The 72,089-nt window shown below is 35.2% G+C and overlaps 1 long non-coding RNA gene across 1 annotated transcript; it reads left to right on the plus strand.

Moving 5' to 3' along the window:
- Positions 1 to 6,225: 6,225 nt before the first annotated feature.
- LOC117662509 (uncharacterized) lies at positions 6,226 to 38,213 on the plus strand. Its single transcript, XR_015733247.1, has 3 exons — positions 6,226 to 6,407; positions 26,706 to 26,797; positions 37,901 to 38,213. It is a non-coding gene; the product is annotated as an uncharacterized LOC117662509 (long non-coding RNA).
- Positions 38,214 to 72,089: the final 33,876 nt, after the last annotated feature.

Genomic DNA, 72,089 nt, shown 5'->3' on the forward strand with positions numbered 1-72,089 from the left:
TTTTCATATTTAGTCAATGTCAATCCTACTAGGCATACCAAACTAAGAAATCAACTATAGGAAAGCTAAAATTACTTTTATTGGTTATAATAGAATCTTGCAAGTCTAATTGTGTTGTATTCCCCATCCTTCTTATAGTTCTGAACATTATCTAGACATTTTTTAAAAAGGTTTTACTCTTGTTTGCCTTGCCTAATGGAGCTTAAATATTTTTTGCCAAAGTCATCTTTCTTATTCTACAGTTAAGAGTTAACAGGAATGAGGTCATCCAAATACATTTCTTTGAACTTTCTTACAGGGTTCTTATAAATTCCACAAACTCCATATACATTTTCTAAATAAATAAATATTTTTCAAATTCTCAAGTTGAGGTATGTGTTGATGCTTATTAGTCAATTCACTTACCCATTGTTATGGAAATATCAAGAGACACAGTCAAACTTCAGACTATGAAGAATTAAAGAAACAAAGTGGTTGAATCTCTAAAAAAGGGGCCTCTCTCCACGAGATCTTGATGGGTTCATGCTGGAGTCTTCTGTTTTATTGCTTAGAAATCTCTCAGATTGACATATTTTTGTTAATCAAATTCTTCCACAGTATTTCCTGTATAAATGTGTTTCACAGTTATGTGAAAAAATAAATACACCCCATTTAAAGGTTTTTCTTTTTTAATATATATGGACATCCCAATATTTTATCTTCATTCAAACACTATCTAAAGATAACTGTGAGATAATTTCTTCTAGTTATTAGCAGCTATATTTTTCTTTTTTGTTCTTTTATTGTAAGCACATGTAGTCTACTTAACTACATATTTTGTATGTGTTCTCCATGCAAAATCAGGTTTTACAAAATAAAAGAAATTACCCAATAGCCATTCCTTGGCAAGCATGGCAATGCTAAATTATGTACTATAGTAGTTGTAGGGAACATTTTTCATGATCCCAGCAATTCATAAATAAAAACCCATGTCACCTCAAATATTATAATCCATCATTTTTCTTCCAACATTCATTAGTGGAAAGTTGGTATAATCAAATCTATCAATTTGTTTTGCATGATATTTAGATCACTGTTTTGTGTGCAAATCAGCATCATAATATTATCTGCCTTAAACTGAACTAGTTAATTATTTCTTTCAATGTAAATATGTACCTCTGTTTAGGATTATAACAAATTTACATGCTACATTTGGATTATTATGTATATTTTAATGGAGCACAATGGCTCAGTGGTTAAAAGACACTGAGCAGCCAGGGTTTGAGACCCAAGCACCATGCGCTGGGGTTCTTGCCCCAGCTTCTGCAAAACTAGCAGCAAGTAGATAAATAGGTACCATTTCGATGGGAAGGTAACAGAGTTCTGTGTGCCTCAGCATGTAGTCATTTTGGCCACATGACCACAGTGCCTTTAGACAACACTGGCTCCCTCAGCTAAGAAATGGAGATGAGCACCACCCTCTAGAGTCTGACATGACTAGACAGGAGAAACCTTTACTTTTATCTATATTTATAATACTTATAAAAACAGCAAATTATATTATTCATAATATAAATGATGATTTCTTTGACTAATTCACTTTCATCCTACTTAATATTATCTTAATTTGAAATATTGTTTATTGCCTGAAACTATTAGGGTTAAAAATCTTTTGATCAAATTAATTTGTCCTCACAATAAGGGACAAATAATTACCTATTCAGAGGAAAAAATAATAGATGTTCTGTGTTAATGACTATTTTATATGGGACCATATGCAAAGGGAAAACATGTCTGATAACTGCATATTAGATACAAAAATTAATACATACATGATTAATCTCCATATATATTGGCTAATTAAAGCAGACTTATATATCACTGCCTTTAATAGGAGTGTAAAAAATGCATTCAGTGAAATAACTAATTACAAGGCATATTAATAAAATCTGAAGTGGATCTTCAAACATACCACTTTTTATAGGAAGAGTATTATTCCAAAACTATGATTATATGCTGTACATTTTCAAAAGTTATATCTAAGAAAACTCTAAGTTATAGTGTTCCATTATTTTGGAAAAATTGGTAATGAAAATATCTGTATTGTCTCAACATTCAGTTCTATTTACTAGAGTTGCCACTGAAAGCTGCCTATAACAAAATTCATTATATTTCTATCTAATTACCAAATGATTCTTATATTCCTAAACATTTGCATGGCTTTAATAATGTTGTTATAAAATAGCACTTAGCAATAGCACTTAGACTATTATATACCACTTCACAGTGCTTTACAATCCTCTCTAAGAGGCTTATAGAGTCAGCATATTGCCCCCAACAATCTGGGTCCTCATTTTACTGACCTTGGAAGGATGGAAGGCTGAGTTAGGAGCTGAGGAGAATCAAACTGATGGCCGACAAAATTAGCCTGCAATGCTGCATTCTAACTACTGCACCACCATGGCTCTAATGATAATTAAGCTGCCTTTGAAGACAGAAAATACTTGTAGTGAAATTAACTATATTTCCTTTAGAAGTATTGTAAAGTATTATAAATATTGATGAATCCTCTTTTATTATGAAGGTACTGCTCCACAGATATAATGCAGGAACTGATTCTGGAACAGGGAAGAGAATAAAAAACACAATTGATTTATTTCATTTGTTTATAACCTATTTATATGTCTGATCATCTCACAGAAAGTCACTCTGGACAATGTACAATAAAATCGTAAAATAACAGTATTAAAACTCTGCCATGAAAACATTGATGTTGTTATCAAAAAAGGGTAGGCAGCAGCATTGGATATTAAAAACAGTGGAGCCACCTCAGCAGATTCCTTTGATACACCCATGTCTGTTGACACCACTAAGGTTTGAGGGATTTCCAGAAAGATGGCAGAAAAGGAAACAGTGCTACCTCAGAGTGCGGAGAAAATGTTCAACAAGGTGTCATGGCAAAAAAGATCCATTGTAATATAATTTATATGCCACCCAACTCATACTTTCTGTCAAGTGTCCTTGAATATAAATTAAGGAGGGCTGACTTTTCTTTTGGTGTTATGAATGCAATTAATAGAAATTATGTATATTGTACATAAGGCAGGCTGAAACCAGGTTTTTCCTGTGAAAATAATTATAAATCAGTAAGATAGACTTTAATAATTGTCAGCAGGAGCCACAGTCAGATTTGTGAATAAGGAACACAAATAGTGAATGCTCTATAATACAATCTGATAATATTAGTCATATGATTTTGAAAGAGCTAGGTTAATCAAGTCCAATTTATACAGCAGGGGAGAAAAAATTGATTTTTCCCAATTTTTTTGCAGAAAGCCCTGCTCTATAACAACCTCAACTGCATCTTCTCATTTCCAAAGTTTGATGCCAAAGCCATAAAACATCCTTTCGTGTCCAGTTCTACTACCATGCTGATATCAAATATTTCTATTTTCTTATTTATTTTATCTCATATATGTACTTAGCCTTTTACTAACATTCCAAGGTCATCTGTCAAGTGTACTGCATGATAATGGCTGATTATGTTATGCAAATTTGCAACCTGGTATTGCACAAATTTTCTGAAATGTTTAATTTTGTAAAGTGCAGCAAGAGATGGAAAAGTCTGGGCCTTATTTTTGGAAGTATTTATCTTTGGCTCATTCATGCCCCTTAATCTATGATAAATATAGGCACTAGACCAAATATAGCAGGAGGAATTATTATTAAAACATAAACAACTATACACAGGTACTAGAATCTAGTTTAATTAATCCATATTTCAAAATGTCTTCTCTCCATGATGTCTTTTGTAAATCCAATCTATAATCATCAAAAGCAAGGTAAACACCTCATATTTCACACCTGGTACAGTACAATATTGTGTATCTTACCTATTGAGCAAATAGAGCTATTATAATTGTCAATATAAATCTTAAAAAAGAAAAAAAAACAGCAAAAACAATGGGGATGGAAAACAAGCAGCAGTATATTCATTACAAGGCTATCAAGCCAAAAAGAGAGAACATCCTGTCCGAATGATGTTTTAAAAGAAATGGCACAGAATTTTCTTAACAAAAGTGCAAAGTCTCTGAATGATCATAGAAATGCATGTTTGCTTGTTTGTCTTCTCTAGCTCAGTTTATGGCTCAAATGAATGCATTTCAGTGAATATTTGGAAAGACAATCAATGTCTCTCTGGATATTCAGCAAATGCTAGGATTATTTTTTAAGAATCTTTGCAATGAAATCATTTATGGTTTGATGCATTTTTCCCATAACTATTCATTTTGGCCATTCAAAAAGAATTAATTCACCCCAGTATTGAATCAGTCAATATTATTTGTTGAGGGCCAGGCAACACTTCTTAGTTAAATTGGTTTGAAGGAATCAAGAATCACTCAATAGGCCTTTTGCAATGACTGTTATTGTTGTTGTTGTTGTTGTTGTTGTTGTTGTTTTGTTGATGTTATATACAGTAAAGCATATAACTAGATGCAGTAGAAGAAATTGATCTAATCCTTGTGATTAGCTCTTGTTATAAAATACAGATTTTATTGAATCAGTGATACTTAAAAATAGAATGAAACTGTTTTGCTTTGCTTGAAACATAAATACAACAGTAAAGAATTCTGAAAATATCTATAAATTTATATTTTCTCTATCTATTTAGAGGTTTATTGTTTCTTTTCCAGTTTCTTTTGTTTTGTTCTGAGATTATCTTTTTTTTTTAACTTGGGCTTTTGTTTTATCCTGATATTTTGTTTGTCAAAAAAACAGAATGAATGAGAGAGAAAATTTATAGTTCAATTTGAATTTATGAACAAATTCTACTTAGGAAAAACACAACTCATCATAGTCTATTTCAAAGATCTCCAAAACTACATATAATTTCATACCCCACAATAAGTATTTATACTAGCACATTTCACAAAAATTCTCTTAATAATCCATATAATTACTCTGTAAATACAATCAGTATTAATATTCTCACATTGCAGTTGTAGAACAGATTGTGAGGCTGAGTATATAGTCTAAATTCATCCAGCAAGCATGTCTGATGAAATTTGAATAAGGGACTTCTAAGTCACACATAAATTTCCTACAATAATGCTAATTTCCAATAGAATACTGCAGTACATTATAGTATTGTAATTCTAGACTACAGGAGCAGATCCAATAAGATAAGTCAGTATAAGTTGCTACATTACATTCCTGCTCCTTTGTTGTATACAGCCTCTTACAAGGGAACGTCAAAATGTCATACTTCATTATTTAATTCTGTGGCTTTTGCTGATAGATACTACTCCATATACTCTCCTTTTGGAAGGCAATGGACAGGTTTTCTTCAATTGAGGCATTGGGAAATGGGATGACTTTACTTCAGGTTTTGTGGGCTAGAATACTGTAGCTAAAAACACTAAAACTTTAATTTTATTTTATTCTTCACACAAAACCCAAAGTCTTAGACCAGTTGAAGAAGGGACAAGAGTGGCTAATGATAATTACATTTTATATTTGTCACATTTACATTTGGTTTTCCCTCCAGGATATTAAGGCAGCACACATAGCACTTTTCCCATCTTACGAAGTTGGTTGGACTGAGAGAAGGTCATTGGCACAAGGTCACTCTATGAACTTCTGTGCTAAGGTGAACTTTAAAATGGGTTTCCCAATCGTAATCCAAGATCGTAGTTTGCAGACAGTTTCTTACTGAATACACAAATTTTGGGAAAGAGAAACTCCAGTTCAGAACTAATTCAGGAGAGCCTCAATTGCAGATTGACTAAATGGCTTCAGGAAAGCTGCCTTACTACAAGTCCACAGTAGTACTTTGGGTATGGTGGTACTAGATTGTTGCAAGCATTGCAACAATAAAATGCAGAAAGCTGTTACAAGAGAGACTCTAAATAGAGACTCTAATACACTATAAAAACTTTGAAAGAGCCTTAATCTCCTCTATGGCTAGAGACATAACAATTCTGCAATTTTGTGTTATAATTTGATAGAGCTTCATGTAATTAGTGCCAGGCAAGGTACAAATATCTGTAAGTGAAACTGTGTCACAAAAGCAAGTCCCTATCCTGTGTTGAATTTCTGTTCCATGTTCTCTTCTTCTCCAAACAGTCTTGCAATATTTTCAGGAAGCAGTGAAAATGTCATTCCCAGCTTTGGTGTGGAATTTTGCTTCTTGTCTCATAGTGTCAATCTTCTGATCTCCACGACAACAGAGAACTTTGAAGACCTTTGAAGGAATGTTAAGCTTAACTGTGAATAGGAAGCTTTGAAATGGAAGTCATCTGGGAAATATCTGTGGGATTTCTTGCATTGTAAGAAAAGGAAGGAAGGAAGGAAGGAAGGACGGAAGGAAGGAAGGAAGGAAGGAAGGAAGGAAGGAAGGAAGGAAGGAAATCTTCAGCACTTGGAAAGTATGGGAAAAAAGAGAGAAATAAACATATTCAAAAGTAATGTTAAAAAATATTACTTCATAGAAAGGTTAGTGGAACCAATGTACCTCCAGTGAAGGTAGCGGGTCAATCTTCAGTAACTGAGATTAATCATGCTTAGGATAACAAAAATCATCCAACAATAATTAAAAATAAAATTAAAAATAGAAAAATAGAAATTTAAAAATAACAAATAAACAAATCAATAAATAGGAAAACAAAAAACAACTAAGCTCAAAGGGCTTAGTTGGACCACTAGGTCTTTTTCTGCCATAAATTTCTATGTTTCTCTACATAAAGTAAAAGAAATTGAGGAAGAAAGTAGTGGAAAGGAAAAATAATAACCAATCTCAAAGGTGCTTTTTCAAAAAGGCAACTGGACTATTTTTTCCCTTGAGGAAGAAGAAGAAAATGTTGCTTCTCATCCAAGAAGCTTCATCAGTTCTGATGGTGGGAGATGGAAGGATAGGTAAAATAATAACCAATGGTGGCTGTCATGAAGTAAATATCTGAGAAATGCAAACATGGGAACTTTTTGGCCTACTTAGTGAGTGAATGTAGAGAAATCTGATTTAATCCATGATATGAACTGGAACTATTAATAAACCAATTTTAAAAAGCTTCAATTGAAATTATTTTTAGAGAAATTGTTCTTATTTAAAATCCCAGCAGAGAAATATTCTAAACTGTTCAGAGTCACAGACAGTGAGATGGGCCATATATAAATTTGATTAATAAATAATATAAATCAATTCAGTGTTATAGTGAACTAAGTTGAACAGATATTTGATAATGACTTTTCCAATAAAAGAGAGAGAATGCTCTAGCAGCTAAACCTTAATATCTTTTCTTTCATTTTTAGCTGAGTGTGTTATGTGAACCAAAGCTATTGTGATTAATTTGGAAAGGGAAGATTAAAACAAATTTGATTTTGTAAAATATCTGAGCCCAGTCAATATAGCTGAGTGATTCAGAAAGTAATTGTCATTTACTTCTGAATTAACTTCTGGACATTGAATGTAGTATTTCAGATTGTGCCTTTCAATGAATGTAGAAAGGTAAAATAAGTTTTTTAAACATTTTTTTCCATTGCAGATACTAAAGACACAATTTTCATTGAAATCAGGGTGGCTCCCATACATCAAAAACCCAAACATACCCTCTAGTACCAGCAAATTATTAACAAAAATGTCACTGTACATTAGCAAATTACAAGATATATGCTTGCCTTCAGATGTCTACACTGATACAGATTTTTGTTCTTTTGATATTTACACTAAAACCTTTTCTGCAGTAGAAATGTAATTCTTGTAAATAACAGTTTGGATTGTGCAGAGATTGGACTGGGAAATTACAGGTAGTCCTTATTTCAACCCTGAAAATGACCTGTCCAAAGCCATCTTGGCGCTTCAGTGCTGCCACACTGGAACAAGGGATAGGGGTGGGTGGGTTAGAGATAACTGAGGTTGTGTAGTCAAAATAAAATACTTTCTCTTGGGAACCAAGGATGTGTTCTCACACCTGGCCGGAGGAAGAAGGAGTGATATCACCAGACCAGCGGATGCTACCTTGATTGGGTCATGTGACTGATTGATTGGGGTTGAGGGAAAAACCTTTATTTTTAATTAGGCGAAAACCAAGGGGCCGTTCAGAGTTGGTTTTCACCAGATATGTGCCAATTTGATATTTCCAATAATTCTATTCTTTGAGGAATTCACCTGCCTCGGAGTTATTGCTTGCAATGGATCTATTACTTGGAACATTGACACCTTTACTGACAACCATTCTCATAGTGACTGTCTGAAGTTACAATACTGAAAAAAGTGACTTACCGTATGACCATTTTTCACAACCATTGCAGCATCCCCATGGTTACGTGATCAAAATTCAGGTATTTGATAACTGGCATGTATTGATGACAGTTGCACTTTCCCAGGGTCACATGATCACAATTTGTAATCTTCCCAGTCAGCAAGCAAAGTCAATGGGGGAAGTCAGATTTGTGGAATGATTGTATGATTCATTTAACAACTGCTATGATTTGCTTGATCAATGTGACAAAATAAAGGTTGTAAAATGAGACACAACTCATTTAACATCTGCCTTGCTTAGCAACAGAAATATTGGGCTCATTTGTGATCATAAGTTGAGGACTACCTGAAGCAAAATAAAAACACAGAGATCTTGTATTCTGATGATCAAAAATTTCAGCTCAAAAATTGTTGATTAATAGAATAATTAATTATATTAATAAATATGTATGTGGAAAATGCATACATATTTTCATTTGTACTCCAAATACAATAATACATTAATTTATTTAAGTCTGAAGACCAATAATTTACTGAACTCTCTTTTCTTTCCCAATATTATTGTCTGCTGCTGTGTCATAAGTAATCTGTTTTAGAAGTATAAAATATATTAACCTACATTCAAAGCAGATTACAGTATACTGTAAGTAATAGACTATCACTTATCTTCTATTTTCTATTATCTTCTATTTTCCAGTAGAGTAGAGGGATCCTATTTCTGCCTGCAAGCAATCTGAAGCTAAAAGTATTACATGTATCTTCAATATTTTTATATCTTTTCTTATCTTTTCCTCAATAGCTGCCAAAACTTTTGCCTTAATTTTGGACATCAGTGTTAGAACTGTCTTTGGTAACATCCAGGCAGGAAAAAAAAATCTCATCCAATAATTAACTTTCCTGCTTCCGATAGTAGGATTACTGCAGGAAATGCATGGTTGTCAGAATTAAAATTGTAGGAGATTTCAAAAAATACCATCCAGCAATAGAACCAGCTTGACCAGAAGGGTCATTATGGTATTAGAACATTGTAAGAGATGTCAAAATGCACATGGTTTAAAATTCTATTGCTACAAGAGTTCATTGCTTTGTTTAAATGTTTCCATATAGGAAAGTAAATAATGCCTGAACATGAATAGAGTAAAGGGTGCTGGACCCTCCTAACCATGCCCTTAGGATTTGCCTGTGTAAATATTGTATCTTCTAATTATGGGTGATATAATACTTCTGATAGTGACTACCCAGTTTCCTGAGGAAAATAAATATCTTAAGCATAGGTGAAATGCTCCCAGTTCGGACCGGATCACTCGATCCGGTAGCGATGGAGGCAGGTGGTTTGGAGAACCGGTAGCAAAAATCCCTGCGCTCCCCCCTCCCATGCCCAGCTGAGCCGTGTGATCATCAGAGGGTGTTTTTACTTTTAAAAGCATTTTTTCTACAACCTCTTCTGCCAAAAAAAAATGCCTTTAAAAGTCTCTGGCGATCCCAGCTGACTTGCCTGATCATCAGAGGCTTCTAAAAGTATTTTTTTCTGCAACCTAAGGTTGTAGAAAAAATGCTTTTAAAAATAAAAAAAAAAGTTGGCCACACCCACCCAGTCACATTACACCAAGGCACGCCCACAGAACCGGTAGTAACAAATTTTAGATTTCACCCCTGATCTTAAGGTAGGGCTGTCAAACCTGCGGCCCATGGGCCAGATGCGTCACGGGCTGGTCATGCCCAGTTTAGCGAAGGGGGAAAAAGTCACGATACATCACGTGATGACACCATGATAACGCGAGTTTGACACCCCTGTCTTAAGGCAAGGAGAGCCAACTAACACTAGTTTATGAGAGAAATGAGGCTCTTACTGTCTGAACCACTTATTGTACTTGCTTATACTGGGCATAATAATGCAGTTGATGATGAAGATTGTGATGATGATACAGTAACAACAACAACTCTGCAGTGTCTAATCATTAAGGTATGTGGCCAGAGAACAGCAGGACGGTCTATTTATCAGGAGGTGAAAACAAAAGAATTTATCCTACCATTTACCAATCAACTTTATTAAAAATAAGGAACAAGAAACATATCTAAATGTCTTTTAGATGTAGGTAATCAAGTGCGTAAAGAATTATATTTGGTGGAATATGTCTTTTGGTATTCATAAGAATACAAAATAGCCATGTGAGTTTCAAATATCCTAGGCTGACATAGCCTTTACTAGAAATGAATATAACAAACATCATATCAGTGGTGAAATGTAAAATTTGTTACTACTGGTTCTGTGGGCGTGGCTTGGTGTGGGGGAATGTGACTGGGTGGGCATGGCCAACTTTTTTTTTAACTTTTAAAACCATTTTTTCTACAACCTCTTCGGCCGAAGAGGTTGTAAAAAAAATGCTTTTAAAAGCCTCTGACGATCCCAGCTGAGTTGCCTGATCGGCAGAGGCATTTAAAAGCATTTTTTTTTACAACCTCTTGAAGAGGTTGTAGAAAAAATGTTTTTAAAAGAAAAAAAAAGCCTCTGCCGATCAGGCCACTCAGCTGGGATCGCAGAGGCTTTTAAAAGCATTTTTTCTACAACCTCTTCGGCCAAAGCCTCTGACTTTTAAAAACATTTTTTGGCCGAAGAGGTTGTAGAAAAAATGCTTTTAAAAATTAAAAAAAGGCCTCTGATGATTGCACAGCTCAGCTGGGCATGGGGGTGGGCAGGGATTTTTGCTACTGGTTCTCCGAACCACCCGCCTGGGTATGTCTACTTTAATGAAAAGAAGGACTAGGGGAGACGTGATAGCAGTTCCAATATCTAAGAGGTTGCCACAAAGAAGAAGGAGTCAAACTATTCTCCAAAGCACCTGAGGGTAGAACAAGAAGCAGTGGGTGGAAACTAATCAAGGAGAGAAGCAACTTAGAACTAAGGAGAAATTTCCTGATAGTTAGAACAATTAATCAGTGGAACAACTTGCCTCCAGAAGTTGTGAATGCTCCAACACTGGAAATTTTTAAGAAGATGTTGGATAAACATTTATCTGAAGTAGTGTAGGATTTCCTGCCTGGGCAGGGGGTTGGATTAGAAGACCTCCAAGGTCGCTCTGTTATTCTAACTCTGTTATTCTATTCTATTCTATTCTATTCTATTCTATTCTATTCTATTCTATTCTATTCTATTCTATTCTATTCTATTCTATTCTATCATATTAGGAAACAGTCAATATAAATCTTAAGGATACCAACAACAAGGTTACAGTCATACAGTCATAAGTGGGAGGAGATGAGTGATAGGAATGATGAGAAGATTAATAGTAGTGCAGATTTAGTAAATAGTTTGAAAGTATTGAGGGAATTATTTGTTTAGCAGAGTGATGGCATTTGGGAAAAAACTGTTCTTGTGTTTAGTTGTTCTGGTGTGCAGTGCTCTATAGGCATGTTGATGAACCTTTGGCACGTGTGCCGGAAGTGGCACACAGAGCCATTTTTCTGGGCATGCAAACTGTCGCCAAGCTCACCTGAAACTCTGCATGCGTGCGTGCCCCAGGTGGTGTTCAGGCCTCTGGAGCGCATGTGCACAATTCAGGGGACCCAGCTGGTCTTTGGAACTCTCTTGCGCATGCATGTGTGTTTGTGCATGCGTGCAAGATGACTGGTGCACAGCGCATGCATGCGCAGACAGCGTTTGCATGCATGCATTACACGAAAGCTGTGCGCATGCACATATGGTGAGATTGTGCATGCAGCGTGCGCTAGTACACATGCACAAAAGCTGCAAGCATACGCAGATGGTGCTGTTGTGCACCCAGCGCATGGCGGGGGCATGTGCGAAAACTGTGCACAGGCGCAGATTGTGTGGTTGCACATGCAGCACATGGGGAGGAGCCATGCGTTACTGCAGATGGCACGTGCAGCGGATTCCTGTTCAGCACTTGGTAAGTAAAAAGTTCACCACCACTGCTCTATAGCGTTGTTTTGAGGGTAGGAGTTGAAACAACTGTAGAACCAGGCTGCAGCATAACAAAATTGACAAAAGTGAAGCGGGTCTGAATGCACTGTATATTATCTGATTTGATAGCTCACAATTCAAGCTTAGTAACGCTCATGTGTTGGACATGTACACTTATGCAATCATTCTATTTCTAAAAATATAAGTAATACCACAGTCATGCTGAAAACCTGCATGAAAAGGTTGTTGATAAAGTTCTCTGTGTTCTGTCCTGACATGCAAAGTAGGAAGATAGTACAGCAAGGTAAAAATAGAATACACAATTCTGTTATGGTAAATGGAATAAAAATGGAGCTGAATGAGAAATATGAAAACCATACTATATCATAATTAAAAGACAGATTTAAAATGTAAAACATTAATAGAAAGATGAGATACTGTGAAAACATTTACATTAATTACTGTGGTTAATTCTTCCATTGGGAACAGAATATGATTACAATTAATGAATTCATTTCAAGATTGATTTTCAAATAAAAACAGGTTTAATACCCATATTTAAATCCACCATTCTGCTTACAACAGTGAGATTCAATCCACAACATTACGGAAAACTGTTAATTTTTCTAATACTATCTTCCTTTTTAGATAAATGATTAAAAAGGATGGCTGAAGGAATACAGAACTGAAAAACAAGAGGCAAAATATGGTTGAGGGTAGCAAATGTGGCACAGTGAATAGATCAAATGGAACAGAACAGAACAGTAAGGGCACCTTCTCAAATAGAGTACATCACTGCACAAAAGTGATTTTTCATAGCCTAAGCTGCTATGGAGTATATATCAAATTCCTAATATATTGGGTGGAGATTATGACAGTAGTAGAAAGATGTTGTTAATCAAATGGGAAAGAACTATGCAATCAACACATTTCCACAGAGATGGAAAATTAACATGGCATACCTAACTTGTTGAGTTTTGTACCAAGTAGTATGGTATACTCTAGGGTAGGGTAGGGTAGGGTAGGGTAGTGTGGTGGAACATAGCATAGTATAGCATAGCAAAGTGTACCATACCATACCATACCATACCATACCATACCATACCATACCATACCATACCATACCATACCATATTTTGTTTGTATTAATTAAATACAAAAAGCAATCAGAAAGAGAAATAAATATATAAATTGATGAAGAAAAATGCAGAAATTTTTAAAAAGAAAAACAACATACAAGGGATAGATAGATAGATAGATAGATAGATAGATAGATAGATACATACATACATACATACATACATACATACATACATACATACATACATACTGTACATGTATATAAAAGATCTACAAAAGCATTTCAGTGAATGGCCGCCTATTTTATTATATTGATCCATAACTAATCAATAAATGATTCATTTGTAAGTTGCTAATAATATCAGTTCTCCAGAGTAGTTTGTCATTTATTTATTTATTTTCCCAATGTTGAAGAATCAGATATTTGGCTATAAGGAGGAAATGGAAAATTTACTCTTTTTATTTAAATATCAATTCATAGGAGATAGAAATATAATTTTTAAAAATACAGATATCCAAGTGCATTAAATCTTGTCTCGGAGTGAATACATATAATAACTTCAAAATGGAACAATTAGAGCAGGGTAAACGATATGTTTAAATAAAGCATTAATCTTATTGTCTTCTAAACTATGATAAGCCTTCTCTAGATAAACACAATGGTTTCCACCTAAAATATTATTTTTCATTAACTAAGATGAAATATATGCTGTAATGAATATAATTCAAAACTATCAAAGCTTTTGGGTACTGATTTTAATACTTGTTTCCACTATCTAGACAAAATAGTATCTCAAATTTTTTCTTCAATAAAACTATTAAAGTTTGTATACTGATTCATTATCAACAGCAATATTGTTTAGAGTTTACATGGTTTTTATGTCCTAGGCCAAAATAGTTCTAGGTCCAAACTGTAATGTTAATAGTATTGCAATTACAAATATTGCCACTGAATCAAACCAGGAAATTAATATTTGTCATTTAAAACAGGACATGATAACCACTCAGCATTTTCATCTGTTAAATGGTTTTAAAAGATAACTCCCACTTTCTATCTATATTTTCAGTATACTGTATATGATGATTAACTCTGAAATTTGGCATATACTTATTGGGTTAATTAAAATGAGGGAAAGAATCAAAATGCCATTTCCTAGAAATGTTGAAAGATAACCTTGGAGTTGAACTAACAAGAACTCTTTGAAAATATTATACTTCAATCCCAAGACAGCCCACATAACTAAATGAATGTATGAATATTATAAATTGACCTAAAAAGGAGAATTTCTACTAAAAAGAATCATCTAAACTTTCTTAGTGGTAAATAGATATACAAAATTACATAATTCTAGAATTGAAACCCAAATTCCACTTCTTTAATAGACCGATGCATGTGTTCTAAAGGTATCTTTGGAACTGAGATCCCCACAAAAGTGCATGAATTTCATCTTGCAGATATGTATAAGAATTTCATATAAAATGTGTATTTAAGAAGAATAAGAAATAGGTTCTAATAACGTTTTGAGAACTAATAGATTTTATCAAGTCATAAGCATTCACGAGCAGCCATTCATTTCATCAGATACATATAGTTAAAATTAGATTAATTTTAAGAAAATTAATTGAATATCCTACTCTTTCCCCAAATATATTTATCAAAGCTGGTATTGAGACATGAAATTCAGATAATAAATGTCATTGGCATATTATATTTACACATTAAAGACCTATGATATGAATCATAGCTATTAAGATTTTGTCTAAAATAGAAGCATATTAAAAATCAAAGGGAAAAATGGGAAATTTGCCCAGTGCCTTGATAAAGTGAAAAAAGTAAAAATAAATGAAAATTGCTACTTTAGCTATTTTATTTTTATTTTATTTTTTATTTTTATTTGATTTATATGCTGCCCTTCTCCGGAGACTCAGGGCGGCTTACAATGCGTTAAGCAATAGCCTTCATACTTTTGTATATTTATACAAAGTCAGCTTATTGCCCCCACAAACTGGGTCCTCAATTTACCTACCTTAGAAAGGATGGAAGGCTGAGTCAACCTTGAGCCTGGCGGGATTCGATCTTACTTTAATTGCAGACAGCTGGTGTTAAATTACAGAGCTGTCTGTTGAGCTATTCAGGCTCCTATAGCTATAGGAATCACATATAGAATCTGGATCCAATTTCTACATTCATCAAAAAATCCCAAACTAGTTAGAATATCTATCTATCTATCTATCTATCTATCTATCTATCTATCTATCTATCCATCCATCCATCCATCCATCCATCCATCCATCCATCCATCCATCTAAATATATGTGTGGGTGGGTGTATGTGTGTGGCCACACTTTCTTTAAATCATGTGATATACCTGCAGCTTGATCCTCTCTGTTTACTTCTCAATCAGATTTACTACAAATTGAGGACTAATTCTTTTTTAAAAAGTAAATGTGATCACATTTGATCATTGAAGATACTGAAGATTGTTTGCATTCTACTTGATAAAACAGCTGTTAGAATTTCAATATTAATCAAAACTATAGAGCAATATGTGGACCATAAACCATTATCTCTTCTGATTTTGGTATAATTTCAACAAAGCTCCAGTAAATGATAATGATAAAATACCTCTTTCAAAATAATATATAATAAGTCAACAATCGATGACTTATTAGAATTTATTAGAAAATGTTTTATAGCATTCCACAGGAAATCCATTGAGTCCTACTTCTCTACCATCACTCAGAGCTAAGATCAGATTCATCAATACTCAGAGGCTATGAGTTCTTGTAAAAAAACCATATTGTGGGAGATCAATGGCATGCATCCCTGAATATGTAATCATGAAAGGAGCTGTAAAGAATGCTTTGCAATGCCTAAGCAGAATCACATAAATTTCAATACATGAAACAAATACCAAATGTCTGGATAAAATTATGTACATAAAATAATTCGCTGAGCTTGATTTCAATCAATAAAAACCCAATCAATATCTCCCCCCCCACACCGGTTACACCAGTTACTGAAAAAAGGTAGGATCCAGTTAGCATATTATATACAATATTTAAATCAGTTGAAGGATAATTCAGACCACCATAGACTTCAGTAGTTACTCCAAATTTTCTAGTAACCATTGTCTGTCTTCACTTCAAGTGTCTGAAGCATTGGAATATAGCTCCTTCAATGTCTGTGCATGCCCTTAATGCTTTAAATCAATTTTGTTTATTTTGATCATGGAAAACCTGTATATTAAAAAAACCTGCAACTATCATATTGACCTGGAGCTTTATCACTATTAAAAAGAGAAATATTGTTTCTCTGTATTTAATCATTGCACTGTGCTCACTTTTTTTATATCCGCCTGTTTACGGGGTTGGGGTGGACTCAGAACATGCTTTATAGTTTGTAGGAGCTTTTTAGACAAAACTGTCAGAGATTACTGTAGATTGTCAGTATAATTGCAAAAGGAATCAGTTTATGTACTCATTATTTATTTATTTTTCAATATCAAGAAGCAGATCCTAAAGCAGGCACAACAAAGAATGATTTAGAATAAATTTGGAAATAACTGAAATGTCTATTGATTGAATTATTTAAATAGTCTACAAATATGATACTTGAAAGCAAAATGAGCTTGTGAAAATAATATGGTGCAGCATTGAATCAGTTCAAAACCAGTTCCTGAAGAAGAGGAGAGCCACAATGGCAGGAATGCTTGCAATGCTTGTAGATATTGTAGTCCTTTCTTCTTCTCCTAACAGTTGAAAAGCTACAGCTGAAACCAGGCCCAGCAGACTATTTCCCTAATTTCCCTAATCACAACTAACCAGCCTACTCTGAAGATGCCACAACAGCCATAGGTTATGTAGTGGTTAAAGCATCAAGCTACAAACTGGGAGATTGTGAGTACTAGTCCCCCTTTAAGCATAAAAGCTTAAGCTGGGTGATGTTGAGCCATTTACATTCTCTCAACCCTAGAAAGGAGGCAATGGCAAACCACTTCCCAAAATGCTGTGAAGAAAATTGTAGGGACTTATCCAGGTAGTCACCGGGAGTCAAAACCTGAGTCAAAGACACATGCAAGTATCTTGTGTATCTGTCTATTGCACTGCACACAAAATACACACATAGACAAATACACAAAATAGAAAAGAGAGGCCAAAGAAATCTAAAGATTTGAGTGTGAGTAGGTTCATGGGGTATAAGTAGATTTATAGAGAAATAATGATGAAAATTGGAAATTAGTATAATGAAATAAGCATAAGAATAATAGAAGGAAGATCTAAGAAGATAAAGGATTGGCATAGATATTGCACAACGATATAGGAATAAGATAGATGGTAGATAAGAACTATCAGAACAAGTACGAAGTAATAAAGGATAAGAAATAGGAATATTATGCTAAATAAGGAATTATATTATTGATTAATGATAAGCAAAGATTTTTATACATATTCCTTTGTAATTAAAACTGCCCCAACAAGAGTTGATCTCATCCTACCTGAATATTTAAGAACCCCTGCTGTATCTCATAGTTCTTTGCCATGAGGTTGGCATTAGCAGGATTGACATCAATGGCTGGTTATACATCTTCTCAATTGGGCCAAAATATATTTTGCCTCTGATATCTCAGATTCTCACTGACAGTTTTGTGTCTTCCTGGCCCAAAAAATTGCTTTAACAACTCCCTAGAACTCTTTGAATTTTCATTAATCCAATTCTGTAAATTCAGGTACAAGCATGCAATAAAAAGATGAGGCAGCAGATTAAAGATATTGATATCTAATTAGATCTGGCATCTCTTTCCAAAGATACAGTCCTGCCCAGTTCATTCACCCTTCTTAAATCTGCTTGATATTATATTAATCATAATCCCTAAAATTCACTTTGTCTCTCTGATATCTTTCCTACTACAGTTTTAGAAGAGAAATAAAAAACACATTTTATTTTGGCAAAGGTGTTGCCCATAGAGTAAAGGAGCTATTAAAAAATGTTAGCATCACAATGGCAGAAATAATATCTGTGCTGAACTGATCATAGATCCTGTATTTAAGCAAATTTCTAGGTCATTCCAATCAATAATATTTACAATTTTTACTCCCAGGTATTTATGATTCTGGTACACTACCGTGCTTCCCCGAAAATAAGACCCTGTCTTATATTTTTTTTGAACCCTGAAATAAGCCTTATTGGCCTTATTGCCATGTGCTCAAAAGCCCAATTGGGCTTATTATCAGGGGATGTCTTATTTTGGTGAAAACAGGGTAAATTTAGTTGAATTCTGCCATATACAAAATGTGTAGCCAACCAATTAATAAGCCCAATTAATTTTACAATCTCTTCCTTTTTAGATATAATCTGAGTTTTTTTACTATTGAGATTTGTTTTGTGTTTGTTCTTCACTGCAGTAAAACTCCTTGAATGTATGAAGCTTGGCTGAAAAGAGGTCTCTTTAACTAATGCCAAAAGCTTTAAAAGACTATCACCAACAATCCCTGGGAATTCTACCCCCATCACTGGGCACCATGATAAGTTTAGTTTTAAAAATCAATAAAACATATGGGTGTGCATAAAAGTAAAATTTGTACTTAAAAATACTTTTAAAATCAAACACTTTCAAAACTGGAAATGCAAAACTATGTATGATGTAGCCTACTGCAGCCTTTGCCTTTCCCCCACTAAAATTAAATGAACCCCCTCCCATCTCCCAAACAAAGTCCATCTCTGGTTTAAAATTCTGCATCTTCTGAGGTAAATCCCCTCTGGAATGGTTACATTGAGTTTCTCACTGGTCTGATACAAATAGATCAAAATAAAGTCTCCCACCACTGTCTTAATAATAGGAAAGCAGCATCAATATTTCTAACAATATCCCTATCTAATCCCTAGTCTAGTTTCTTCATGTTTGAATTCCCTTCATTGAAAACATGCATTTTTATGAAGTACAATAATATATACCAGTCTTACAGAAAATGAATGTGAAATTCTTCTTCACTAACATGAGGATTTGTCTCCTGAAGCAGATTTTTTTTTTGTCTAAAGTAATTTCTTAGCATTAGCAATATTCAATTATAGATGATACATAACAATAAACAGACATTAATTAATTACAATGTAATAGTATTTCTAATTAGCCCATTTATTAGGACTGTGTTGCTGCATGCAAAATTTATATGGCAGACATATACATTAATACATCTCTAAATTAATTTGTGGACTGCCATGTCCTTTCTGCATATTTTTTTTTCTGGTATGATTCTTAAAAGCATACTCCCACATTCTTATCCTGACATGTAGATTAATGGGAAGCAACTGGCTTGATGACTGAATTTCAGTGAACAATAAGCCTCCAACTTTGAAATGAACTTGATATATATTTTGTTGTATGGAGTTTCTAGAAATGCAAAGTGCAAGTGAAGCATAAAGATTTAGTGAGGGCTGTAATTTCAAAGCAAAGCTTCACTGTCATTCAACAGGCTTTAAGTAAGTCCTTCAAAGAACCTTTCAGCATCTGAATAATAATTGCATGGACAATTTATATGCATATTGATATCTTGAGAAAAGATGTGGTGTAGGTGGCATCTGAATGCCTTTTTAAGACCACGTTTTTGGGTATATGGAAGTGTTAATATGGTGCAGTAATTAAAATGTTGGATTGGGATGAGGAAGACCTGGTTCAACTACATGTGCAGCCCTGAAAAATTGATTAATGGCTTTGAGCTAGTCGTTCTTTCTTACAATATTGTTGTTTTGGGAAAAGATAAAGGTTTTCATGTAAGCCAACTTTTGAATTCCTAATGAAAATGAGGGGGAAAAAATCCAACAAACAAATAATAATAGATATATATTGTTAGACATTGATTAAATCATTGATATTTTTGGATATTTATATGGATATTTAATATGGATAGACATTGTCTTTCATGTACAAGACTTCAGGTTTGAAAAAAACCCAAAAGTATTATTTCTTCTCCACCCGCCCAAATTCCAAATGTTGCCGTTCATGAGATTGGATTAAAAATAAATGAAAGCAAATTACTTGGGCAAAGCATTGTGGGTGTTAGGGGTATTTCCTTGCATTGACTTCAGCTAATTGAGATTTGCATTCCTGTCTGTTTAAGTGAGTTTTACAAATTTTCTTTGAGAAGTAAATGCTTTAAAGGAATTCCAAGAAAATATACTGTATGTGCTTTCCATATTTCCAGGTTTCTATTTTCTGAAACTCTATTTGCTAGAAGAGGATTGAAAATATTCAGTACAGATGATCCCAAACTTTATTTATCAACTTCAATAGCTAATTGTACTCATCATGTAATGACAGATAAATTATTTCTCCTAAATGCTTTGATTTTAACTTGAAAACCTTTTCCTTTTTTCCCCAGAAGTACTGTCTTTGTATTATTATTGGTGATGGTGGTGGTGGTGGCAGTAGTAGTAGTAGTAGTAGTAGTAGTAGTAGTAGTAGTAGTAGTAATTTTCTACAATTCTTTTTCCAAGAGAGAAAAAGCATGGTACAAGAATGATAATAATCTTCCATAAAATATTTCAATCAAAGCAATAAACAGTAAAACAAAATAACAACAGAACAGTGTGAGTACAATAAGTTTAAGTTAAGTTTAATTAAAAGGCAGTCTGGTCCTGGATAATTGTTACAATGCAATGTTGACAGGAATGAAGGCAGAAACCAAGTAATGATGTTCTCTTTTATGCCTATTTTTCTCCTTCTCAAGAATTTGGACCACCTTGAAGGCAGTGTTATGAGACCTCTAGAAGGCTGACTTTCCCCAGGACTCTCATCATCTAAATGAACATCAGGTGCACTAGGAAATTACATTTCCTAATGTTCCTGTCACTTAGGCAACATTAATTTGAAAAATGTCCAGGGAAGAGAAGGTGAGGTGAGTGGTGAAGTGAAGTGGTAACATCTTGTCAAGAGAACAGCAGGAAAGAAGAATAGAATGTATGGATAGATTTATAAAAGGGGTAGTTTTATTGCCACATATTCCCTAATTTAATTTGCAGTTGCCTGCTCTAAACCAATCCACACTCTATCTAGGGGATATAAGTAGAGCTTAAAGTATGCAAGTAAAAACCATGATTGCTAGGGTGTTTTGACCATCTTGCTTCCCATTTTATTGTCCATAACTAGCTGGTCACATAGGTAGGGGGTTGATACACACTTTTGTTTCCAAGGTAATTTGAAGCTCAATGGACTGTCAGACTAGCATTCAGAATAAAACATTCTTTATCATCTATTTCTTGTTATGCAGATATAAAATACATTTCCATTTGAATCTGTATAATCTCAGTTTTGTTATTTCAACCATTGAATAAAGGAAATATTGATTTTCAACTGCCAAAGAGAAAGGATTTCATTACATGGCACCATGAATTCAGCAATTGCTTCCAGCAGATATTCACTGATTTGATTCTTGATGCTTTATACAAAGAAATGAAATGTCTTTTCAAAATGGCATTTTAGATGGATTGTCCAGTCTCAGTGACAGTTCTGTTACGTGATTGGCCTGCAAAGTTTTCTCAGATGTTCTTAAAATAATATTAGCAAAATAGAAAGCATATTTACATAATGGTAACTCTACTGTATATTGTAGCAGTTTTCTCCAACCTATAGTCTGTAGCGCTACAGTTCATTATATTTGAAAGATGCCATACTTTGCGACACAGTGGCTCAGTGGCTAAGATGCTGAGCTTGTTGATTGAAAGGTCGGCAGTTCAGCGGTTCAAATCCCTAGTGCCGCGTAAAGGGGTGAGTTCCTGTTACTTGTCTCAGCTTCTGCCAACCTATCAGTTTTACAAAAGCATGTAAAAAATGCAAGTGGAAAAATAGGGACCACCTTTGGTGGGAAGGTAACAGCGTTCCGTGCACCTTTGGCATTTAGTCATGCCAGCCACATGACCACAGAGACATCTTCAGATAGCGCTGGCTCTTCGGCTTTGAAACGGAGATGAGACCGCGCCCTAGAATTGGGAACGACTAGCAGATATATGCAAGGAGAACCTTTACCTTTACCTTTATACTTTGGAAGATAGACATAAAAGGCCCTTTCGAAAACATGCACAATATATGTTTCTTCTGAAAACTCCTCAAAAAGTATTTGTTACCTGAGAGAAAAATGAATTATTCCTGTAAAAATCATAACCTAAGTAACTCCATATTTAACCTTTATATAACCTGATTTATATAACTTGTGTTCGGTTCTCCAACATTAATCTGAATAGGACGTGAGTAAGCATTTTATTCTGGGAAGCATAAGGGAACTGCAATACCTGTTTTGAGGAAATAGATGTTTTAGTACATTTTACGTTGGGTCAAGCTGACCTAAGCTTTATTGAAAAAGAGGAAAAGACTAAATGACCAATTAAGGAGAACAATAACAACAATTATGAATACATATTTAAAGGGCATTTTTGAAGGGTGATTTTGGAGGAGAACTCCAGGGCGGAACATAAAATGAAAGCCAAAAATATTATATAACAACCAAAAGCAATATGTGGTGAGGGCGTTCTAATTGTTTTGCTGATTGTCTGAAACTGTATTTAAATCATGTAACCGGAGTGATAAGACATTCTCTCTCTTTCATGGGAAAACCCTTTTGCAAAAGCTTGAAATATATATATAGCTTTAAATATATATTTTTAATAAATCTGCTTTTTACTTGTTCATGGTTTCTGTTTCACTTTTTATGAGGTTTGCTGTTTTTTTAAATCTCACATTACCTTATCTAACATATTTTTCAACAACAATAAACCTATGTAGGTTTTCTATTAATTAGTTAGGTAACATTAAATAATGGTCGATTCCAGGTGACTGCATGGACAAATACTCATACCCAATAATTCATAAAAGGGGTATCATTCCCAGATTTGATCATTCCCAATTTTTAAGAATATTGCAGAATATTTTTGATCCTATCTATATTCTTACATATTATCTTTCCATTCTTCTTCCCTCATTCTTGCCAAGTTTAATTATTTATTAGATAATTATCTAGATTATCCGCCTACACCATATGCCCAAAGGACATAAATTTTTGGATATTGAGCATCATCTCAAAGGAACATCCAGCCTTTATTTCCTCTAAGGCTGTTTGGTTCTTCTTGCAGTCCATGGTACTCTTAATAATGGTCTCTAAAGATACAATTGAATGGCATCTATCTTTTTTCTCTTTTCTCAGTGTCCATCAGTACTAATACTGACCAATAGCAGGATAAAAAGTCTGCAGGTTTTGATTCAAAGGCACTCCTCTGACACTTCTTAAAATTCAAACATTAAAAGCTTTAATAATAAAGAAAACTGTAGGAAGTTCTGCAAACGATAAGATTCAAATAATAGTCTTGTCAGATCCAAAATTCAAATTTTATTTCTTTTTCTTTACTCATGCATTGCTCATTACTCATGAGAACCACTGATTTCTCAATAGAAAAAGTGTTGACACTTGTACATAAATATTGTAATGGGTCAGTTTGATTTCAGACCTTTGTTTTTGACCTTGCTCATTTTAGCCTCTCAATAGTGCCAGTTTCCAGCTGAAAAGACCACTATTATAAACATCTTATTGTCACTGAAATTGTATTTCTTCATGATCTTGTCAACATTTGTCACTGCCCTTGTTTTAGGATTAATATCTTTTTTACTATTCTACCACACTATCTTTATATTTTCTGGAGCTCAAGAAAACAAAACTATCTATCACTCAGTTCTTTCATCAATAACTGTGTGCTAGTTAAGTATGCTGATTGATATGGTCTTTGTCTCCTTAATATTTAACATTCACTCTGATTTTTCCCTTTCTAATTTTTTATTCCCACAAATATTCTATATTTCTACCTTCAGCCTGCAAAGTATTGCTAGCTGTAACTCACACAACTAGTGTTTTGACTTCTAATTTTGATTCCAGCATTCATCTCTCCTATTGTATTATTCTTACAATATATTTGCTGTGTGTTAACAATATGCCTTATTTGGTTTGGCCTGATATGTTATATGCAACCAGTCAAGGCTATTGGAGTCAATAAACTAAAGCTAACTTTGATTAATAGTCATAATTTAGTTTAATTGTAATCAGGTTACCCAGCATTAAAGACTTTTGGTTATAAATGGAAAATAGCATGTTTTTCTAGGCCATTCGATATCTACTTTCCTCTGCCATTATATTTATATCCTATGTCTGCCCTTTCTGTGGCAGAATGTGAATCATTTGGAAATATCATTGTCGCTGCCAGTGTCTTATAGTACTTTGTCTTTATTATTACCAAGTGAAGGTGATCGTAAAGAAAGAAGCTGCACTAGATGAGAGGCACTGTTTCATGTGGGATAAAGAGTCGTGCTGGTGCAGAGGTTAGAATGTGGTATTGCAGGCTAATTCTGATGACTGCCAGGGGTTCAATCTTCACTGGCTCAAGGTTGACTCAGCCTTCCATTCTTCTGAGATCAGTGAAATGAGAACCCAGATTGTTGGTGGCAATATGCTGACTCTGTAAACTGCTTAGAGAGGGCTATAAAAAACTGGCAAGTGGTATATAAGTCTAAGTGCTATTGCTAAATGCTATTGCTATTTCTTATTCTTATGAAGAAAGGAGGAAAGAATGATCTTAACCCACAGTTCTGCATCTTCTCTTTCTGTTCTATTTATCATATAAATATAAATTTGATAAATACATTTATTGACTGAGACAGTGAAAGGCAACTAGATTCTGCAAATATGTATACATACAATAGTGAATCAAGAACCTCTATTATGGTTCTTTGAGTTAAGGCTGTGCATGATGCCTCCAATGATATGACTTTCCCAGCTTCAATCACATTCCTAGACCTAGACCAGATACTACCCATTGGCCTTGATATGAGCTGCAAGACAACAACATTCACTTTATAATCAGTAACAGAGGGAAGACTATCACCTTCATAAAACCTTTTTAAAGTACCTCTAAATACTGTATCCTAGCACATTTTATCCAATCAGACACTCTCCCCCCAAAAAAACATCTTGTAGATGACATGCATGTATAATAATTACTATTTGGCAAGACCTTTTTAGAGTACTGGGAACTACAGCTTGAAACAGTAATCCTGACTAAATTAGGTGTAGCTGCAGTGCTCACAGTCAATTATTTCAGCTAATAACAATGCATGTCTGTTCTACTGGACACATACTGATGAACACTGCCAAGAGTGGGTCTCTCACACTGCGAAGTGTTAAGTAAACTTCTTCCTGCCACTCCTTGAACTTCTTTTGCAACTACACTATAACAACATCTCAATTGCTAACAAGGAGGACCCTTGGGTGTGATTGTTCAGCTTAGCAGTTTACCATCAGCTGTCCATCTGCTGACCTTTAAGACCATTAACTGCTTTTCAAAATATATTGCACATCTGCTAGGGCAAGTTTTACAATAATATTTTTCTCTGCACAACTAAAAAGTACGCACACAGGAGAAGGAGCATATGGTACTGAAACTTTGGCCTTTTTTAAAAAAAAAATTTTTTTTTCTTCAGACTGTTGCATCTCCTACACAGGGCTGATTCTCAGTATCTTTCTCCAGGTCATCCTTTGTCACATATCTTATGAGAATCTGTGGGGTGGTGAACTCTTTTCTGTTACCCTTGGAGTTTGTAGGTGAAAGGACTGTCAATTGTATAGTCAATTGAAGAGTAAAAATGAGTCTTCTTGGAAAATTTCGTTTTTACAACTTATCTCCATTTTTGTAAGGTCCTAATGCATGGCATTTGGTCATCCAAATCTGCTTTCCAGGAAGCACAGTCTCTGCATGTTACCAAATCACTTGTTATGATTCCTGTATTTCTCATCCACACTTTGATGTGAAGGGTACACAGAAAATAAGGCCGTATTCAAAACTTCACATAAATAGGTATGAAGAGACATTTAGGCCAGCTAAACAGAGGAAGCTATTTTTTAAGGGGGCAGGGTTCTCCCAAAGCTTTTTATGGCATTGAACTGGACAAGCTGTTGGATTCCCTCTCCCCAGTTATTTCAATCTGCCCTTTTAGATCAGGTATATTTCCCCCAAAATAGCTGCATCCCTTTTGTAATTCCAGAAGACCCTCAAGATCTGGCTATGTCATCAGGCCTGAAGGGCCCCAGGAACCAGAAATATGCTCTAGTCTAATGACTTATTGTTGAGGTGGCCATTTTCATCCTCTCTTTGCTGAGGGGCTTACATATTTGTTTTTTATACCATTTATTTCTTAATCTAGATTTTTACATTTATTTATATATGTCATTTTTGGTGAGATGGAAGGCTGTAAAAATTTAATAAATTCAATTAGCAAATTGTTTCAGTGCATTATTGTTGTTTTAAAAAATGTCAACCCAGTATGAATGCATATACTTGCTTTCTCTGAGAACCCACACTGATGGTAGCTGATACCTACATCTATCTTGTTTATTTGTTAGATGTTGTTTATTTGTATTTTGTTCTTTCTCCAGGCACATAAACTGCAGTTGCCTTCTTTTAATACCAATAACAATCTTACGAGATAAAGTGGGCTAAATGTGAGTGACTGACCAAAAATCACCTGGTAAGTTTTCACAGCTGAGGTTGGACCTCGATCTCCTTGTTACTAGTCTTAACTCTAACAATTACAACTAGTAATAAATGGTAAATGGGTAAGGTGACCAGACGTCCCGCTTTTGGCGGGACAGTCCCGCTTTTGAGCAATTTGTCCCGCGTCCCGCGGCGTTTTAAAAAAGTCCCGATTTTTCATTCTGCCTCCTGAATCCCCGCTGCTGGCTAGAGGGAAAAAACCTGTTTAAACTCTTGCCGCGGGGCTTCAAAGGGCCGCCCTACCTTGATTAACTCGGCTTCCCCCTCTCAGCTGATTTGCGCAGGGCTCTGCTCTTCCTAAATTGCTCCAGCAGTTTTTTTTTTCTCTTTGTGCAAACCAAGCTCAAAACGAAAGTGAAACTGGCTGTTGGCTTTGCTGTTTGCTTGCAACGTTGGAAAATTAGGCAGCAGATTTATTTTCCTTTTCCTCACCAAAAAAGGTAGGTGTAAACAATGGGAAATTATTTAGGGCAAAAGAGGAGAGTTCAAGATTTTAAAACACAAAAGAAAAAAAGCTCTTTTTAACTAGGGAATTGTAATAATTGAGATACTATTAATTGTATACTGTGTTGAAAGCAGAAATGGTTAAGTTGTGGTTTGGAGGAATATATGGGGGAAATTATTTGGTTTATTATTATTGGTAAGTATAATTAATTGATTTGTAAGAAATTGGATTGCATGGAAATAATTGGAATATTCATGTTCATATTGATTAATATACAAAAAAGATAGTTATATAACTAATTGATTTATATTAAAATGTTGAATTTGTATTAAACAACTGTATTACATAATTACATAATTAAACAATGTGAGGATGGATATAAAAATAGATGACAATGGGAAGGGGTATAAAATAGAATAGAAGGGAAAAATTGAATTTGATTAAGATTAGAGATGAGGATGAAGGGTAATATTGTTTTTTTTAAAAAAATAGATGAGGAATAAATATGGCAAAAAGGAAATATAGAAATTGTAAATTTAATTGAAATGACTAAACACTGTTTAAATTTGTGAACCAGCCAAATATTCTGTTCAAAGAAAATACATTGTATGTATGTGTGTTTCTAATTATTGCTATTTATTCATATTTGTTCTCTTTTATTCTTTAAAGTTTAACAATTCATTCTTTATCTTAATATCTTTATATTTGTTTGGGGTTGGCTTTCTTCCCTTTCATCTTTTTTATTGTACAGCAATCTTTCTCCTCAAACCTACCACCTCTCTTTTCTTTCCTTCTTACTTTCTCTTCCCCCCACCCTCTTTTTCTCCTCCCTACTTCCTCTTCCTTTCTCCTTCTCCTCCTCTCTTCCTCCCTCTCTTAACCGTCACTCCTACTCTAATTTCCCTTCCCTTCCTTCATCCCTCTCTATTACTGTATCCTTTTATGCATATGGACTACTCAGAGGGCTGAAAAAGTTATTTTTGACTGGTCCTCGCACTTTTGACCAGTCCTCGAACTTACGACTGTCCTCACATTTTACGTTTTTGCCCTATCTTGTCACCATGGTGAAGAGAAGCAGTTGTGAAATGAGTGACATGGTTGTTAAGAATGCTGCACGGGCATAAATGTGAGGATGGTCATAAGTGTGAGGACCAGTCAAAAGTGTGAGGACCTGTCAGAAATGACTTTCCAGCCCTCTGAGTAGTCCCTATACACATAGCCATGGCCACCCGGTCACATGACCAGCTAGCCACGCCCACCCAGTCACATGGCCTCCAAGCCACGCCCACACATTAAGCCACGCCCACAATGGTGTCCCTCTTACCAATGTTAAAATCTGTTCACCTTACCCTATACACATAGCCATGGCCACCCGGTCACATGACCAGCTAGCCACGCCCACCCAGTCACATGACCAGCTAGCCACGCCCACAAAATAAGCCACGCCCACAATGTCCCTCTTTACCAATGTTAAAATCTGGTCACCTTATAAATGGGAGAAGAGGGAAAATGTGCATAGCTATATTTGGATTACAAGATGGCAGAGCCCTTTCTGCACTGAATTTCTCTCTTCTCTCTTCTATTGTTTTACTTCTGACTGCTTCTTTTTTCATAGTAAGTCTGATCATAGTAAGATTTGAAATCATAGAAGGAATCAGAAGTAGAGCATGGCATGCATCTTTATAAGGGAAATGAATTCAAGGTACAATTTTTAGTTTGCTGATCCCCACCTAGTTACTCCTTTCAGCTTTCTTCTAGATCTCCATTAGCCTTATTATACAACCATTGTTATTTTCTTCTATAGACTCCTACTGCTTTAAATGGATGAAATTAAATAAACATGCTTAAATAATACTTAGCTATTTCAATTAGCAGCAGCATAATATAAATAGTTGTGATAATATGAGAATTACTATGAATCTCTTCCTTACTAAAAGTGGATGGGGAATTGGAAATATTAAGCAATACTATGAAAATGAGACAGAAGATGGAGGCTAGGATTTTAATTTTGATTAACTATAGTATGATAATACTTAATTGTTTTCTATAAATATAATTACCACTCACTGGCAGTATTTATAACTACATTCTTTATTTCAGCCAACATTTTAGGTTACTCTTTAGGAGTAACCGTTATTGATAAATCAAGTTGATATAGTATGCAAATGTTAAAGGTTGAATGGAATTGGAAATCCCCATTTTATCCAAAATAATCCAATCCACTTTTTAAAATATTAATCTCAATAGCGAACATTTCTATAAATTCTAGGTTATGTATATTGAGTAGAAAATAACATCTTGGATGTACTGAGCCCCATTATCTTTCTATAAAAAAGAATGAATAAATCATCACATTGCTGGAGATACAATAAAGCTTTATTAAAACATGGTTTTACAATATCCCATTGTTACCATGTTATAAAAAATAATTATATGTTTTGACTTTGAAAAAAGGTTTAATATTTTCAAGCATCCATAATCTTTTGAACTATAGCCCTAAAATATAGTAGCTGGACAGAGAAAATAGATTCTTCTAAATCACACATTAGTCCTTCAACATTGGAAAGAAACATTTATGCTTCGAGTGGATTGAAATCCTAATGTTACTTGTGATGAATGAGTTGCTTATACAGCATAGTACATATTGAGTTTTTTTTCCTGTGTTTTATTTTTTTCTAATTAAGTAAAACCATTTTAAAAAAAATGAGGCAGCACCATTCATAAGTAAGAGATGGTCAAAAAAGAACTGAAAAAAGAACTGAAGTCCCTAAAAGCCAGATGACAAAATCCAGGGTTTACTTTCCTTTTCCTTTCTTAATGCAGTTCCCTGGAACCAGTAAAAGAAATTGGCCAAGTTCCATTGATGGAAAAGCATAGCTGGATATGGACACAGAGCTCATCTACACTCTTTTCAGATCTATTGTCATAGGCCTGAACAAGCAAACAAAGCTAGAATTTTAAATATATTTATTTAAATATAAATAAATTTAAACAGATTAACAGAACCAAAAGAAAAAGCAGCAACTAATGGGACCTTCAGCTGTTTCAAAGAGAAAATGACCTGTGTTTTTCTTTCCACATTTTGTCCGAGAAGGGAAAAAAGAAACCCCACTGTCTTTAATGGATCATAGTGTTGAATTAGCTGATCAGAGCTGCCAAATCTGCAGCAGTTAAAAATAAAATGTCTTTTTTTCTTTTCCTTGGCCAGAAATCTAAGGTTACCTGTGCTTAACTGAATCAGAAAAATAAAAGGTGCTTACATTTACTTAGTAGGCTTAAAAGATTAGTAAAGATTATATCCCATGCACCATGTTTTTTAATTTACTATTTCTGACCTCTGGAAGGTTTGTAATACTAGTTCTCTGTCATAAAGGAAGCAAACTGAAATCAATTTTCTTTAGTCTGTATTCTCAGACAGCATAAATTCAATGTAGATAGTTTGTACTGCTATTGGTTTACTTTGCCTATCTACAATGATGCTTCATTTGAACAGATCCAGGAAGAACGTATTGGGGGAAAGCATGGATATTAGTGCTAATGTTTTAATAACGCATCATTGTATTAGCAATGGGCTAAATGTCAAGGTAGGTTATGATTCTTCCCATTAACACCATGTCCATGTTTCTGTTCCTATGCAGATTAATTTAACTGCCCTTCAAAACACATTTTCTTTACCATCTAATAATTGAGTTATAGTTGTTCTAATTACTATATTACTTTCACCAAATTTGCGATGTGTAAGTCTCATTCTGACATTCTAGTTCTCCAATATGCTGCAAATGATATCATTACAATATTCCACCATTTCATTGCATGAATAAAATGACAAAATTTGTGTGTGTGTGTGTGTGTGAGAGAGAGAGAGAGAGAGAGAGAGAGAGATTCAATGCTAAACAGCAGTAGGAATGGACTACTGCAAATGGCTTTTCTAAGGTCCAAATGTGAACACACACACACAAGATGAAATGTTCTGAGGAACGATGATAGATTCTAACAAAGGATTATGATCCATCTGATTAAATATCAGGATCCACCCAGAAGAGATGACCAGGAAATTACAGTAGATCACTGGTCTTTGCACAGTCCTGTTCTTACTTTTGCTTTATAGTTAGTTAAGCTGTTTACTAAAAGCAAATAGAAGAAAGATTACTATTATATATTAATATTCACTGCCAAATATCTAAAATCACTGTTTTTAAGACACATGAGTATGTATGCACCTTTGTTTCAGGGGTAAAATGCACTTACCTTTGCTACTGGAGGAGATGTGAGAGATGCATGTGCAGAGGATAAAAAAACAGGAAGTGATGACATCCTGGCAGGTGGGCGGAGCCTCCCGCTGCTGGCCCTACCAAATTGCACAAGCCAGATAGATCCAGCTGGATTTCACCGCTGCTTTAATTCCAATTCAACTTCTGGATGATTGCCCAGACTATGCAGTTTTCTTGGCAAAATTTTCATAAATGGTTTGCTCTTGCCTTCTTCTTAAGACAGAGGGAGAGTGACTGGTCCAAGGTCACCCAGCTGATTTTGTGCTAAGGCAGAACTAGAACTCACATCTTCTGATTTCTGGCCCAGCATCTTTCACCATCACAATAAACTGACTACTTTACAACTTGAAAGATAGAATATATATGGAAGTCATTATTAAGTGGTGTTACATGTTATTATTCTGTCATTACACAAAGATCTTTTGTCATCTTTGCTTCACTTATCCACGTAATCCTCTCTTACTGTCTGGGCTTTTCCTGTCAAATGATCTTTGCTAATTCCACCCTTTGATTGTTATCTTGTGCTGTTGTTCACAGGTGAATGCACCTGAGTCTTATAATGACTGATCATCCACATTTCTCTTTCTTTTTTTTTCTATAATGCTATCATGTGATTGACAATCAAAAAGACTATCAGTCAAGGAAGGTGGAAAACATTAAATGATGTATTATACCACTTTGCAAACTTGTGAGCAAAGTCAAACAAGACACTGAAAAAGAAAACACTACTGAATGAAAAATAGGCTATGGTGCATGGGTGAAGAGCAATTATGCTTCATGAATATATAAAATAGCCAAATTGCTCTCTAAAGACAAAGCAAAACAAAAGCAATGTTAGAATGCTTTATAATGTTCACTTTATCTAAATGAACCTTTGCTTAGGGATTCCTCTCCCCATATTATATAGTTTAAAGCTGCCCCTGAAGATTTCCCCCTGAATTTCTCATGATGATCAGGAGCGCCAATTTGGGCTTTGAAAATAATTGGCCCTTTATGGACCTAGGGGGTTAAGGATGGGACCTGAAGGAATTGGATATATCAAGCATAAATAACTGGGAGTGGGGGAGAGGGGTTGGAATAGAAAGCCTCGAATAAACATGTGGTCCATAGGTAGAAGGATGTCCTTCTATCCAGTGGTCCAGTGGTCCATAGATAAAAGGAGAATGTTTACCAGTATTTCATACATCCTGTAACTTGTTGTACAATATAACAATTTTACTGGCTTGACTAGAAAATAAAAGATTGTTGGGATGGTAGCCTTAATTACTTTGCTTAGACATCTATTTCCAGAATCCAGCCTAGAATCTAATACTTTGTTTTGCTCTTGTTTTTCTTCAGCATTGCTCTTGCTGCCACAGTGTTCTTCTAAGTGATGATTATCCTTTTTCTAGATGTTGCCCTTGATTATTACTAAACTAGCAAATGTTATCATATTAATGAATGCTGAGCATTATCTATTGCAAGGATATCATAAAGGTGCAGTTTTCACTTCATCCCACTACAAGGAACCCAAACAGTAAGAACTAGGTCTCCAATATTGTGGTTGGGTTGCAATATTTTTCACTCATGCGTAATATTCATACAGATATCATTATAATATCTGCAATTATATTACTTTGCTTTTTGGGGGGGGTAGTAAATGTGACCAGAAAAAAGAAGTGACATCATTATAAAGGGATAGTTGATCTAAGAGGTCAAGTCTAAATTTCTTTATGTCTGCTTCAGTGCCATTAGGCCCAAGCCACAAGGTACAGAACTGGACACCATGGGCTAGGACAGTCCCCAGTTAGAATTTATGTAGGGAGCAGGCCATGCACAAGTTGTTTTTAAATCTGTATTTCTGTAATTTGCAGAGCTGGTCCAAAGTCCAGTGTTTCTCAACCATGCTGACTGGGGAATTCTGGGAGTTGACGTTCACATATTTTAAAGTTGCCAGAGTTGAGAAACACTTGCAATAGTCATTGCTTTCAGTACATCATTAACTGCATGTACCTCAAGCAGCAGTCCACTGAATCAACTTTCTCCCAGGCTAAGGGAATACTAAGGCTTTTGGGCATGCATTCTACCATTGGAATGGCACAACTCGCTATATGGCCAACTTACCACAGCCAAATCACTGCAGGACAATTTGTCATGTCCAATTCATCATGGAACAACTCACCGCAGGACAATTTAACAATTCAATTATTTAAATGAATTTAAAAATTATTTTTTGTCATTCACATTTTATTCTGTCTTTCCTTTTGCATCATTTCTTTAATGATTCTATTCTACCATTTCTCTGATATTAGTGCAACTCTTGTCCTTCAGCAAGTTGTCCCGCGATGAGTTAACCATGGCAAGTTGCCTCACAGTGAGTTGGCTGTGGCAAGTTGGCTGCAGTGAGTTGGCCATGGCAAGTTGGCCATGGCTAATTATCATAGACTTGTCTGCCACAACCTTGAGTGGCTGGCCAGCAGCACACTGTTTATCCTTCTATGGCCAGTTGACTGCAGCAGGAGAGGCAGTATTACAAGTAAAAAGACAGAAGAGGGAGGAATAGCAAGAAGGGAGAGATGAGGGAAGGAAAGAAAAAGAAAAAGAAAAGAAGTGGGGAAAGAAAAATAATAATGGTGGAGCAGAGAAGAGGAACAGGAGGAGGAAAAAGGAGGGAGGGAGGGAGGAGAAGATTCAGCAAGGAGAGGAGGAAGGAAGAAGAAAATAGCAGTAGTCATTTCAAGGAGGGGGGAGAGGGCAGCTGGTAGAGAATAATACACTGTGAACTTTTATTTACACTGTCAGCTTTTATTTCTAAAACAGGAATAACAAGGTTGCCTTATGCAACTTTCTATCTATTAGTTTTTAATAAGTAAACAAAGAAAAATAACATTGCTTTATACAGAAGCAAAATACAACTTCTGCAAGAAAACATGATTATTTTTCAATCCATATCAGTGCTGTTATGCCTTCAAATTGTTCATTATTTTACCCTGAAAATAAGTTAAAGTCATCGAGAGCCCTAGCTTGTAAACTATTATTTTGCAGACTGACTTGGATTGTCTAGAACTGTAGCTGTGGTATAGCACATAAAAAATCAATTTGGTTCATGGCAATCATGTATCAAGGAACTTGGTCTGCCACTTTCCTACTATCAATCGTTGAGCAAGGATACAGGGGCAAGGGAGCATAATTTGTTTTGGCAAGACAGGCCACGCAAAATGCTTAACACTCCTTTGCCTGTTGCATCTTTTGACAGGCCTGTGACTTGACTCTCCTACAAGTCAACACACTCAATTTAGCTGTGGAAAGGTAATCTCCAGAATCATTTTGGCTTCCTATCTCTATTTTCACCTTTGTTTCTTTGAACATTTCAGATATAGGGCTTATATTGACTTTATTTAAAAATAATTCTCCATTGTCAATGCAAAATACACATTGCTTGTCTCCTAAATTCAGATTCTCTTCATATAGCAAGTATTAACAAACTAAACTGAAAAGGCTTTCAAAATGAAAGTACAAATTAAACAGCTGTCTATTTATCTACTAGCATTACATAGTTGAAAGAAACCAAGGAAAGTATTCAATTATTTTTTATGAGGATATGATTTAGCCAAAGCCACGCTATACCTTCCTGATAATTTTTTTCCCAGCAGCAGCAGCAACAGCAGCAAATACAGAAATCAATGCAAGGAAATGTTGAAGCTTTTTAAAGGGTACCCTTCAAGAAAACAAATAATCATGATTTTGAGGTTTAATAAGAAATGCTATAGAATTAATTGCACTTTGTTTATGTGGTGGGGGGCTAACCAATATTATGTTTGTAAGAAACAAAGCAAAGAGGTCTGTACAATTTATTTACTTATATTTCATATTTCTTGACCGCCCATCTCCCCCAGAGAGGGGCTATGGGTCATGTACAATATATTTAGATTGATGTGATGAATGGGGAAATACATCCCTGATTTATTTTCACTTCCTCCCCATCTCTTTCTTTTCTTGAAGGCAGATTTAAAAAATAAAAATAAAAAGTCTTGCTGGGGCAAATAGAATTGAAATGTACAGAGTTAAATTTTAAGGTGTGTCAAATTTTTCAACTTTCAATTTCCATACATTTGGGGCACTCAAAAATTGTGTCATGCCTTGGGGATTGTAAAGATATTTTGGTTACTTTAATATAATTTAGATGTGCTTGGTAAGTAACTACATAAATACAACTTTTTAAACATTTTGTTTGTTTCATTTGGATGTTGTTGGACTTCCTTAGTTTTGAGGTAGCTATGGGATCCTGTTTCTCATTGTACAGTATTGACCAAAATTGTGGAAACCTTTTGAGAAAAGTGTATTTTCTAAAACTAGCTAATAACACTACTTTTTTGGGGGGGGGAGTAGTACCATAAAATTATATATCAATGGAAAGATAATTTAAGAATATAATGCAATAACTTTTATGAAGGATTTGCTATTAGAATAGCAGTTACAGTATAAAGAATAAAAGTGAAACACGTAGAAAAAACGAGATATACAAAAATTATCACGTCAGTTAATACTTAGTTGGGTAACCTTTAGCATGAATTACAGCCTTACAACATCTTCCCATGGAGTGAACCAAGTCTTTCAGTTCTGCAGCTGTTATAATATGAAAACCAAGATTGAATGATTGCTTCTATTAATTGGGTTTTATTGCTGGGTCGCTTCTGACTAACAAGTTTCTTTAGTCAGCTCCATAGATTTTCAATTGGGTTAGCTCTGGGCTATTCCCAGGCTATTCCAGCAGTGGAATATGATTATTTTGAAACTCCCAAAAAAGTGGTGTTATTAGCCATCAAACCTCAAAAATACACTTTTCCCAAAAGGTTTCCACAATTTTGGCAACTACTGTACAGTTGATCTGCAGCCTGCATGGCTTCTCACTCTTCCATAAAATCCTAAAAGAAATACGAACAAGAAGCAATGTAAGAAGTCATCTGCATCAATAAGGCAAGCTAAAATGCAGGGATTTGGAGGGAAGAGGTAGGGTGCCTCCTCCATTAGTGTATCAACCACATCCAGCCAGCAGCTTCTCCTTCAAGGCCCCATGTCAGCCAGCATAGCCAGGTTTTAATGACTCTCCTGAAGGCTAAAAGGCAGGGGGTTATTTATTGAATAAACCAAACCATAAACTATGGTTAATAATCCACAAAGGCTGTCTAGACAATTTGCACAAAGACAAAAACAAATGAACATCATTGTAACTTAATTTGTCGTGGGAACCTAAGTATATTATCTCAAAAGAAAAGAAAGTTTTCAGGGAGCTAGGTTCCTCTGGCTGCAATTCTTCAAAGCAAAATGTATCAGGCTCTATTGGATTATTCTGCAATTAAAATTTATTCCCACCTGCATTTTAATCCTGCCATGTCCTCCGAATGCATGGGCAGTTTACAAACTGGATGAGAATTTGGCTGGAGTGGGTTGTTTAGCACTTGTCAACAGCTGTCAAGCAAAAGATATTGAGCTCCTGGGAGCTATATCTAGAAGACAGAATGAGCTTGCAGTTGTGAAAGATGTTGGAAATCTGAGACAGATTTCCTATCACTAAAGGTCTGAGCTGAAATGATAACAAAGCAGGACTCTTAAACAACCAAGCTAATCCCTTGTCTTAAACATTCTCAGGATTTAAAGTGACACAACATTCAGCATCTTGCAGCATAATTGAGTATTCTCTAGTTGCACCTTCCATTTTCTCTGTTAAAAAAATAGTATGGGTGAAGGGACGTAGTCAATTTATGATGACAAGCACTGGATTCTGATTTCTTGTCTGAATTCTCCAACACTGTATGTCCAGAAGTAACATCAAGCACATTACCTCTTCTGTCTCCTGGAATAGGATTTTAGAAAATTCACTTCTGTGGTATCCCAATGGTAGGGATAGATCTTTGCCTGGCATATTTTTACAAAAGACTCTCCTTCTTAAGGAATACAGTGTTATATATATTTGAATCAGCATGCTCATTGTCTGTTCATTACTATTGGAACTTTTTTTATGGTAGTCCAGCTATTTCCTCCCAGCAAGATAGACAGAAATTGGAATCAAAAATATCTGAAGGGCACCAAGTAGTATGGTTTAAGTGTAAACTGTTTTGGGTTCACAGTAAATTTTAAGTGTTTTGCTTTCAAAATAAAATACCAACTATTCACCAGAAAATGGAGATATTTGAAGTGACATTGCTTTGGATGTTACATATTGACAGGAATATATTCTTGAATCTTCCTTTTAGAGTTTTTTTAAAAATGTTTTTCTTCCTGTGGATACTGCTTCTCTTGTCACTAATTTGGCTATACTGGGTACATAGAATGCTTGCTTGTTTACCAGAAAGGATTCAATTGTTCCATTTATATATTATAGGTATAATAATTAGAGTCATCACTGTATTTGCTACATACTCATGGACCAGCCTTCTTCTGGAATTCAGGCTGGTGACAACATCTAACTTTTTGAAAGGCAATCAAAACAGGATTTGAAGACTGATATTAGGGCCTCTTTCAAGTGAAGAAAAGCTACATATAAGATTGAACAGATGCCCTATGTGTATATATCTTCTAAGTGTTGGGAAATTGAACAGTGATCTACTATCACTGAAACCAGTTTGTTCATCTTGTAAAAATGTACTCTCATTCTATCCTGTTACAGAACTTCCAGCATAAATGCCTTACAATAATTTGCTGATTGTATTCAGAGTCTGATGACTTGTAATTTGCCAGCTTGTTTCTATTGCCTGTTTTTTAAAATAGAGATAACTGTTGCAAAACAGCAGTTTTCTGAAATGTTCACAGTTTTATCCATGGGAGCAGGTTGAAATGCAAGAAGCAGGGCTAACTAATCACCATTAGTCCTAATTAGTTCTGCTGGGATAAAATGCAACATCTGAATAATAACCATACTGGAGGGAGATCTCAATAGCTGAGTTTGTACAGATAAACTCCATCATTTATATCCTGTAAGAGATGGTGATAGTTATTCTAGTTCACTTAGGGTAAATGGGCATATTTAATTAAATTCTTTTCATGTAAAAAAATCTACTCTACTCTGAAAATAGACTATTCTCATTGGAATGTACTTATGGCTGTTCTGGCTTTTGCACATTTAAGGTTTTATGAGTCACGTCTTATTCTAGGCATTCTTACAGGACTGAGAGCAGTATTTCTCAAGCCTGGCAATTTTAAGATGAATGGACTTCAACTCACAGAGTTCTCCAGCCACTACAGCTGGCTGAGGAATTCTGGGAGCTGAAGTCCACCATCTTAAAGTCATCAAGGTTCAGAAATTCTGACTATAACTGTTTTCTGCCCCTCAATATTTTAGGCTTTATATTATTTTCTTCTGCCCCAATAAGCAGCTAATATACTAGTTGCACCAAAGATATGTTTATGTGGCATAGTTTTTATTTTCTTGTTTGTTTAAATATTCAATATCTACAGTCCCCACTTTTAATTGTTCTACTAATTCTTTTATTCTTATTTATAAAAAAAGTGTGCTTTACTTCACATTGTGTTTTATCTTGTTCTCTGAATCTTCCTAAATTTGCTCTTTTGCTGTAATTAATTATTTCACCTCTAGTTCTGGCACACTACATTTATTAGCAAAAAATAGCAGATTATAATAACTCACCATGGCTACACATCTCCTTTAAACTCTATCTTTACATTTCCTGGTGCCTCTTCATGGGCCTCCTGATTCTTCAACCAAACCCCTCACTATCAATCAAATGTGGAAATAAAATGCCTTATACAAACAACAGGGCCGGATTTTCCTATAGGCTAACTAGGCTTCAGCCTAGGGCCTCAAGATCAAGAGGGGGCCTCAAGATCAAGAGGGGCCTACATTCAAATTGTTAGCAAAATTAAAATTACACTTTCACTATAGGTGAAAGGGCCTCATAAGTGGAATAGCCTAGGGCCTCTTTTCATCTAAATCCGGCCGTGACAAACAAGCACTGTTTCAGTTGATCTGAAATATTAAAGGTATTAAAGTAGTTAGCAGTTTTCTTGCCAAAACAACCGTTTTTCTGAAATGAAGAGGATCTTTTCTAAACTGGAGCACCACACTATATAATACAAATTATGATGTTTCTAACCTACATCAACCAACCCTCACAACCATTAATATAGATATGCCTTTTTGCCAATACAAGAATCCACAAAAGTCCTCTTTCAAATAATCCTACAGTGTGCATAATCACTTCCATTTAACTGCCCCCCCCCCATCCCATTATTCTGGCACTTTAAGCATATGTTCTTTCTGACATGGTCCCTTAAGGACTAAAAGAAACAGGCCAAGATGTTTTACATGAGGTGGCGAACCTAAAACCACTCATTATGGTTAATATGGTTGTGAACTACAAACAAGCTGATCATAATAGAACAGTCAGTCAATTACAATACTGTGGTTGTGATATGGCTAACAGTCAGCTAGTAAACTGTTAAGCAGAGGATACTGGGAAAAATGTGTGTATGTGTATGGGTGGATAGATAGATAGATAGATAGATAGATAGATAGATAGATAGATAGATAGATAGATAATAGAAATTGGTATTCTGGTATCTGCCACTTGCTTGCTGGATTGGAACTGTTATTTAATGATTCAGAAAGGGCGGATACTTTTATTTTATTAAAATCGGGGATAAATAGTTTAGCCAGCTGACTCACAAGAAGCTGCCAAGTCCTTTCTCTGAAAAGTAATTTTGAACACTGAAGGTACAAAGCCTTTGGGGCAGGCCACTTATTTGGAAACAGATTGATCAAATCTAGTTTGGCCTAGCTTTCCTGGCATGGGAAATAATTCTGATCTTTTACTGAAAAGATCAGTAAAATTCAGGGAATGTACAATATAAGTAGGTAATAGTATGTTCAATAGTTTGTGAAATGTGTTCTCAATCAACACTAGACTATAGATTGTTCAGCTTCTTGCATTTTCCATCAATGTGTGTTTGGTACTCAAAGTTCAAGACAGAAATAAGAATCATTGCCATGAACTAAACTAATTCTCAAAAATTACACAAAGAATCTTGCCTGTAAGCAACAAATGTCAAAAAAACTGATTACACTTTGTAATTACACAGGATTACACAGGAATTAAGGGGATCAAAACTTCCCCTTCCCCTTATCATCCCCAGACTGATGGTCTGGTGAAATGATTTAACCAAACCCTTAAGCAAATGCTGAAGAAATATGCTTTAGAGACATATTCTGACTGGAACATGTGGCTCCCATTCCTGTTGTTTGCTTATCAGAAGGTCCCTCAGGCACAGGATTCTTGCCTTCTGAATTGTTATATGGCCAAAAAGTCAGGGAACTTCTCCAGATGGTTAAAGAAACTTTTAAAGGAGGGACAAGCCAGACCAGATGAGGGAGCTGGCTTCAGAGAACCTTTACCAATCCCAAGTGCACCAAAAATCATATTATCACCAGCATTCTACACTGCAAGTATTTCAGTCAGGACAGAAAATGTTACTGCTCCTACCTTCTACTGCAAGCAAATTGTTAGCTCAGTGGCAAAGGCCTTTTTCAGTTTTCTGACATTAAGAATAGTCAGTTATGAAATTCTTATGCCTGGACATACAGGCAGTCTATGTGAACCTTGCTTCCTTGATTATATTCCAGTTAAGCAGCTTGTCAAGAAAGACAAAGGATTTTGAATCTAATGAAAATAGTCTCACTGATATACGCAGTTGTATTATCCACTTTAGCCAAAAAGACAATTGACTATTCACTTTTTTTCTTCCCATTGTTCTTTACTCTTTTCCCTTATATACTGTATATCCTTTATATGACAGAACCTGTCTCATCCTCAAAAATGAAAAGGTAATTGGAAATTCAAACACTTTAAGGTCATTCAGACTATTAGAAACCTTTAAGAACAGTGATAAAAAACAAGGTATTTCATTCAGTTTTAACCTTTAAAATAGAAGATACGCTCACAGTATCCTGGTACTTTTTTTTAGGTGTGCATCAATAATGATTTCAATAAATTATTTGCCAACTTTGGAATGTCAGGTTACTGACAACAGAAATGAATAAGCATTGATACGCTACATTATCAACTTGTGATATTTGATCCCATCTCAAATGGAGTCAATAAAATTGGGGATTTTTTTTCTGCTTTCTTTGTCTCTCTGCATTGTTCATTCAACAAACATAATTCTAGCTATATTTCAACTGTTTAATTCAGCAAAGAAACAGGCTGTGGTATCAATATCAGTGTCAAGGGGAAGCAAAAATAGGTGCAAACGAAGGCAAATAACAGAAAATTCACTATGACATGACAAACGTTGAGAAGATGTTTTCTTTTATTCCATAAAAAGCAAAAATGAAATGATTTATTAATTTATAGTAAATTATTATTTTTTTTATTTGTATTGTTTCTTCATTTTTACCTACCACAAATATGCTTTTAGAATGGACTCTCCAAGGAAGAGGCTCCAAGGCAGGAAAGAAGTATTTTGTCTTAGTTAGGCGGTTCTGTCTTGCAGTTCAAAACATACCTTATTTGATTCATGATTATGTGTTGTTTACTATGCTCTCTTTGCCTTTTTTTGTAGAATAGAACAAAAGAATACAAGAATGAAGAAAAGAACAAGTTCATAAAGTCACTTTTCTTGTATCTGTTTCCGTCCAATCTTCATTTTCAACTTCTTTGAGGTTACCCTATCTACCTAGCACATTGCTGCCACTGTGAGTTCCTAAGAACAAATGTTTTGGCTTTAAGGATCAAAGACATATAAATACCATGCTTCTCAAAGCCAACCTGTCATTTCTGTGACCTTAGCAATAGTACAAAATATCTCCTTGACACTGATCAGTCACAAAACAGATGGCAGGTGTGAAACTGAGTTAGAATTCATCAAAAGGTACAGCTATATCTGCTATGGACAAAGACAAAGTTCATATCAAACTACATATGATTCATCCAAGCAAGAATATCTGTTCTGGAAATGGTTGGTTTCAAGGCTGTAATTACCACTATCTCTACTTCCTATTTTTATTTCCTTGGACCGTGTTCCTCAGTATTCCATCCATCTCTACTCTACAAATAAAGAGTGAAATGTATATATATATATATATACTCAGGATAATAATTCATGCACCTGATAAACTGGATTATGGACCCTGAAAACCTATGACATGAGAAATGTTTTTAGTCTTTATGGTGTCACAAGACTTATTTTTGTGACTGCATATTGAACATATTTTCAAAAGTTGTATGTACTGTAAATTACTGTACATCCAGGGGTGAAATCCAGCAGGTTCTGACAGGTTCTAGAGAACCAATTTTGAGCAGTTCAGAGAACTGGTAGCGGAAATTTTGAGTAGTTTGGAGAACTGGCAAATACCACCTCTGGCTGGCCCCAGAGTGGGATAGGAATGGAGATTTTGCAATATCCTTCCCCTAGGAGTGGGGAGGGAATGGGGATTTTGTAGTATCCTTCCCCTGGAGTGAGGTGGGAATGGAGATTTTGCAGTATCCTTTCCCTGCCATACCCACCAAGCCACATCACACCCACCAAGCCACACCCACAGAACCGTTAGTAAAAAAATTTGGATTTCACCCCTGTGTACATCACATCATTAATTTGCAACCTGGACAAAAATATATATGCATTCTTTTTGATTGGTTGGTTGTTTATTAAATTTCTGTGCCTCTCATCTCACTATCCAAATATTGATTTAATGCATATTGCATAGAAACTAGGTAGCACACTTGACTCTACACTATTGGGTTCTTTGTGTTCTCTGAGCTGCTCAGCTCAAGCTTTTCTTGTAGAAGTTTTATTAGCAAGCTTGGTTACAACATCAGTACATTGAAGAGTGAGGTTTGCAGTGAAATTGCAGTGAAGTTTTCATTTTCAAGATGACTGAGAGTATATGAGTATCTTTTCTTTCACCTTTTCAATCACCTTTCCAACAGTCCTCAGCCCTTATATACACTTCAATTAGATCCCAAAGGATCCTTCTGAAAGGAACCTGTCTCATGTGGCTTCTGGGATTAGGAAGCAGGATAGTGAGGCTGCCAAATGTTGGGGCAATGTGTAATCCAAAAAATAACACACAAATGAAATGAGCTCCAAAATATCATAAAAAATTCAAATGTATACTGAAATTATTCTGAGAAGCTAGCAGAACAGAGGACTTTGCGGAGGAAACTAGGAGACAGATTCCAGCCCAGTATTAATAAAACATCCACAGAGTATGGGCTTTTTGCAGAATTCAGGGCAAAGTAGCAAAGTAGCAAAATTTCCTAGAAATTTCAGAATGGTTTACTATAAGGCTTCATTTATTCAAATATCTTGAGCTATTTGCCTTTTCTTGACTCTTGGCACCTGTCTACCTATGCTGCAGTGTTCAGCTCCTGCAAGAATATTTCAGCAGCCATGAGGAATCAAGCATGCTACTTAAAGAAGAAAGAGAGAGCAGAGGTCTAAGTCATTGACATGGGAGAAATGATGGGCCCAATTAGTTTAGCTTTTCTGTGATCAATTAACTCACTATTTTGCCATTTTAATTAACAGATTAATAAAAAAATACAAAAGCACATTATTAATTCAACATATACTATTCATAATGACAGTTAATGCATGAAAACTTGTGTGATGCTGTAATACATCTCCTCTCTTTTAGGCACAGAAAAATAGTGGAGATAAAAACAATGAAAGCCAGATCATCCCATTATGAGTAGAGGAAAAAATTTCACCACAAATAAATGTATTTTTTACATTTTGCTTCTAATCATATCTAATCGGTCATAACTATAGTCTAACAAATCATAACTATCTATTTAGGATAAAGCAAAGGAACAGATACTCATGCACCACTGAGTTCTAATCTAAATATTGTTCTCTGAATTAAATCCCAGATTCATTTACTAAGGTTTCATCCTGATTCACTGGATGTCAAACTGATTTTGAGGCTTTATGAAATTTGACTCAAAGTTCTTCTGTTTTCCCCTACAGCTGGAGAAAAAAGAATGCAGAGAAATGATGTAAGTTAGCCTTTATCTACAGGACTAGGAGAAAATGTGTAAGGAAGAATATATTGTTACATATGACCTGAGGTGACTCTGAAAGGCTACAACCTGAGCTATCAGATCTCAGCAGCAAAAATCCAGACAACCACTAAATGGCAACAAGGAGATAGAGAATAATATTGCTGTCTTTTTATAGTCCAGAACAGGGATGTCAAACTTGATTTCATTGAGGGACAGATCAGCATTGTGGTTGTCCTCCAGGGACTGCAGGGAGGGGCATGGCCAGGGTGGGCACGGCTGACTGGGTGTCGCACGCATGGGGGGGCGGCACCTGTGGGGGTTGGGCAGGGTTGGGGAGTGAATCCAGGGGTCTCTGGCAGATGGGGCGGTGGGTGGGAGGGTCATCCTGCAGGATGAAGTGAGGCAAGGCAGGGGTGGGGCAGCTGCAGCCAGAAACCGTCAGCCCCTGCGTGCTCACTGCCCTTTGTGTGCAGTAGGAAAACTACTGAAAAGCTTGCCAAGAAAATTGCAATAATTAGTCCAGGCAGTTGCCAAGAATCAACACTAACTTGAAGTCACTCAAAAAAGTAAATTTGTGTATGCAGTTCTAACATAAGGGCAGAATGATGGAGGAGGAACGAACTCAAAGAAGGAAGAAAAAATGAAATATTGTGACAGCTCAACAATGAATTACAACAACTGAGGTCTTTCTAAAATGGAAGATGAAAAGAAGTAGTTGATGTGGCACATTTCCACTTCAACATTGTTTATATACATGTATAGGTACAGGTGGGAAGAAGAAAAGGTTAATTGTAACTGATGAATATTGAAAATATTTCAATGAGATAGGCATAATCAGTTCGTTCATCAAAGTGGACTCTTCTGCAACATAAGTAATATTAATACAGTCCTTAAAGTTATAGAACTCTCTCTCTCTCTCTCTCTCTCTCTCTCTCTCTCTCTCTCTCTTTTGTCCAACTGTAATTTATTTTCCGTAACATGTTTTGTGTCCAGAATAAATAATCTTAGAATGTAATAAATACTGTGATGCATTTGGGTTTGTTTTTGCAGTTACCAATGGAGAAGATCTTAGGATTTCAATCATCTGGAATCTAATAAATATTTTATCAGTTTTGCTGATTCCAAGACTATACCTAAAATAATATTACACTTCCACAACAGAAAAATGAATGACATTCTTAATCTAACAGCTTTACACACAAGAGAAAATAGAAAATCCATCAGTGGAATAAACAAATGAGTTATTTCTTTTTCAAAATTGTCAACTTGGATCTATTTTTCTTCACTTCTTATTAGTTTCTCACAGTGAATGGAAATAATCACACCCCTCAGCTTTATATCTATCATTCTAGATTGTTTTCTGGGTGAATTCTGTATGTACCATTGAAAGTATCAGTTGGAAGACACTACTTATTCTGCATATTTTTAGGATAGAATATAAAAATGTTTAGATTGCCACCTGCGCGCTCTCTCTCTCTCTCTCTCTCTCTTTCTCTCTCAAGCAGATCTTTCATATTTTGGAAATGCTCAGTGCAGCCCCTAAAATATCAAACCATGACTTTTTATTGCATCTTTTAAATTTAATCATGTCTTCAGTCTCTAGCAATTTTTTTTTTTTAAATGTCATGTTTTCCATCATACTGACCAACTGGTGGATTAATTTGGTGAGTTTTATATATACATATATAAGACAAATTTCTCTTTCTCTTCATGAACTGGCTTTCTGTGTCCACTTCTAATTTTCCCAGTGAAATACTAGTGGTAATTCCAGTTCCTTCAAGTATTGATGCTGCATTATCTCCACTTGTTTTAATATTACCCTAACTTACTCTGTTTTTGAAATTGAAGGGAATGACAAAAGTATAGTATGTCGTTTAACAGCAGGCTTATCTGAAATCCTTGTTATCAATACTCTGTAAGAGAATGGGAGAAATACAAATTTTATGTTAATCATTAGCATTAAATACTTATTTTTTTTAGTATTTCTGGATCCTAAAAGATAAATTATTGCATCTAGAAATCAGTTTGATATGTGCATAAAAGAGGAAAAAATAAATATATGTTTCTGTTACTGTTATGCAAAGAGAATTTAATCTACTTGCAGAAACACATCTACATTTATGATTCAGAAGACATGAGAAGTGACACAATCTCTTTAAAAAGGAAAAAAAGGAAATCTGTATAGTCTCAAAAATGTTATGTTTGGCCAATAAAACTACTAAAAAGCATATTTATGTTACTGAAAAGCCATGAACTTTGTTTGAAGAAAAACTAACATTCTGCCAAACCCAAGTACAAGGTATGAGGTAAATATGCTAAATAGCTAATTGAGTCCAATGAGAATTTTTCTTATTCAGCCAAAAAAATATATATTCACAAAGAAAAGTAATAATAGCAGGCTTGGGAAAACAGCATTTAGAGAAGTACTCAAAAGAGTTGGAGGAGGATACGTCTAAGTTTCTACATGAAAATAGGATATGCTCAGTGATTTTGAAAAGGTGGCTATTGCTATAAGAAGGGACAATAAAATTGCAGCGAAGAATGGGAACAGACTATAACAAACCAGAAAAAAAAATGGAATACTTGCTTAGTCAAGTACCCAAATGTTTCTTTGTCTCTCCAGTCAATACAAGCCTATCCACCTTATGGATACTTTGCGATTCAATAATATGTTTTTACAAGAAAGAACCAAAGTGCAAATGAATCTTTCATTAGTTGTAAAAAAAAGTTCAAGGAAGAAATTAAGACGTGGATAATGAATGCAAGTAGGCAGCCACAAAGCAGAGAGAATTTAGCAAGGTGGATAAGAGTTGGCTGTAAAAAGAGCCAAGAGAGCCAAAAGAGGGTAAAAAGAACAAAATTTTATTTAAAAAATGGGAGGGGGGATTTTGACAAGCTAAATATTCTTTCCTATAATTTAGCACAGAAACAGGGTTTTTTGTACATGTAGCTCTGTAAGAAACAACTTTTTACATATTCTCATTCAAAAAGAACTTCATTTCATTCAAGCAAAAACAGAACACTTCTTCTAATGCTGCTTATTAACTGACTTATATAACTTATTTTATTCGTTGGTAAGATTTATATCTTGCCTGTCTTCCAAGTAGTCAAAGTGGCATTTCCTTGGGTTGAAGAATGGGGTTGGAGCCAAGTCTCCCTATATATTGACTATAATTGTCTCTTCTTTTATATAAGTATATTTCATAGAATCCCTACTTTACACTTAATCTAGCTATCATTGCTGCAAGAGAATTGTCATCATATTGAACAATACTAATTATCTGAACAAGAAGCTATAGGACAGGGTCTCAAACCTACAATCTTCTAAGTCATTTTCTCTCGCCCACAATAGTAAATTAATCAGCAATAGCACTGAAAAACAATTCAAAGAAAGAGAGAAGCACAATTCTGTGCAGCAATCTTTTTGACGTATACCACATGTGTGCAAAATTATTTTTGGATGCCATTTAACTAATTCACTTTATAATAGACTGCTGATTTCAAAACGCATTACCTGTTCATGTGTGTATGTGTGTGTGTGTTTTAAGACAAATGAGGAAATTTATATTTTTTCACAGGTTTAAAAGATAAAATCCAGTCCCTTATTTCAGATCATTATTCCCTAGGAATATAACATCCATCAGTATTATGACTGAATCAGTGGTGGGTTTCAAAAATTTTTACTACCGGTTCTGTGGGTGTGGCTTGGTGTCCATGGCATGGTGAGCATGGCAGGGGAAGGATACTGTAAAATCTCCATTCCCACCCCACTCCAGGGGAAGGATACTGTAAAATCTTCATTCCCACCCCACTCCAGGGGAAGGATACTGTAAAATCTCCATTCCCTCCCCAATCCAGGGGAAGGTAACTGCAAAATCCCCATTTCCTCCCCATCAGCTGGGATTCAGGAGGCAGGGAATAGATGGGGGCAGGGCCAGTCAGAGGTGGTATTTACTGGTTCTCTGAACTACTCAAAATTTCTGCTACCGGTTCTCCAGAACTGGTCAGAACCTGCTGAAACCCACCTCTGGACTGAATGCCTCTGGACTGAATGCCTATCCAGGAGTCTGGATAGCTCAACAGACTAAAAGCCTGTTATTAACATTCAGCTGTTTGCAATTATTGCAAGTTCGAATCTCCCCAGGCTCAAGGTTGACCCAGCCTTCCATCCTTTCTAAGGTAGGTAAATTGAGGACCCAGTTTGTGGGGGCAATAAGCTGACTTTGTATAAAATATACAAAAGTATGAAGGCTATTGCTTAATGCATTGTAAGCCGCCCTGAGTCTCTGGAGAAGGGCGGCATATAAATCTAATTAAAAAAAATGCATTGTGAAAAATATGAAATCTTGGAAAAATTCAAGAGGAGAATATTCTGCAATTTAAAGCAGCATTTGTCAAGCAATTTTTTTTTCCAAATATTAACAAGGCTAGAGACAATTCAGTAAGAGTAAGTTTTGTAATACGGGAAATAATAGCTAATTCGTTGCAATCTTTTCAGAAGATATATTTGAAAAAGAATGTCTGCATGGGTAAAAAAAAAACCACTCCTGGAATGAAGAAAATCTCATGCGATAATTATTAGCAGTTGCTCCCAGGATTACGTCTTTAGCAAATAATGTGAAGAATCAGTTTAATCAAATAAGAGAGAATTTCAAAGTATTTTCCACTACTATTGACAAAAGAATGCAAAATAACAGAGTTGTAAGGGACTTTGGAGGTCTTCTAGTGCAACCCCCTGCTCAGACAGGAAACCCTATACCATTTCAGACAAAGGATTGTCCAATCTCTTCTTAAAAACTTCCAGTGTGGGAGCACCCACAACTTCTGGAGGCAAGTCGTTCCACTGATTAATTGTTCTGCCAGGAAATTTCTCCTTAGTTCTAGGTTGCTTCTCTCCTTAATTAATTTCCATCCATTGCTTCTTGTCCTGCCTTCAGGTGCTTTGGAGATTAGGTTGATCCCCCTCTTCTTTCTGGCAGCCCCTTAGATATTGGAACTGTTATCATGTCACCCCTAGTCCTTCTTTTCATTAAATTAGACATACCCAATTTCAGCAACTGTTCTTTATATGTTTTAGCCTCCAGTCCTCTAATATTTTTGTTGCTCTTCTGTGTACTCTTTCTAGTCTCAACATCTCTTTTACATTGTGGCAACCAAAGCTGGATGCACTATTCCAAGTGTGGTCTTACCAAGCATACCACTGGACAGTGTTCATCAGAGGTGTGGATTATAATTTGAAATTTACTAAAGAATTATTATGCTTACACCACTAAAAGTAACCTACATAGGTTGTGACATTTTTCAAGGCCTGGGAAAGATCATTGGGGAAAAAAAATTAAACTGCAATGGAAGAAACTTGCATTTTTGGTTATAGAGTGTTATTGTGTTCTGAAAACCCTCAAATCTTCAATAAGCCATGAATCAGCTTCACAGGTATACATTTCATTTTCCATCAAAAACCTCAGGTATAAAAGTATACAAATGAAATTATGTATGCAATTACTACACTCATTAATTTAATAAATGCATATCAGAGAACGGGACTGGAACATGCCCAGTTACTCTTAGTTATTTCTCCAAACTAAAATGCTATTTATTGTTACAGTTGTTTTAAAGCAAATACTTTGAAGTTATTCTTGATGTACAATGGCTTATGTAACAAACTAGTATATATGTACAATATATATCTATATAAGGTTTTACTGCTTTGTTATGCTTTTTCCTTTAGCCAACCTAACAGGACTTTCACTTTGGGGCTTACTCTCAGCCTTAAGGGGGTAAAATAAATCTTTGCTGGGACTCTTGGCTATCCAATACATTGGTTATCCATTTCCACACCAACTTCTTTAAAGTTCTGCCCTAGTTCTTTTCACCAGCTAGTCCATTCCACAGATCTATCTCTCTAATCTTTCTGCCTCCTGCTGGTTCCTCAGATGCACATTCCTCCTTTGTCAGGAATCCTCTTGCCAACTCTGTACCTACTTTCCTCCAGTGATTTCAATTCTTTCTCCATGATATACATGGCACCTCCAATATACCCAGACAAAACAGCACCACCCATCTCCTCTGCTCTCTAACAGATCTGATCCTTATATCTTTTCCCCCAAATGGTAATTGTGCCTATGAATAGACTTCTTATTTAGAAAATAAGCTTCTAGATGTCTATGTGCTTCTTTGCATGGAGTTGGCAAATGGGCAACAATCCAAACGTTGAGACCAAATTGCAACCACAACTCAGTGAAAACAACCTATTTCATCCTGTGCATATGGGTTGAATCATAGTAGGTCACTTCTGCTTTACAAAGTATGGATAGCAAGTACAGTAGAGTGACCTTCTATGTCACAAAGGAGGGTGATAGAAATAAAAAAAATAATAGTTAAATGTCTTTTGATTAAAAAATGCTGGTGACTTTATCAACCATCAGTTTATAATTTGGCAAGAATATTTAAAGTATATAGTAGTGTTTTGTTCATTTGTTTGTTTGATTTAAAGGGAGCATCATGAAAAATTCAAATAAACAATACAAAACAGAATCCTGAACCAAAAGAACTCCAAGGGAAAAAAATGGGATTTTCATGTTATATACAGATTCCAGTTTGCAGTATCTAAATGTAAAATAAGCAAAAATAATTTTGGCTCATATTCTAAATGGCAAGGTTCTTTTTTATACTGAGACAGCAATGTAAAATTCCTATAAAAAATCATTTCTAAAACATAACTCCTAAGTTTAATGGCATAATTCCAGAGATAGGCTTTGTCAAGAACTCTAAATCTGAGTTATGTTTTTCCACATTTTGAGAGGGCAAAAAAATGATGAAAGTTCAATGAGCAGTTTGGCTCTATACCATATTCTACTTCACTCTCAATGAATATAAAATGTTATGTTGATTCGAGGCTACTCCAGGAATGAGTACAGGAAAGGAGAATCACTGCTAAATGTTGCATTTGGTCAGGATTAATTTATTATCAAATATAAATGACTTAATAAGAAAATTCACACGATAAGCACTCTGAGGCCCCAGATATTCAACAAAAGCAGCAAAAGACCTGGAGCCCCTGCAGTGCCTTTGACTTATTCAGGCATGTAATTAAATAAAAGCAGTATTTGCAGCTTTGGAATTTTTAACCTACATGCAATGACACTTGCTTCCACCTAGAGAAAATATCTTAGTTGCTAATTTATTTCTGACTTCTTGGGATCTTAAATTAGGCCTCCAACATGACCTAGTCCTTTCTATATAAATGTGTTACTTGCTCATTATCCTTCTTCAGAGTTGCTCATTTCTTTTGGTTAAACTTAACTATAGGCATATGCCGAAGAGAAGCAACTGTTGGTAAGGATGAGTTCCTTTGAAGCCATTAAACCAGCTGCTTTGAAATAAGATCCAAACTAGAAAACCAGCAAGCTTTTAGATGCATTTTTCCCAGTGCACAACTTGTCTTTTAATAAGGATGTAAAGCATAGAATCAGTTATTTTGAAAGAAAGTGTAAAAACCATTTTTTAGATTCCAATGGAAGAGAATATTTGTAGCTCAGGGTTAAATTGTAGGATCGCTGGTGCTCTCATATCACCACTTTCAAGACTCATAGCAGAAACTGTAATGCAACAACTAGAATCTATAGCACTCCCATGCAAACAACCCAAAGTATGGATCCAGAACATAGATGACACCTTCATCATAATAAAAAAGCATCAACTACAGAACATATACAAAACTATCAACAACATCGTCCAAGGAATAAAATTCACAATATCTTTCCTGGATATCCTTACAAGAAGAGGTAATGATAGCAAATTAGAAAAACATCTATTGTAAAACTATCCACACAACTAAGTGGTCCACTACCAAAGTAACAACTCAACCTCCCACAAGAGAAGCTGTATAAGAACACCATTCAGACAAGCACAAACACATTGCAGCAAGCCTGAGTATCAGAAAAAGGAAACAGATCTTCTATACCGCATCTTCCAACAAAATGGATACCCTTAACTGGATAGACTTAACTATAGTTTCAATTAGGAAAATGTGAGCATCCTAGATCAAACCAAGTCCAAAAATGCTATAGAATTCATGGAGGCCTGATACTCAGACAAATCAGCCATCAACAGGCATGTGGAGATAAACAATATCTACATACCATTCAAATTTTAGAAGTTTCAGGTGTTAATGCAATTATGCTAATAGTGTTTTATTGGTCTAAGTCATAGAGGATGAACTGAAGGAATGTAAACAATAGAAAGATAGAGGAAACATTATACAGTTACTTGGATGGTTTGCAAAAAATCTGAGATGAAATGTAATCCAATATATATTATGTTTCTATGTTATGTCATAAAAGCTTCTGGTACTGAAATCATCTGCTTTTAACTTCATACTGTAACTTTTAAGATTTGTATTGAATTTTAGAAAATTTTATAAATGTTAGAAATTGTTAGTAACTCTCAATTTATAATTGTTGGGGTCTTTTTTCTTTGTTTCCTCCTCTCTCCTCTCCTCTCCTCCCCTCCTCCCCTCCCTCCCTCCCTCCCTCCCCTCCCTCCCTCCCTTCTTCTTTTAGTTTTTTAAACAAAGCAGGGAAATTCAGTTTGCTTACAAGTTGCAAAAAATATAACCCTGATTTGATTTGGTAAGAAATTAAGCCCTTGAAGATGTTCTCCTCTACCGACTTCAACTACAGTGTTTTACTGACTTTTATGTCTTTTCCAGGCATAATATGACAATGTTACAGATGATGGGGCCTTGTCAGATAATAAATAAGCTCCCTTTCCCTTCTGATATACCACCAATTTCACATTCCCATATTCCTTAGGTTTTCCATACGTTTCATTACCAAGCACTCCTCAGCTAGTCTGATACTTGAACTGTCTCCATGAAAAATACTGTTTCAATTGACAGAGTGAATAGAAAGAATCAAATTGGGAAGGCTCATCCCCATACAGCACACAGTATTTTTATATTATTTTATTATTTTTATTTTATTTTATTTATTATTTAATTTTATTATTATTTTATTTCATTTTTATCTTGCCTTTATTATTTTTACAAATAACTCAAGGTAGTGAACATATCCAATTTGCCTTCCTTCTATTTTCCCCATAATAACAATTCTGTGAGATGGGTTGGGCTGAGAGAGAGAATGATCCTAAGTCACCCAGCTGGCTTATATAGGCAGGTAAGGGGGGACTTGAACTCATGGTCTCCCACTTTCTAGCCTGGTGCCTTAACCACTAGACCAAACTGGGTCATCCTCCCCACCCCCTGACGTAATATGCAATGGACATGCATGCTGAAATCAGCTGCTGAATTGATGATTAACTTATAGCATCCTAATTGTTTTGTGATTGATTACCAACAAGTCATTGTCAATTTCTAATGACCATATAGATTTTTTTTCTATGATGGTCTGTCTTTAACCTGTTCTTTAAAATTTCCCCACAGTGCCCTTATCACTACTGTAAATGAATCAATCGACTTTGCTGCTGATCATCCTCTTCTTCTCTTCCTTCCTTCCACTTTTCTAAGCATTAGAACCTTCCAGGCATTAGAGAGCTGGATCTTTGCGTAACATGTCTAAAATTTGAGGCAAAAGCATTGGATGAAGTTGGTTCCTCCCCATGGAATCATAACTAAATTATTTTTTTTTAATTTGATTTATATGCCGCCCTTCTCCGAAGACTCAGGGCGGCTTACAATGTGCTCAGCAATAGCCTTCATCCTTTTGTATATTTATACAAAGTCAGCTTATTGCCCCCACAACTGGGTCCTCAATTTACCTACCTTAGAAAGGATGGAAGGCTGAGTCAACCTTGAGCCTTGGCGAGATTCAAACCCTGCAGTAATTGAGGAAACTGTTTAAGGAAAACATTAAGTTTTAATATTCAGGAGGGGAAATTCAGGAAAAAACAAAAGAGAAGGATTCACTTAATTCTATTTTGATTTATTTTCACATTTTAATGAGGAAAGCCCCAGTTCTTTTAGAGTCTTATTATAAAAGCACTAAATGTATTTCTTTGTTTTTAACAAGAAAAGAGATATTACAATTAATGCAATATCCCTAAGGAAAAAGGAAGCAGTTCCACAAAAAATTTAATAATAGCCACTTAATATTATGAGTAAGGAATGCACCAAAGTCAGTCGAAAAAGTCAGTGAAGAAGCTAAACCTTTAGAAGCTTAGTTCAACTAAGATTTTTACATTTATTTTGTTATATTAAACATTGATGTATAACAACTTTCAAATGGGGGATTTTGAAAGAAATGGAAGGGAGGCTTGATATAGCCAGAAATGTAAAATAAATAAATAAATAATCACCATATGGACAGAGAAAGTTTCCACATAGAACATGAATTATTGTATACCTTTTTAATGGAACAGATAGTAAAGAGTATAGTTACAGTAGATGAGCAGATTATTATTTATAATGCAAAAGAAAGTTAGTTGTTCCTATAATTGATCCACACATTGATGTCTTCCCATAGCAAGAAAAATAATTTAATACATTCTGTGCAACAAAATATAAGTGTAATTTAAAAAATCAGTCGATTTTTTAAAATACATTCTTATAAAAAAGTGTTTTCCTAGATTGTTTTGAATATGAGGGAGAAATGCTAAGAATGAGACTGAACCCTGGTATGGTATGTTACATTATGCTATTATCCTGGTACCTGGAGGCTATGAGAGTCTGGATGAGCAACAACAGGCTTCAACAGAACTGTGACAAGACTGAGTGTCTTTAGGTTGTGGGGTCTGTTATTTCTAGGACTATGCCATATTTGGTATGGGATGAGGTTGTATGGGGTCCTCCTGGGGTCCTCCTAGACTTATGAATCCTGCTCAAAGAGCAGGTGGCAATCGTTGTAGGAGGGCCTTTGCACAGCTTCATATTGTGTACTAGTTAGGGTTAGGATTGCTTAGTTACTCATGCTCTAGTCTCCTCAAGATTGGACTAGTGTAATGTGCTAGTGTTGGACTAGTGTAATGTGCTAGAAGCTGCCCTTGAAGAGTAGCCAAAAGCTTCTGCTGGTGCAAAATGCAGTGGCACAAGCAATTAATGTGTGCTTCTAAAACAGCACATATTATGCCTCTGCTCCATGAGCTGCACTGGTTGCCAGTCTGCTTCTGGGTCCAGTTCAAGGTACTAGGTTTCATCTATAAAGCTGTTCATTAGCATGTGGCCATATTATTTGAAGGATCTCCTCTCACCAATTACATCTGCTCATCCCATCAGATCTAGCAAGAGAACCATGTTGTGGGTCCTGTCCCTCAAGCACTACACTCAGTAGTGGGATTCAGCCAGTTCACACCACTTTGGGAGAACCGGTTGTTAACTTTCTGAGCAGTTTGGCAAACTGGTTGTTGGAAGAAATCATTAGGGCAGAGAACCGGTTGTTAAATTACTTGAATCCCACCACTGATTATACTTGATGGACTTTAGGAGATGTGTGTGTGTGTGTGTGAGTAACGTTATATATTTATATCACATCACATCACATCACATCACATCACATCACATCACATCACATCACATATATAAAATTACTTTCTCATTCTCATGGATGGTATGTGTCTTCGTCAATCATGGGTCCTCTACCAAAGCCCTGTTTCCAACATGAATGTAACAGTATCAGATTTCCTGATTCCTCCTTTTTGGCCAAATATTTCTACTGGTAAGACAAGTGCCAGCCAGAATTTGAACCTTGGTCTCACATTTTAATGACGAAAAAGTTAACCACTTTACTAGTAACCACTGCACTAGTATAAAAACAATAAACATGTCAAGCACAATCACATATCCACACACCTGTGTGTGATTGTGTTTGGCATGTTTATTGTTTTTATACTTTTTTGCTGTTTCTTATGAAATGGGTAGCCATATAAATTTGATGTGTTGCATTTCTAACAGAGTAAGAAATTGTATTTATTCCACCTTACAGAATATTTGAAATATTAAATCAATTGACAATAGTTAAGAAATTATCCACTGTATCCACCACCCAGAGTACAAATTAATTATACTTTTTTTTTCCAAATACACTAAAGCAGGGTTCCCCAACTCCCGGGCCATGGCCTGCCAGGAACCAGGCCACCCAAGTGAGTGAAGCCTCATCCACGGACACACAGAATTTAGGCAGTGCATGAAACCACACAAACACATGGTCCACAAAAAAACTACCTTCCTGGCACTCAAAAGGTTGGGGGTCACTGCACTCAAGTATATCAGTAGCAAAAGAAAGAACATTTGATTCGCTATGTACACTAATAATGGAATTTAGTCCCAATTAAGTGATAATATAATTTGTTTGAAAATAACATCAATTGATTTCCTTCCAAAGTAATAAATGCCAAAGCCTAACCAATTTTACACACCTTGAGGATGCCCTTGGGCAATGCTGTATTAAGTGGGAATTTTACTACTTTAACTCTGGTACAGCTAAGGAAGACTGAAACCTATTTCACTCATGGCCTGGAGATGAATTGAAAGCAATGTCATGGGGACAGAGCAGAAAAAAAATGTCTATTATTGGGTGCAAATAAAGACAGTCTTTGGGAGGCACAAAACTATCTATTAAAAATGGACTAAAGAAACATAATTTACGTAAACACTGCAGTACATCACAAATTAGACACATCATAATTTCTTATCAATTTGTAAGTTTCTTTGGATAGTAAGAAACAAGGAAGAATACATTCTAGTAATAAGATGGTTCTACAAAAGTTTTTTAATGTGATCATTAAAAAACAGATGTCAATTTTCCTTGACTTTGCCAGAAGTCTATAGATCAGAAATATTTTAGTTCTCAAACTGGAATGCCACTTTGTTCCTGTACAAAGAAGCACCTACTTCTCCATAGCAAATGCTAAGAATATTTGATATATCTCCTCATTTAAAAATCAATAATAATTGAAAGATTCCATGGAATCTTTCTCCAGCCGTCTGCCAGTTTGGGATTACTTCATTGTCACACAGGCCTTAAATGTAAAAGCATTTCTGGTACAATGTATGATACACTTATTTATATACTGTAGAACCCTTTCTTTTTTGGATTTTATTGTGCGGCATATCTAATTAGGTCTATCAGATATTTATGAGTCTATTGTTGTTCAGTAGGAAACTGGAAATATCTGATATCCCAGTTACGCATGATCAAGAATAGTTGGATTCTGCCTTTGATTCATTGTTAAAAAGAAATGTTTCCCTGTTTTGGGATTTCCTAAATGAGACTTTGTGAAAACAGTATATCTGAATAGTATGTTTATTTTTAAGTTTACTAATTGAAATCTTCATATGACTGATTGGGATGATTCCACACTTTCAATTCAAATACAACACAAATCACTTTTATAGGCACTAATATACTATATAGTCTGTGCCTTATATAATCTACATTCATATTGCCTAAAAAGGACTGGGTGGGGATAGATAATGAACAAATTCAAAAATTATATTACTATGTTACATTATACATTTTTGGCTTTTGATCCAGTGTTTAGTTTGGGAATTGAGTTTTATTTTTGGCTTGTTGTTTATAAGCTTATGGAGAATAAAAGTTAAACACTGCTTTTTCTATAACTAAAGAACCAGTGGTTCTTTATATATTAAATTCAAATAATTTAACAACTGGTTCTCTGCCCTAATGACCAGCTGGGTAGGTGTGGCTGGGTGGTTATGTGACTGGGTGGGCGTGGCCAACTCACTGTCACTCACATCAAGGGGCACTTAGCCTCGCCCGGCCTCTTGTGACTGCTGGGATGCTGCAACAGTCGTAAGTGTGAAAAACAGTCATAAGTCACTTTTTTTTAGTGCCATTGTAACTTTGAATGGTCACTAAATGAACTGTTGTAAATCAAGGATTACCTGTACAAAAACCTTCTTTGCTTGCAAAAAGCTGCCCTAAACACCAATCATTAGATTAGAAATACTTGCAAGCCGGATTTACAAATCAGGCAGGGTGCCAAAGCATATTGAGGAATTAAAATAGTTAAAAATGCAATGATAATTATCAGCAGCCAACTCTTGCTCATAAAGTGAAACCCTTTAGCAGAGAGGTCATTTAAGCTCTCCAGAAAGTGGGTGAGCATATTTGGGCTACAAAATGCTGAGCTAAAGAGACAAATTAACAAATTACATAGGGGACCCAGGTTCAAGCCTCCCAAGCTTGTCAGCATCACAATAAAATTAGTACATACCACAGATATCTAAATAAACTTCAAGTTTGTGTTGGAAGAAATATCTGCTGGGCTGCTTTCTCCCTCTAAGAAAACATGTTTCTCCATTTCTCATCCAGGGAAATATATTCTTCCTTTTTAATATTTCTCAAAATAGTTCATTCTTCTAGGAGAGGGGTGGGTGCTTATTTTCTACAATTGGTACCATGTTACTATGCCATATTATCATGAGAAAAAACTAAAACAAATTGGACAGAGAATCCACTTATTATCAATGAGCAATCATGTGCCTTGGCCATTCTGAAGCAATGCAAGAGACTCCTGTCCCAAAGGTGCTTTTTCAAGAGACAACTGGACTTTCTGGAAACTAAAAAAATCCAGTTGCCTCTTGGAAAAAGCACCTTTTGGACAACCATGACCTGAATGACTGAAGAATCCCCATAGACAAGAGACTCCTGTGCTCAGTGAACATTTTCCACCCAGGAGAAGCAATCATTCAATCCATTTGCACCTCTTAAAGATACCAGCTAGTCTCACTCACCTCACAAGATATCCTAAGGAAATCATCCAGATTTAAGGAAAGATCACATGCCCCCAGAAAGGCAATAAAAAAAATCAGACAGAGTGCCAAGTTTGCATCCTGCCTCTCAGCCATTTCTTCTATGGCTATGCCAATCCTTCTGTAAATAACTGTTCCAGCCGTGTTGGAAGTACACCCCAAAAAGACAGTGCCAGGACTCACTAAAGTGTAAAGAGCTTAAAACAATCCTTCCCCTTTAAGAAAGTCAAGCCCCAGGAATAAAAGTACCACAAAGGAGGAAGAAAAAGAAAACCTCCAGAGAAACTCAAGCTCAGAGAGAAAGTCTGGGCATGCTGCCAAGAACCATTAAGGCTGTTACAATGTAACAAGGCTTAACCCAGAGGCAGTTTCTGAAAACACTTAAAGCAGGGCAATTAAGATAAGGATTAGGCTAGAAACAACACACAGGCACACCAGAATGTTTCCTTCCTGCCTTTCCGGCAGGATTAGCCCTGTAAAGTAGGAAAAGATTTCTTCCAACAACTGGTTTTCCGAACTGCTCAGAAAATTAACAAATGGTTCGGGAGAACCAGTGCGAACTGGCTGAATCCCACAACTATAAAGAACCATACATAGGGAGAAGGATGTACATATGTGGAGAAAGAAAGAAATACTGCATGGAATAATGGAAAATATACTGTAATATATTAATGATTTATAATTATATCGTGTAAATTAATATTTGGGATTACAGATTCCATGATAATTGCATTTATTTAACATGTAATGTCTCCAAGAATTAATTGTATACTGCAAAATATTTAGGTATTTGTTTGTTTGTTTTTCTGGGCAACAACTTCAGAAAGTTCCTTCTTCTCTCATACTGGGTTCCTCACCACATTTTGGGCTCAGTATTTGCATTCCCCTGACTGATAAGACTGATGGAGCAGAATTATGTGAGTTATTTAGCGCTATCCATTAGCAAACATTGTTTTCCTCTTCCAGCCATCATGTCATTTTGTTAACATTATGTTACGTGGGAGGCAAAATGACAGAATACAAGCTTCAGTGTAATTTAGCCTTTCAATCATTGTTGTAGCCTGCATGAACACACAGCTCCTGCCGCTAGCTTTCTAGACTTTCTTAGCCCATTTCATTTCTTACTACTGTGCAATGGATGATGATTTACTGCTGAACAATAAACTGTTTTCATCACAATTTGCCCTGTAGAAATTTTCTTTTAATGTTTATATTTTTACTCTGTAAAGTAACTGCCCCCTTATAGTCAGGTTTTCCCTCTGGCCTAGTTGATAAGTTACCTTTCCTACCTTCATGCTTCACTTCATTTCCTGATCATAAATTATAGAGCATATAATAAACCTTGTCCTGTAACTTCCTAGCATTTCACTATCTTTGCTCATATAACCTTTACCAGGACCGACAAAACTGAGTAATTTAACTGTGAGACCTCAAAAAAAATGACCCTGTTGCCTCAAGTCATCTGCAAGCCATTGGAAGAATGGAAGGATCCAATTTTGTGGAACTAGTTTTATTGTATCTTCTTCTTATTTGATTTTTCTGTAGGTTAGTTATTGTGATGTACTTTACCTGACTTCTCAGCCAAAAGCAGTCCGCCATGATCATCTCCTATTATAAACTTTGAAAAGCAATCTAAATACATCAGGTCCCTCTACATGGAACTTTGGAGAGGTGGATAAAATCATGGCAACTGGATCAAATTTTCATTTTGACTGAAGAAGTTATTTGGATGAGTAATGAAACATCTCAGTTTTAATAAACTTTGGTCAGGTTGCCATGATTTAATCTTTTTAGATACTTTTGGCCTGGAGACTAAGTCTTCATTTACATGTTTAGAGAAATTGCTATATTTGTATTGAAGAGTAGAAAATATAATGTAAGGCTTAATCTGTTACATTTGATACCTGATTACCAATAACAGGTAAATCAAAATTCAGAATGAGGGCATCTTCAGTTTTGTTTATTTAAAATATTGGAAACATTTATAATAAAAACATTCAAAGATAGGATTGACAATTGTTTCTTCATCTGCATTTAATTGCATCTAACATTGTGTCTTAATAAGAATTGTTTTGCTATGGTTTTGTAGTGATATTCCACTTCAGTGCTATTTTCCAAGCTTAGCAACTTCCAGAGGAATGGAATTCCAGAGTTTTCTGCCCATAGACTTGACCCTTCTGATACTTCCACAGATTCTTTGAGAAAACTCATCTATTCCTAAATATGAATATGCCAAAAAGGTGCTGATATAATATGTGTTAGAAGACAATTAAAAATACAATATATTGATGTAGGCTTTCACAGCTGGCAGCGATGGTCTTTCCTATTGAAAGACCATGGTTTAGTTTTCTTTTTTTCTGACATTTCACCAGCAGTTATGATTGATATCTTCAGAAGCAGAGTGAACTATTTTATGGTATATCTCTTGAGAGCTCACAAGCAATTGAACCTGGCAGACTGGTTTCATGTATGTGAACCTAGAAAGCTGATCACTGATCCAAGACTTCAAGAAAGCTGGTTGAAAAAAGTGATATTTCCATCAAACCAGCATCTCAGCTAGTTTGAAATGTTAGCCCTTATGGGATTCAGTACTTCTAGTGAGGACAAATAATACATTGCAGAATGTGATTTAACATTGTCCATCAGTTTTTTTCCCCAATAGTAGTGATATCTAACTAGGTAGCTTTCCAAAAGGTGGATAACTTCTAAAAATATTTTAGCAGTAATAAATGAAGAAATTGAAGACATCCTTAGCTTCATTCTCAAATACATGACCCAAGTGACATTCACTTTCTCATCCTATTTCCAACTCTTTGACCTATACAAGTTCCCTGTGACTCCAAACATTTGCCCCCAAATACTTGTAGACGAGATGTTGATCTCCTATTTGATTAAGGGAGAAAGAGAATGGGAGCCAGTCTGGTCTAGTGGTTATAGCATCAGGCTAGAATTCAGGAGACTGTGAGTTCTAATCCCATTTAAGGCATGAAAGCCAGCTGGTGACCTTAGTCAAGTCACTCTCTCTAAGCCCAACCCACCTCATAGGGTTGTTGTGTTGAAAATAGCAGGAGGAAGTATGATGCATGTTTGCCTTGAGTTACTTATAAAATAATAAATGTGGGATCAAAATGAATAATGAGTAAAATCCCACTGAGCAATAATCCACCAATTACTAGAGCTTTTTATCTTAAAATGTTAGACTGATACCCTCAGATATTTGAAAGAGGACATTGCTTTATATGCTGGATCCTTCTATACATGGTGTATTTAATATTTTACTTTTGAAACCACTCAACTCCAGCACAACTCTGAGAGATTTATAGGGTAGTTAAAGAGAATTAAAAAGAAATAATATATATCAAAGAAAATATAACAAACTATTAACTTCTCTTTTTCACTGTAATCACTCTAGTTAGCATTCTTCTAAGCCTGATCTCAGCCCATATGCCATAGTCCTGATATAGATAAGTACCAAGATTTTACATTCACTAAAAGAAGGAAGGAAAAATGCTAGGGCATAGTTAATATCATTCCTTTAAAAACTAAATAAAAAGAAGGGCAATAGACTGCTCCATCTGAAATCTTATTTAACCAGATGGAAATACTGTCTTTGCAAAGATGTTAGGAATGTTAGCACTGTCAATCATCGGAAGAGAAGTCTTTTCAGATTCTTCCTATTATAATTCAACAAACAGAACTGAAAATTAATTGTGAGCACTATGTATGCAATGTGAAGCTGTTTTTACAGCCATTAATATATATATTTCAATCAAGACCAAAGATACTATGACCCTTATGTAATTTGCTCTGGAAAAGCTTTGTCAGTTCCATCCAGTCCTCAGACTTATTTAAAGGAAGTCTGGAGAGGACAACCAAACGATTAATTGGGCAATAGAGGGCTCCCACTTAGTTGATTTTTAATAGATTGGACATATCATGTTATGTTTCCAATGTAGTAAAATACTACAAAACTATCCTTTTTAAGAAAAAGAAATTAGGAAAACACTTGTAGATATTCAACTTAGATATTCCTCGCTGGTCTTTTTCATAGGAAAAATGGCTTTGCTTTCAAAGACTGCTTCTATTAGTAGCAAACTGAAATAATTATTCAAGGGAAGGGTCACAGTCAGATATCTTCCCTAAACCTGGTCTGTTGTCAAATAGGGATTCATCAGACAGGTAATTACAGAACTAAACTAATCTTAATTGTTGCCTTGGTTGGTATTTCTCATCTGATATACAGTATATGTCATTTAAAATTTTTGTCATGTTATTTTAATCTTGTTTTTAAGCATTGTTAATTGCCCAAGAGACATGAATTTGAGATGCAAAGTCATGCAAACTGAATAATACAATAAAATAACTAACATAGGTATTTCTATTGCTTGAGTATGTATTTTGGAAAAAAGGGGGAAACACATACTGATAACATTCAAATTTGGTACATAATTCAAATCATATCAACATCTTTCAACCATACTACTCTTCCCAAAACTATATAAACTAACCTATGTATGTTAAACTGAAGTAGGGTGATTATGGGTCAAGCTCATATCTCACCATCATTTTATACTTCCAGTATATAGTGACTGACAGTTTATAAAAACTTCCTCTGGGATGTCAAATAAAGAAAAAAAGTTAAATGCATCTCATCTCAGATCATGAAAGATGTACTTAATATTTTTAGCTACCCTTACCAATTAATTTGCTAATTTGGGGTTTTCCACCTCTTCATTGCAAAATTCTTGCAAATAACTCATATCTGTATTACTAATAGTTGCAGATTGTTTGAAAAAAATAGTGTAGCTTTTGAATTATTATGAATCATGTCTATTTCTGTATGGAATGCAATGGTGACATTCAAAAACTACCTGGGCATAATGTCAAAGTGACTATATAACCCCTCTGATTTCACTCCAGGGGTATGACTCAATTTTTAATCATAATTTTATATCTAGCATTAGAGAAAGCAGTACAAATTTGGAAGATGTTAGACTGGAAATATAATTTTCACCCTCCTTCAATTATAGATGTGCATTACAAGTTAACCCTTGGTTGAAATTTGTAGAATTTTGGAAGTGGCGCAGGATCATGGGCTAGTAGGAAATTATTATCAGGTTTTTAACTCATTTGAGTTGTGAAAGAATTTGGATCATCTAAAACTGTGGAATGGCAGAATACTCAATTAAAATATCTCTAGTTTCACATTTTAGGAAGACCCACTAGTGGGAATTAAAATTATTGAAGGTACATTTTTTTTTAATGTGCTATTAGCTGTTTCTTTTCTTTCTTTCTTTTTTAAATTTTTATTAATTTAAGAAACCACATAATACATTTATAAATGCAAGTAAAACAATTTATTGATAACATTTGATTAGTAGTTTCTCTAAAATGTTTTTTTTTTATTACAATGGACATGACATTTTTTGTAAATATCAAAAGCTGGGGATGATTTGCAAGAAAAAGGTTATAGACAGATTTAATAAAGATATGCTTTATTTTCATTATTATGATGATTATACACACATAATACAATAGATAACCTAGACTATTTCATTGTTGAAACTTGTGGATTTTATGAAATATGTTTTGTAAACTCTTTTGTTAATGTTGCTAAAATAGGATTGGATTCATTTCTGAATTCTTAATTAGTTCATATAGCACAACTCAATGGGTCATCAGTCAGTATTCAGTGTCAATATGAAGTTGTATCAGAAATCTGCCTCATTTTACCACCCATAGTCAGATATCTTCATGACAAAAAGAACTCTTGTAAATATTCCTCATTAGTATTGGGAACGTTTTGTAAGCTACAAAAGGCATGCTAAAACATAGGACTATGTTCCTAAGGGAAGTGCTATCATTTGCTTAAAATCAGAATGAGCATGAGGAAAAAACTCATGCTCCCATTTGGGTGGGATAGCATAGCAGGTACTTTTTCTATAGAAACATCACTCAGCTTTGAACACGAAAGACCCAAGAGGATAAAAGCATGAAAAGACAAGTGTATTTCTCTCCCATATCTACACTTGTCCTCTTTTTTCATTACTTACTGGAGTAGGAGTTTTATATTTCTATGTACCAATGCCAGATTCTTCCCTTGGTAGGAATGAAAGGATGGTTGGATTGGCGGGAGGTTGGAGAGATTATTTTTTTAATCAGAGATCAAGAAGCACTCATAGAAGAGATCAAATATAAATTAGAATCAAAGCTTTTATTTGTGATCAGGTATAAAGCAGGCTAAAGAAGAGTTAATACCTAACTCAGGTTTTAGCCTCACTCATGTTTTGTCAGCCTTCCTGGTTAAATCAGACAGGAAAGAGAATGATGAGTTAAATCTACTTTATTGTAAGGCTACATTAATGAAATCTTACAAGTCTGAGAGTATAAATTGTTTGCTCAATTAGGGTAGGTCATTCCTTAATTTCTTCCTCTGGACTGTTAAGTGACTGTGGGCTCCTGCCCCTCTTGTCTGATTGTTTCCTCAGCAATATCTCTTCTCCCCTTTCCTCAAGGTCACCCATGCATTTCATTACATGTCCAATACAAACTGTTTACTACAATTGATGATACCAAATGAAAAGTTATTCTTCTAGCCTTAAACCCATGATAACCTCAGTATTAATATACTGAAACACTCAATATTGCAGGAATTCGGGTTGCTCTATGCATAACAATAGCTAAAAGACAGAAGGTTTAAGCAAGCAGGATTTGATATATTGTGATAATACCATATAGGAACAAGATGTACATGATCTTATTGGGAAAAATGTTTTTGCTAGTTCAACTGTAATTTACACATATTCCCAATTTTTGCTCAAAATGGCTACAATATAATTTAAACTTTAAAAATGGGCATAATATCTGTTACGCTAGCCATGCTGCAGCTTTTATTTTCTTCATATTCCTCAGAAATTTCATTCCAGACATTTGTCGATTGGCATTTCACTTTTTAACACATACAACTCATGGAAACTACCAAAGGAAGAGCAGCATAGATAAGAAAGCCATTTTACTTCATGTTGTTGTTTTGAGAAACATTTCCTCTACAGCTCGTTCATTATAGTTTTTGTAACGAAAGATGGTTAAATGGAACTTTACCCTGTATAACTTTATAAAAATTATTTCCAATGATTCTGAAATCATTGGGCAACGCTTTTGATATGTTTAATGATATTCATCAATATTTCAATGTCCTGATTTTGGATATCAACAAACTAAGTATTTCCTTTTCTACTTATCTGTTTTCCCCTTTTGGCCCCTGTGTAATTAAGTAATAATAGATATTATTAAGTCTTTATTTGCACTTTTTATATATTTAAATATACATTGTGCTGTTGTGTTCTGCTGTGCTCTGATCTTTTTTACAGTCAAAGATGAGAAATTTGAAAACATTTCCTCCTCCCTAACATCAGTAGGAAAAAAAAAGAAGCTTCCTAAAAGTGTTCCCCTGCCACCTTCTTGGCACTCTCCCAACTTCTTGAAGTTAACGGTTCAGAAATACAAAAAGACGAAAATTGATTGTAGACTATAAAAGGAATTTCTTGTTCTGTTTTAGACAGGAAACATTTTAATCTCGGGGACATTTTGAATAAGAACAATAGCTGCAAAATCCAGCTTTTTGATACTGTTCTGTCTCAGAAAGTATACCAATGAATTTACACCCCAGAAAGAAAATCTGAAATCTGATGTAGCCATTCAATGTTTTCTTATAAACGCAAATGTATGGTTTAGTACTTTACATTGGATATAACACTGTGCCTTTTGAAGAAAGAAATGGCAAGCTGAAGACAACTCAGAGAAAAGCAAAATCAATGATCATGGCAGAATGAAGCACCATCAAGTAGACCAGATCTTTGTAATTCCCCTCAGGATAAGGATAAGACTTGCAATCACTCACAAATACTATAGATAGTTACTCCTCATGAGAAGACCTCAAGGCAGTACAGGGAGTAGCTAATTGGCTGCAACTATGATCAGTGCCTTCAAAAAGACAGTAAGTTTACATACCTCCTTTTCTAATCACATTCAGAAATTGCTTTTTAACTATTTTTCAGCACTTAGAAAACTTTGCGTTGACAAATCTGAAAACACTGAATAAGCTTGGCTTCAATCCTTAATGAAATAAAATTTTAAATTCAAGTTTAAGAATAAAAAAAATTGAAATAAACATCAAAAGACTAATTAAGAATTTGTTTTTAGAAAACTGTGAATATCTTAAGAGTACAGCTAAATTTGAAATAATATTTTGGAATTAAAAGACTCCTTCCTATGGGAAAGTTGATTTATTTTGAACAGAAAAGAAATAAACAATTTCAAAACTTGGACACTACTGGGAATTAAAGATTTTAATTGAAGGAGAAAAATACATAAAGCTGATTAACAGCTAAAATTGATGCAAAATATTATAACAATGAAAATATTCAAGGATATGTTTGAAAACTGGAATTAGACATTAATTACAATATTGTCAATAGCAAAATTTGTCTGTCTCCAAAAGATGTTTTGGAAGAAATGGTAGAAGAGGATGATTATCTGACAAGTTTTAATCTGAGAAGCCTGAGATAGAGTTGAAAAAGCGGATCTACAGATGAAAGGCTACAAGAATAATATGGAAAAAGATATTTCATTGAACATACAAAAAAATGGTTGATGCTTTAAAAATCAAAAATGAAATCAGAAATAATAAACCAATAAAGTGACCTGGATAATTCTTTGATGTTGAATTTACAAAGGAGGTTTGTGAATCTTGTGAGAAGGTGTAAAAAAGAAATGAAAAGAACTCAAGTACTGTGACATTATTTGAATGGACCAAGATTAAGATTGTCAGAAGTAAAAGGAATTCAACGTTGATTTATTTTTTTTTTAAAAAAAGGATGTCAACATTGCATCACATTTTGATATTCTTTCTTTAAGAACTATCTAGCAAAGGAACACTCACAAAAACAGACCCAGGCTGAATTATTGGGCTGGCATGATATCTGAGAGCATATATAAAAATTAGGCAGAGCTTCAATCTCACTGTTGCAACTGCCATCTTTATTTATTTTTTTCACCATACCCTCCAGACATCCTGATTCCTTTCCAAAATAAACATGTCTTATTCCAAAGCCTGATGGCCATTCAAAGGTTAGGCTTAAGTTAGTTCTCTTAAGCTTAATATGATTTAGTTGCACCCATAGGTCCTCTCACAAAAAACTTTAAAAGAAACTTGAAAGAATCAAATCAAATCTTTATTACTGTCATAGACCAGCAACATTTCTTTTTTGCTGAATTTTATCAGTTAACTTGTAATGAGAGTAGGAGCATTTATTGAGTTCACAAGAAAATTATACATATTTCCATGATTTCCCTGGTTGATGAAGAACAATCTATTGATCCAGTTTGATTAAAGTTTGATTAAAGGTGAGTAGGCTCTCAGTCTATGAATATGCTGCTTTGTCCTATCATACTTTGTAGAAATGAGACTTAATACTAAGAAAAGTCTCTGGAGCTAAAAGGGGAATTCAGTGTGCAACAAATTGGTCAGAAAGAAAAAATAGAGGTGTTCTATTTTTCCTTCTGAAATAATATATCAGGCACATTTGTATTTTAAAGAGCAGGCTGTCCCTTGTCCTTGTGTGATAAGCTGTAAGTCACACCTGCGTTGTGGCTAGGCCACATTAGCATCTCTTTTCCCTCATCTGTTCCTAGTTGTCTCAGTGTCTTTTGATGTGTTGATAGGATCTGCTTCCTGCACAAAGGGATATTTTCTCCTTGTTTTTTAAGCCTTTCTTGGCTCTAACCATTCCATCCTTTTAACAAATTAATTGCAGAAACTTTATACCATAGCATAATCACTTACTTGTTCTATATAAAATTTGCACTCATAACTATTTAATCCAGGATGTTTATATTTGAATACATTACTATTTAAATTTTCAACTTTCAAGAGCCATGGTTAGAATGCAGTATTGCAGGCTGACTCTGCCCACAGCCAGGAATTCGATCCTGATCAGCTCAAAGTTGACTCAGCCTTCCATCCTTCTAAGGTCAGTAAAATGAAGACCCAGATTGTTGGGGGCAATATTCTGACTCTATAAACAGCCTAGAGAGGACTGTAAAGCACTATGAAGCAGTATATAAGTAAGTGCTATTGCTAATTGCTATTACTTGTTTGTGTTCTCTGGCTGAAAACATGTAATCTATATCTGATTTTAGAGACCTCTGCAAACTCACTTCACTAAGCTTCTTTGTAAAGCAAAGCCTTAAAGTAAACATATGTAACAAGCTACATAAAATTCTTATCATTAAGGAAGTCTCAACAAACAGTGGATTTTTAATGCATTATAGGTAGATCTTGCTTAACAATTGCCCTGTTAGCAACTTTCAGAGACCACTGAAAATGTACCTTACAACTAGTTCCTGCACTAAGGAACACAGGCCAGTGTTCTGCAATAATGTGATCCCTTTTGCTCATTTTCCAGCCAGCTACTGGCAAACAGAGTCAATGGGAAAACCCTCCAATAAAATCACCAGTTAGAGTCACAGGATGTCTTGCTTAATGATTGCAGGTGATTTGCTTAATGTCATAAATTGTCACGATCATATCATGCTTCGCTTAGCATCCATTTTACTTAGAGTTGCTGATCCCAATTGCAGTCACTAACTGAGAATTATATGTACAATTGTTAATTGATAAGATACTTGTAATCTATCTCATATGTAACGTGCATCTGCATGTCCATCTTATCTTCCCCCCTTCCTCTCCAGCCTTCATCCCAAATTAAAGTTTACAACTGTGCATCTAATGAAGAGAACTGTACTCACAAAAACTTATGCCCTCTAATAGTTTTTTAGTTGGAAATATTTTGCCACAATAGATTAACGTGTCTCTCTCTTTTTCTTAGTCTATAGATCAGGGGTGAAATTCACTTACCTTCCCTACTGGTTTGCAAATGAGCATGTACCGCGCATGTGCAGAGGCTTAAAATCGTCGCAAAAAAGCAACGTCATGACATCTGTGCAGGTGGGCAGAGCCTCCCGCAGCCACCGCTACCAGTTCACCCGATCTGGATAGAACCGGCTGAATTTCACCCCTGCTATTGGTATTTTGGAGTAAATGTATTTAAATCAACTAACATCCAGTATTTAAAATTGCTGAATTAATATCCAGTATGTATTATAACCTTTATGCTGGTGGAAGGCTAAAATAAGTGAAATTTCCAGTATTTGAGGGACTGCCACAAATAATAGGGGGTCAAATTATTTTCCAAAGCACCAGAAGGCAGAACAAGAAACAATGGTTGGAAACTAATCAAAGAGAGAAGCAACCTGGAATTAAGGAGAAACTTCCTAACAGTGAGGACAATTAACCAGTGGAACAGCTTGCCTTCAGAAATTGTGGGTGCTCCATCACTGGAGGTTTTTAAGAAGAGGCTAGACAGTCACTTATCTGAAATGGTATAGCTTCCCTTGCTTGAGTATATTTTCATTCACAAGTTTCTGGGCCTTTTTTCTGCTGACAAACTGTTAACATGCTTTTATTTTCTGTGTGTCATTCTTATCAATCAGCCTTTTGGCAAATGAATGTGTTTTGAACTGTCCATGGAAACCCTGTCCTAAACAAAATTCCTGTCCAAGGTCATCATCTTTTCTCCTTAAAGTTTTGTGAGAAAATGAAGAGAAATAATCATAGGGCAATGCAGCCAGATTGCAAATAAAACACATCCCGAATGACCATAATATTCTGTAAAATGAGAATATGAGGCAGATGAATTTGTTCTGTTCTATGTAATCCCTTAGCTGATAAAAGAATGGCTTTTTATAAATGGGGTTATAAGGTTATTAAAAAAAAGTTTTTAAGCAGTAAAAAGGTGAAGAAAGAAAGAGGGAAATAAAATGCACCATTGTGAATAACCAGAGCAGAGTGCTGGATTAAACTGGCCTGATTTAACAGCATAATCTTTGGGTAATTTCATTTAACAGGTTTTTCTAGCAGCACTGCATGGAATCTCTCAAACTAACAAAATGGATGTAAAACTCCTGCTAAGACTGTTGGTTCACTGGACATTGGGGAAAAAACCTCTATCAAATCTTTTAGTATTTGAAAAAAATACAGTTAGTTTTAAATGTATTTTAATCATGCTTTACTGAAAGGATTCTTTTACTGGCGAGGGTAGGAAAGGACATGTCACAATTCTTTTGTACTCAAAGACATTCCCTGATAATAGCCCAATCAGATTTTTGAGCACATTGCAATAAGACCAAGCACTTATTTCAGGGTTCAAAAAATATAAAACAGAGTACATATATGTATGAGGTGCTCTCTGAGCTTGCTTGGGTTTTTTTTTTGGGGGGGGGGGTTGCAGACATTTCATTACCCTAACTAGGTAACATCATCAATGCTAAGTGATGATGGACCCCTCAGCTGAAGTGGTCCATGCTAGTTTCCAGGCATCTTTTGAACAACAACAGTACCACCTACAATATAAATACTCTAAAAGAACTATTATATAATCTGCAAGCTATGGAGTCATACTAGCTCTCCATAGCAAACCATTCCAAAAGTTATGTGAATACTCAGCCTTGACTATGGTGTTCTATAGTGTTGATAGCAAAGTAAACTCAACTACATTACAGGACTTTTCATTATTGTGTATTCCACGTTGTATTTTGTATTGCATATTGTATTTTCCTTTATGTAGTCTGGGTCACTACATGAAAACACTACATGCTGAGACTATGATGACCTACCATAAAGTTAAATAAGTGTTTTATAGTACAAAGAATATCTTGAATAACAAATGCTTTTGAAATGTATTCTTTGAAAATGCTTTTATTTT

The sequence above is a fragment of the Pantherophis guttatus genome, chromosome 3 (assembly GCF_059756535.1).
Source record: "Pantherophis guttatus breed Tessera chromosome 3, ASM5975653v1, whole genome shotgun sequence".
Lineage (NCBI taxonomy): Eukaryota > Metazoa > Chordata > Lepidosauria > Squamata > Colubridae > Pantherophis > Pantherophis guttatus.